The sequence below is a fragment of the Galendromus occidentalis genome, unplaced genomic scaffold, assembly GCF_000255335.2.
Source record: "Galendromus occidentalis unplaced genomic scaffold, Mocc_1.1 scf7180000077198, whole genome shotgun sequence".
Classification (NCBI taxonomy): domain Eukaryota; kingdom Metazoa; phylum Arthropoda; class Arachnida; order Mesostigmata; family Phytoseiidae; genus Galendromus; species Galendromus occidentalis.
In genome coordinates this window covers 80,063-151,305 of record NW_003805186.1, presented here as the reverse complement: position 1 = coordinate 151,305, position 71,243 = coordinate 80,063, and the positions used below count along the sequence as shown (strand labels likewise).

At 52.3% G+C, this 71,243-nt stretch overlaps 2 protein-coding genes across 2 annotated transcripts; both read right to left on the bottom strand.

Moving 5' to 3' along the window:
• Positions 1 to 45,440: 45,440 nt before the first annotated feature.
• On the bottom strand, positions 45,441 to 47,868 carry LOC114828133 (proclotting enzyme-like). The gene is made up of 8 exons (XM_029111034.1): positions 47,721 to 47,868; positions 47,206 to 47,348; positions 46,907 to 46,955; positions 46,623 to 46,774; positions 46,315 to 46,427; positions 45,941 to 46,215; positions 45,711 to 45,859; positions 45,441 to 45,596 (listed from the first exon to the last, which is right to left on the bottom strand). The coding sequence occupies exons 1-8, from the start codon at positions 47,866 to 47,868 to the stop codon at positions 45,441 to 45,443; spliced, it is 1,185 nt and encodes a 394-aa protein (XP_028966867.1).
• Positions 47,869 to 49,358: 1,490 nt separating this feature from the next.
• Positions 49,359 to 59,670, bottom strand: LOC100907024 (putative mediator of RNA polymerase II transcription subunit 12). The gene is made up of 9 exons (XM_029111033.1): positions 59,431 to 59,670; positions 58,583 to 58,805; positions 55,310 to 55,938; positions 50,636 to 50,893; positions 50,378 to 50,532; positions 50,271 to 50,283; positions 49,878 to 50,128; positions 49,627 to 49,730; positions 49,359 to 49,531 (listed from the first exon to the last, which is right to left on the bottom strand). The coding sequence occupies exons 1-9, from the start codon at positions 59,437 to 59,439 to the stop codon at positions 49,359 to 49,361; spliced, it is 1,815 nt and encodes a 604-aa protein (XP_028966866.1). The 5' UTR covers positions 59,440 to 59,670.
• Between the last annotated feature and the right edge of the window lie 11,573 nt (positions 59,671 to 71,243).

The window sequence follows — 71,243 nt, the reverse complement described above, 5'->3', positions numbered from 1 at the left end:
CAAGCAAGAGTACGCGACACTGTTAGTTGGTGCCGACCGTCCGACCGACCGAGCGCCTCTCTCATCCACGGTCTAGAAGTCTCCAAGAGCCCTGATTAAGCGTTATCTGACGCTGATTCGCCAGCAGCTTCGCAGAATAAACTTTTCGGGAGACTCCGCTCATAGACTTCGTTTCAATTAGCTCGTCGACAGGTTGACTCAAACTTAGGAAATTTCAGCGGCTGCAGATTGTGAATCTCTGTGGACTCAGCCTGTGAAACTCGTCCGTTTGTTCGAGTTCAGCAAACTCGAACAAGGCTTTGACGGCAAATCCAGAAGTCTCGAAACTCTGCTAGCCCGTGTAGTCTCTGGTAGTACAGCCAGCGGGAATTTGACTCGATGGTCCATGATGCGAATTCTTATTCCAAACTCTGCTTCTCCTCCGGGAGATAGATCTGACGGTCCCATCGTAAAGATCCAAACGGGGAAGCCCGACGGACGGAATCATCCGAGAAGGGGAGACGCGGACGGAGGAAGGAGGTAGGGAGGGAAGCGGCAGGAAAACGATCCTCAGAATCCAGAAAGGAGCGGAATAGGGGGAGAATCGACGCTCCTCCCAAAGCCGGCTATCTCACGTCGAATGACCTCGATCACCTCCTGCATGAGTGCACTCTTCTATTTTTGATGACCTTTCTTAAGACGGCGCTCGACTTTTCTCAAAGGGAACGCTCTATACTCTCGATCTCCCTCTCCCGATGTCCAACGAGTCATTCGAAGCCTTGAATTTCAAGGGTTTTGAGCACAAGGTTGTTCAATTCTGACAGACGGAGAAGGATCGCGGGAGATTTCATCGTGTGCCAAACCTCGGCTCCCGAGACGTTTGGAGCAGTCGAGCTGTCTTATCGCTATCATTATTCATCATCTGGCAATCGTCGTACCATCAGGTGGATGCATTCGCGACCCTCCCTTCCTTTAGTATTATGTTCCTGAGAGCTGACGTCCATACGTTTAGTGAGTTTGTTTTGTCGCGCCCGCGAGATGAATTCCGTTTTTCATATCGTTCCGCAGCGGCAACGAGACGATCTCTTTCGAGCGCGGTGTGTGCCTATTAACGTACGTGTAAAATAAACAGGCGGACCAGCCCACACAGAGACAGTCTCCCGGACAACGTTAAGACCGGATATGAATCAGGAAGTAAGGAATACAGCAGCACCGAGATGAGCCGCCAAGAGAGGGCTCACGGGGAAGCAGAAACCGTGAAAGACTACCTCCAGAGAGCAGAATCAGCGAGTCAGCGACGGAGCTCCGAGGAGTCTGCCTGCCGCAGTCGTCTCTCCTCAGTCAGTTGAAGAATGTTTCGTTGAGCTTTCGTTCTTGGAAAATTACTCTCCGCCACTGAGTCCGAGCACTCTACGTAGACGCAACTAGATGAGTCACAGTTTTCGATTCCTGGGTATTCGTGTCCGCACCTGTTGTGGGAACACACTCCGTCTATAGCGAGGGCCATCGGCCCTGTTGCAGGTGTTAGCTGGAGATAGCGTTTTGTTCAGCCGGCTTCCCCACCTCTGCCACTTATACCTCCGTCGTTGCCAATGGCTGTAATCAATACAATATCAGAGAACCGCTCGCCGGTAACAATCGCATCTATCAGTTCTACTGCCGCCGCTGCAATGGCTACTGGTATCCCGGCGGAGGAGAACAACATGTCGGAAGAAGAACAAAACGTTAATTTTTCTATCTGATAGAGTGTATTTGATTCCCTGTTGGATCTCGGCGCGGATGCTCAATACGCCGAGAGGGGGACCGCTCCGATCCCGGATCTCCCATCGCACGCACTGATTCAAGACTGAAAGCGGTTGAGGAGCCGCGTTTCGTCTTTTTCGACCGAGATGAATCGTCGGCGATCCGGATGGGAACAGATGAGGGCTCGGTATATGTGTCTGGAAGCATCTCCAGCGCCTCTTCTCCTCAGGAAGTTCTTTGAGATACGGGAGGAAGACGTACCGCAAAAGTGAAGTAGATTTGGAGCGAAAACACTCATATTCTCATGCTACTTCACGCTGCGGAAGTCCGCCGGGTATTGTCTATCGAGGGAGTCGTCTCTGACGGAGTCGGGTGGCAACACTTGAACGTTTTCAGCTCTTGGAAAAAAAAACTGAGCTCACGGCGACGACCGTGCTGAACGGAGCTTCAGCGAGGGGTTGCGGAGGCCGGCAGTGATAACGGAAAGTAGCCTGGACGCCTCTTTTTACCTCGGCCCTCCAAGAAAAGCTGCGGTCGTCCTCGTCGCCACCGCTGCGTCCGCAGCGAGATACTGCTTCAGGATCCTCTCAGCAAGAACTAACTCCGAGTTTGCGCGCAGTGAAACAAAAGAAGGAAGCTGCGAAGTGGGAAGGATCTCCGAGAGGAAGCCGATGAGAACCGCAGGGATGACGCAAACGAGTTCACGCAGCCTCTACGCTCTTTCGAAAATGCCCCAACGTGTGTCGGGAGCCTCATCTTCTACATATATCCTTCTTTATTCTGAGTTTTCTAGAAATTGAAATCTCAGGAGACTCAGATTCCATGCTGTCGAGAGTTTCCGGGGATTGTCGGCGACTGATCTCACGGGGCGGGGGGGAGGGGGCAGCAACATTCACTCCTTCCATGATTCCGCCGAAGCCATCCCTCAGAGCTGGTCGTTGATGCGATCATCAATTTCTGCTACGTATTGTGTCGCTTCGATACCACACGGTCAACGACGTCCGCAGTCTCGAACACGTAGACTTGGAAAAGTAGATGATCCGACTAAGTTCGGACTTCGGCTCGAGTGGAAACTCCAGACTTCAAAAAGCGTCCCGCGTACGCCCTCAGCAACGCGTGAAGTATCGGCTGCCGCGGCGACTTTTCCCTTCAAATCTGGAGGATGCCGTGTTCGCATTGTGTTCGCCTTGATCGGCGCGTCAGCGGTACGTCTCGTACTGAGTACGAGCTGAGAGCGAAGAGGGAGCGAACTTTGATTTTCCGAGAGTGGAGCGAATACAAGCAGCGCCGCAGCAGGCGATTGCAGCGTTGCTGACAAACGATTCGCAAGGCAGACGGACGCCTGAACGACCGATGTACATACATCGAATCACCGATCATGAGAGCCTCGTCTGCCGGGTCCGCGCCTCCCGAGAACTCGGCTCGAGCGCTCGGTTATCATAGAGATTGAAGGCTCGGAATCGTTTTCCACTACGTGGTCCGAGCGGAAAAATATCAGTGGAGTAGAGGGAAACTCTGGGCATCGAAAGGTCAAACAAGGAGGGAAAGCGGCGATTTCATTCTAAGTCTGCTCGGTTGACTTTGGCTTCAGATTCAGCTTCAATGGCCTTCCTTCTCCCGGCTGCTCGCCGCCTCTGCTCTTTATTATTTTCAAATGTTTGAACGTCCGGCGTCGTTTGGCCCATTTGGTTTATTTGCACATTTTCTATTTTTCTCCTCCGCTGTTTGATGCTGAAATGAAAGACCAAAGACGTGGCGCATCTTTGGCAGCAGACGTACGCCTGACACAAATATCCGAAGACCGCCCGGATTGTTGACGCCCAGCAGCTTTCGCTCAGCACTTTTTGACATTCCACCTCTGCTGAACTGAGTGAGACCGCTTGTTTCTCCGTCAACCACAGACAAGGAGCCTTTCACTGCGCTGATTATGCGAGAGTATTTCTCTCGGTTTCCCGACGTCGAGTCAAGTGCAGAGGGCATCGATTCGCGCTACGGTTCCTACGAACGGAGTGCAAGTCTCGATTTTCTCTTTTCTGGAGCGATTGTTCGAGAGTTGAAGCGGCCGACTACACCTCGGGAAAATTCTATCGTATCGAGTCAAGCCCCGACTCTTGACATCCAGGACCGGATTTGATCTCGGCCCCTCAAGGTTCTCTGTGCGGGGCTCGCGAAGATCTCTCGAGTCAATGATGATGCCTCAAAACACGCGACTCCCTCAAACGGAAATTGCGAGACGCCTACGGCTGCTGGTTGCTGATGCTCGGTGTCGGTGAGGAAAATTCGGCGCTTGAGACTCGCTTGTAACATCTCATTTCCGCGCAGACCTCAGACGATCACCGCAAGCTACGTGACCGGTTTACCGTGAAGGGGCTCAAATGCGGACGACGAAGCCTGAGTGGTGAAAGAAGAGAACAGATGTCTACCAAAAGATGCCAGCCGGAATCACGGACATGATGACTCCAAACTCTTGACGATCAAAACGCAACCCCTCCGCTATGAGAAACGCTCGCCTCCGGACGGGAGATTCAGCGAACAAGGGGGAAAAAAAATAGACACGTTGTTCCGGAGGATGGAAGGATTCGAGCCTCCGTCGTCTGGTTGTCGAGCCGCTGATTAACGTCCCGTGGATTACTCGACAACCTAAGGAATTGTAGCGAGACGTTCGCCCGCAGAAAGTACCTTGGGATTATGAGTCCGTCTACTCAGCAATTCGTGGCTGAAATGTTCCGTTCTTCGCGCGAAAGCCGACCTGCTGAAGGAGACAAAGGAGACTGCTAAGTCGACGGAGAGATGGAAGGAGGAGGTTTTGTTTCGAGAGAGAGGGGAATTCCTATCCCAAATGAGGGAGACACCTGCGAATCGGACGGTGAGCGTACAGTGTGTGAGGTACGCGGGGAAGATTCCTTAGGTTTCGCATGGAGCGGGACCTCCTGAGCCTCGATCCTCACTTCCTGTTGGCGCGGAGTCCTCACCATTATCCGGTGAACATCGTCGGATTGCAATAATGTGAGAATATTAAGAATATAATTCCTGATGCGAATTCGTGTGTCGAGATTCGGGTCATGGGAGCTTCCCTGTCGTGCTGATAACGCAAACGGGTCACCGAGGAGTTCGTTTTCGCTGTTGTCGCTCCAGTCATTTCCGAGAATTCACTCGAAAGAGAGACCGAAGAGCTCCCCGACGTCAACAGGCAAAACGAGCATTGTTTGAATTAACGGTGCAGGATCTTGAATAGCCCGGCTTTCGGCTAAGTGCCGACATCAATCTCTGTAATTGCATTAGAACGTTGAATAGCCGTACGTAGAAGACATTGTTGCGTCGTCGCTGTTGTTGTTGATGTCGGCAGCTTCCGCTCTGCAGCTACGCATGCCTTCAACGAGCTGCCAGCGTTCAACGTTTAACGCCGTCAACATCATAGTTCGCTAGGCTTCCTGCCTGGAGCAGCGAGATTCAATTCCCGGCTAAGACAGAGCGAGCCTCTCCGGGATCTTTGCATTTCGCCACTGCAAGGCAAATCTCTCTCAATCATTAAAACCTGCCACGGTCAATCGTAGTGGTGCATTCATCCGACTGATGAGAGTGAAAATTGCGGAATGTATCCCCCGAGGAAGCGAGCTCACCTCGTTCCTCTCTCCTGTTTCTCACGACGACATCTTTGAGTTTGCTGCTCACTATATGCACATGTGTTGCCGTTCTCGGAGACGAATGTGTTCAGGCGCAAATCCTCCGAAAGCCAGACGGCACCGAGAAAAAACGACGGAGGACAGAGGAACCTGACTGCAGGGGCGTATTCTCCACCATTTAGGTAAGCCAGCCAGGATCGCTGTCTTGTTGACTGCTGTGGTCGCTCGAAATTCCATGCATACTTGAGAACATATATTTTTTCCGTCGGTTTCATTCGCGAGCGGCGCAGCGCTGGCGGGAATCCCTCATAGTAAGGTGTGGGGGAACGAATTACCGAGGCCCACCACGTCCTGCCCACCGTACATTTCGGAAGTTACTTCCACATCCGCACACAAGCGTGGAACTACTACCCTATTTTCCGTCCCCTCCGAAACATGCTCTACGCACACTAACAACAATTTAGGGAGCGACCCTCAAGGCGGAAAAACACGGAAGCCGAAAAGACACGACAATCAAAACGGGTCCGTTCTGGAATTATCAAATACTTACACCGATGCTCTGTCGGGAGAGTATAGGAATACGATCTCGACGCTTTTCGCAGCAGAGCCGGTTGCTAGCTCAAATACAGGGACAGACACATACAGAGATGCCGCAAGACGGGAAGAATCAGGGAACAGCGTGAACTGGCGCGGAGGGACAACCGTCGCGAGATAGCGCTCGGCTTAGTTTCGTCCGCTCGAACTCGTAAATGGCTCTCGCCCTAGTCAGAGTTTCAGTCGGAAGGAACAGCCTAAAAGATAGAGTTCCTCCCTCAACCTCCTCCTCCGCTACGCTGGCTTCGGACGCTGGCAGCGGATTCCTGACTGTTTCTATCGTTCTCAATGCCGCCCCGTGCCCGCCCGTTCCGACTCTTTATCTGTCGACTGAAACGGAGCGAGACAGTCTGACGAACAAGAAGGAACGACTGAACGAGCGGGTTAACTTTTTGACTGGAGTCTAAGCCTTCGCGTCTTTGTCGTCAAGTTCTGTCTCGCTCGTCGTGACGTCGTCGTTAACGCCTCTGACGATTCGTTCGGATTCCGCTCGTCTTCGCACCATTTTCCCGCTCATTCGACGGAATGAGCCCTTTGCGGAATTCGAGATCTATCCCGGACTATCGACCATGGCCATTCGCTATAGAATGGGGTTGCCGTGAAAATCCCGCATTCAAACGCTCGATCGCTCCCGTCGTCGGACCTTGTATTGACGCGGAAATAGGAGAAAGCTTGTGATGCTTACTAAACAGCCCACGAGTCGGCGGACAACCAGGAATGGGGACATGGAGAGAGCGGGCCACTGCAGCCACCTCTGTAATTGTGTGGTCCGTTGGTCCGGAAGGCTGCGTAAGCCCTCCAAGCGATCACTACTTACTACGGCAGAGATTAACCTCTCGTCGGTGGCGGCCGCGACAGTGCTGTCCTGTAAGCCTGACCATCCGACCAGGCGCGCGTGTTGGCGAGCAACTATTCTCGCGGAGGGCGTCGGCGAATATGCTCCGAGGATGACCACTGTCTATGAACTCCTACGTCGAAATCGACCGCCGGAACGAGCAAAAGAATAAACAAGGCAAGGATCGCTTCACGCGCCTTCCCTGAATCCCTCGCCTCCGCCCGCAATAGCCTTGAGCGCGAGCTCTGCTCGGCTATATGACTTCCAGGTCCAGTCAAAGGGTGGCATCCGATTTTCCTCTATGACATCGATGTTTCCAACTCATTAACATGAGCCCGTTGCCTCGCCCCGCTCAGGGCCAGTCCGCGATCACGAGGAGTACAGAAACACGAGGACGGAAAAGGACCCTGCGAGCGCAGAAATTTGAGGAGGAAAGAGGACCTCGCCACGGTAAGCTTGATCGTCCTCCGAGCCCTAGGGAGTCCTTGGAATCGGTCGGGGGTCACCGGCGTCTCGCCCAAGATTGCGACCGCGTGGGTGCAAACTGAACGGAAATCTGCAATTTTTTCGCATTTCCCGCAATCAGGATCTCATCCAGACGTATTACGTGGCCGACACGGCCGACATCCAATCCCGGGCTCGGATATCCTCATTTTACGGCGGACTGGCTCATACTCGATACTTACATTCGTATCGACATCTCCTCGTAAGAATAATCAGATGAGTAGAATCTATGTACGATCCGAAGGAGTGGCGCTGGGATGCGTCTATTACCGGGAGCGATGTCGTTAGCAATCGAGCGCGAATCTTAGCAGCTGAGCGAGAACGCGACCAACGAAAAGTCGAAACAGCTAGTCAGCCGAGACACGAAGGTGGAGGATGACTTCGCTCGTTCGCCCGCTCGGGGTATCGTCCTCGTCGTCGTCTCGTACAAGGAAAGAAGAAAAACGTGCGGATTGCGTGACTTTGCTCAGGATGAGGAAGACTTTAACGCTGGCAAACGGCCATGAACGTGGCCTTAACACACACGCACACCGGTCGAGATCGTTCGGCGTAGGCATCCGCTCGCCGATGAGCAGCAATACTCGCGATTATCCTTCATTGCTCTATGTATTGCTGCGGAGTTCGTTTATGTGGTCCCCACGAGAGGACTGATAAGAGAACGTGAACAAATAGCTCACGATCCCACCCGATTTCACCCGTCCGGAAGAACCGCGATGAGAGCTTGGGTAATCCCGAAGCTGTCAACGCCAGCTCCTACATGCGCCGTCGCGATCGTACCTCCAAATACGGATATGATGCCCCCCTGAAGCAATTGATGGCTCTGAGATATTCGCTCTCAGATGCAATTAGAGCTTCATGGGACTCACGTGTCGAATCGTCAATATCTTGTCCCGAGTCATAAGGTCTGGATTTGAAACGCTATCACCGTATCTGCGTCGGGTTCGAGCATGAGGTAATTTCTGACAGCCCAATGCGTCTTGGGACGAGTCGTAGGTCGTATCGTCGCGGCGCTCCGATACCGTGCAGAGCCAGGCGAGAGCGTTTCATGTACCTAAGTAAATTATTTTTTTCCGTCTCGACCACGGCTGTCACGGGGCTCCACTACTTATATCCGGTATAATTCAAAATAAGCTACCGGCTGTGGGATCCCCCGACATATACATCCTTGCGTGTGCCGCGGAACGCGAGAAATATATTTCGATCGACGGTGGTTCCGAATCACTTCCGTTCGCCGGACTTGGTATCAGATGCGAAGGGAACGATTCGCCCTCGATACATCATGTCGGCACATCTGATCGAAACCGCGTCCATCTCAATTAGCGCGCGCCACCTGACCGATCGTCGAGCGCGATAGAAAGTTCCACAGCTCCGCGACTGTACGCCGCGCCGCTGTTGGTGCTGCTGCTTGCGCAAAAGCGTGGCAGTTTGTCCAGTCGGTCAGTTTGCCGCGAGGGAGTCACGGTGTAGCATGGGTAGCATTGTGTGTAGGTTCGCTTGGTCTTGCGTAAGTCGGCTGGTGGGTCGGGCAGCTACCCCTTGTCATGGAAGGCTCATCGTGGCGGAAAATGCTGGCTCTGCTACAGCGGCTCTCAAAACCTCGGCCAATCTGCGAGGCTCTGGAGCGCTCCGTTCCTACGACAAGCGAGCTGACAAATGGACAGGGAGAGAGTGGCGGAGAATCCGTGAGCTCTGCGTCGAGAGGAGGGATGACAATGCTAATAATTCAAATTCCCGCAGCCTCATACTCGACAGACGAAACTTCGAGCAATAATGCCCATCTCTTCATGAAGAGGACGATTTCTGTTTGACGCACGCGTAGCTGGTCACCTGGTAGAGAGGCACAGATTGACGGCGACCAGCGCCTATCGGGCTGCTGCCGGAGCCGGTCGTTCAGGCAGTGGACGCCAGATCGTCCGCCGGGAGAGCGCGGGGACAAGACCGGCAGGACAGAAGCAGTACAGAAACGGTGGATGATGAGATAAAAAGGATCGCAAGAGAAGACATGTGCGTCGCTCGAACAGAGGGAGGATGTCAACAGACAACAAAATAAACCCATCTACTTGTCCAGGAGTCGTGCGTCATCGTAGAAGATAGGCTTTATCAGAGCCGCCAGCAGGTGCCTGCCTGCTCTGCGGCTCACTCTCCCTTGCGCTAATAGTTCGTCGCTGCTGCTGCTTTAGTCGTCGTCATCTTCGTCGCCCTTTCGGCGGGCGCTGTTTTCTTGCCGTTGATGAAGAAGACGGATCTTTAATATTTTGGGATTTTCCCCTCCAGTAGCGAAGCTTTGTTCTCCTCGGTTATCTTTCGAGCGCCTGCTCGCCGGGTACCGCTGTATCGCTCCGCAGACTCGGCGGGTCTGCTCAAAGTTCAACACCTGCTCAACATGGGCTTCATTTGAGCTCTGCTCGGATTCCGGATCGCAATGTCTCTCGTCAATGGATGTTCCGGAAGCCGATTCCTTTCCTCTCGCATCGACTCGAGCGATATACCGAATCCAGTGAGAAGGAGTGAGAAAAGCCGGACGGGATATGCCCTTCTAGGAACAATGAAGTCGACTTCAATGAAATGGAAATGGGCTTTCAGAGGCCATGGGGATTTCAGGTCAGTTATCACTGGTGGCAGATGCTTATTAATTCGATAGCCTCGGGACGAGGTACACAAGACGAGGGGATCCTCTCCGGCCTGGTCTCTCGAGAGGGCTGCATTCGGAGCGTTCGATGCGGAGAAAAAAGCGGCCATGGGAACGTCATCTGTTCTCTCTGGTTTTTTGCGCAATATCCGGGAAGATCTATTTTTCGGCAGGAAGCGCCGGAGAGGGGACACCGGGTATCCTGCGTAACCAGGACGAGCGAGGCAGACGAACCACCAGAGAGCAGAAGAACCGTCCCACGTTTTAGAGCGAATTCCTCGCCATTTCGCCGCTCTTTTTTCAATTTTCGTAGTCACAGCTCTTGGCATCGTTGCACACCGTTTTATAGAGCTATCGTACACGTGCCCCTACTCTCCGCCAGCCGAAGTTCCGATTCGACACTGACCCAATAGGCCGAAGCTGCGCGTCCGGTCGAGTCTCCCTCCGGCTCAAGATGAATGGTCTTCCCGGTCCCTCGCGACGGCCTCTGAGATTAGATAACTCGCGACAAGGAGCCTTGCAGTTTTTCAAATGGCCTCGTTACCTCGTTCGCCCTCGGAACCCCTGCACGGGAGAGTTTCCCGAGAGCTTCTTCCACGAACGCGCATCGAGACGTTTCAGGCATCTGGGATCAGGTCCTTACCTGGAAAGATTTGGAGAAAAATTTTGAGCAAGAATCCTCGTCACATAATAATCATTGGCTCGTCCGACCGTGTCTCAGTGGATTGAAATCTCTATGATGAAATTATCTCGCTCACAGTGTAAAATATTCGTTTAATATCATTTCGATTTTCGTTCCCCGCCCCCCTCCCTCCCTGTTCTCTATCGCCTTCGACAGCGTCGGATATTTCCGCGCCATACTGATCCGTCTGATGTTGGGCGAAGGAATTCGGCGGAACATTCCGCCGGCGTCCTTTGCTGGCTGTTCCTCAGTTCTTCCTCTCGCCGGTGGATCCTTGACCAGAGCCAGGGGCACTTTGTAGTGAATTAGCACAAAGGGGCTTATTAACTTTGCACAAAGACCAAACGACCAAAGGTCACACTTTGTAGTTTTTAGCTCAAGCCTCCCAGAGCCGCCGTGATGGCGGCACGGCGGCAGCGTGGGGGGGGGTCCGGGGAGCTGCTGACAGGAGGGTCTCCGCAGACAACAGGACACAATGGGAATCGACCTTAAGGATCCTTGATCACGCTGTGTCTTGTTCAAGACAAACCTAACATTAGCGAACTGCCGATCTGTGTCTAGAAGTGATTGCGCCGCCGTGTCATTTTCAGAGGACTCACTCATACCTCCCTCCCTCTCTTTAGAGTCTGTCTTCAGAAAGGAGCGCGACGTCGCCTGTGAGGAGATTTCCTTTTTTGTCAACTTGAGAAAGGCTTCTTCACAAGGTGGAGATCTTCCACCATACGATAAGCTGTAATTTGCGTGGCCTCGAGTGACTCGTAGACCGGCGCCGGCAACGACCTGCTCGGATTCTTTTCGGGGGGAAATAGTTTCCCTCTTAAAAGTATTTACTTCCGCTCAGGCGCGCCCGGGGAGGAGGGAAGCAGAACGTGTTCGAGTGAACCTCAATCCGAACCCCAGGCACATCGATAGATTGACCAGAGATTTATTCACCTTTCCTGGTAATACATGCTTTGCATTGAATCCAAGATACCCCATGCGTGGGGGCGAGTCTTCTCAGCTGGTTATTGGTTGGTGGACCCGACGCGTGCGGGAGCGTGTCTTCCCGTCTCCAGCTCCCATCTCTCAAGACTTCTTTTTGTTCGCTCTACCGTTACTCTTGCTGAGTCCCCGAGTAGGCCTGGTCTTTTAAGGATCTCCGGCTCAGAGCTCATCTCCTCGTCGCATTCCATGATGACGTGTTCCAGTGTTTCGTTGTGGTAGTCACACAACTCACAATTCCGTTCTGTTTCTTCGAGCCTGGCTCTGAAGGAGTTTGTGTTGAGGAAACCGGCTCGGGTACCTGCCAGGAGGGTACTCCCTCTTGTGTTGTCAAATACATGATCGATCGTGCACATCTTTCTCTATGCGAGGTGAGCAAAACTTGCATGGGGCTCCATTCCACATTGCTGAGAATCATGGATACACTTGAAGCTTCTGACAGGGGAGAATACCTGATGCGCCTCCCCGCATGATTCCCGTGTAAAGAAGTTCACTGCTCTTCCTGACAATCTTTTGCCCGGTCGGGCCCCTCTCCAACAGCAACTGGTGCGGCTAGTGACACTTCCAGTAGTTTACAAACGGAACTATCCGCTGTGCTGACCGGTCACGGTGAACTGCGTGTAGCCAAGTCGGTATCGAGGTGTGATGAGGAAGACAAGTTCCCCTTCGTCGATACACTGTTTCGGGCGGGAAACGAAACGAGTCGCGAAAATAGTTCGATAACTGAATCTGACGTCGCAGATTCCCCACGGATGGAAGAAAATGGCAAGGGAAGGCCAATCTGGTCTGTATCCTTGATATCTCGTATTTGAGGGACGGATTGTGAAATCCGCTGAGCATCGACCGACGACGGGCTGGCACGCCGAGCGACCACCACGTTCGTTCATAAATGATGTCTTAATGAATAATGTATGAGTGTTGATGTTGCTGCTACCAACGCTCTCCCCAAGAGCTCAACCCCCCAGCTACCACCAGCGCTTTGAGCACCATTGAGTCTATTAATTCGACAGGAGGAAGGAAACACGTCAGACAGGCTCGAAGGAAGAAAAAATACGGAGAAACGGGAAGGCAAGCAGTAGGGCCGGGTCACGGCGACGAACTCGGGCGATCGATCGTTGCCAATCGTGCTCGGTCAAATTCATCGAGCCACCGGATAGAGTAGGATATATCTTCTCCCCGTACCGCCCGCTGTCACCTTCGAGAGACTAATGTACCTATGGAGATGTAACCGTATACCTATCCCGCATTTTGATACGACTGTGTCCGAGAGGAACGAACAGAGAAGAGAAAATAACAGAGACAAAGTGTACGCGACCGCCGACGGGAACGCGGACTCTCGATTGATTGACTGACATACCTCTCTGACTGTCAGTTATCGATGATTCAATCAATCTTCTGGATGGAGGTGGAGTCCGCGGCTATTCGAGGAGATTGGCCCGATCGGTACAATCGCATGATTTCGAAAGGCTGATACAGCCGCAATGCCGCAGAGTGTCATACCGACATTGAGCGCATATTGATCTTCGTTACACTGGACTGGATACGGGCCGGGATCGCAGCACGGGATTTATTCCGGGAGGAGATATACTAAAGATCTGGAGCGACAATGTTCCGAACTTCCGGAGCTTTCTCCCGCGGTCAGGATTGACTGGCATGTCGGCCTACCCAGTTGGTCTGAGGATGGAAGTCGTGGCCATCGTCGTATACCGGAACCGATCGCGGAGACCTCGACCCTCAATTCATTCCCTGGAGTTGGTTCCTTTTAGTCTTATTGGTCGACGGTCGCCGCAACGGGGACGAATAGAAATCCGAGAGGACGAAAAGAGAGCAGACGAAATAGACGACGGCTCCGATGGATGTGGACCGAGCGGGAGGTTATAGGATGGGCTTGGTCGAGTGGGAAGAAAACACCGACCCACCACTGATTCGGTTTCATGCCTAATCGACGGACCTGACTTCCTGTCTCGATGGAGGTTCCCGGGGCGAAATTTCGCTTAACAAATCCGTCCCATTCGCCCCCAGCCTCCCGCAATCTTTACGACGACACTCGGCTCACGCGTCTCGTGCGCGAGAGTTCCCGGGAGCTCATCGAGCAAACAGAGCTCCGACTCGACGCGGAGACGGCTCTGTCTTGGACCGGTGCTCGACCCACGGTGACAACTACCGTCGGACGAGCGGCATGAAGACGTATAGTTGTGAGCGTGCCTGGGACCCTGACGGAGCGGAGGACGAAACCAGGAGGACGTGGGTGTGCTTATGTTGCTGTTTCAGTCGCAGCTCGCAGCAGCCTGTGAGCCGTATTCGCTGGGTGTCAGTGAGTGAGTATGTGTGTCTGTCGATAATAACGAACACGGGAAATAGCACGATTGGAATACCTCCCGAGAGACTCGGGCTCGTTAGCCGACGGCTGGCTTCGCACTCGTCGTTCGATGCTGCCTTTACAACGCATCATCACATTTTCGGTGTAGTGAGCCGGGTTCCTCATTTTTCTTCTTTCATTCGCCAGATCCGTCTGCAGCGGTCCTGGTGGATGTCTTCAATCTCTCGCGTCGCGACAAGAACAGCAAGGCCGTGAGAGCTGTACAGCGGATTCAAGACCCTGCTCAGGCGTCCGGACCTCTCAACGGAGTCCCTATGTAGCTTGCAGTTGCGTAGTTCTTAATATAGGATCCGAGCTCCGCCTGCGATCCACCGTCGACATCCACGAGGAGGTCACCTCGCCGAAGAATTATCATTTGTTGTCAGTTTCGTTCCCTTTGGATAGAGCTGCCCTTCTAGGAGACGAGCTTGTGCCCTGCTATGACATGAGCGAAACGCAATATTTGGCCTTCCGCAGTGGCTCCACGGCGTAGAAGCCTCCGTCAGGGTCCGCTCACTGTTTCGCGGAAGGAGCCCGCATCACGGTCTTCTGGCTGCAACCCAGGACAGTCAACGCGCGTTCCCGTGCGTACGCCTTGCTCACGTGCATTCACGGACGATACGTGCATTGCCATTGGGTACCGCCAGGTGGATGAGTTTCGCCGATAGGCTTTTCGGTCTTTTCTTCGAACTCGCAGGTTCGATCTGCAAAGAGAACTGTCTGGCGGATCGGAAAGGTTTCAGCGGAAACATCGTTGCGGATGCTCTGGAAGGACGCCCACCAACTCTGCTCCAACGCCGACAAGAGCGCGCCGAGCAATCATCGGTGTTCCGTGAATCCTCAATTCAATTTCGTGGTCGCACGGCCTCTCGTTGGTCCCTTCTCCAGGAACAGTTCGGCTGGAGGAGGAGAGGGCTCGTAAGCGCGCTCGCCGTCCGCATTCTCGGTCGGATTCGTCGTTCAGATGACTGTCTGACAAAGGGTGGGGAAGAGATCGGAGAAATCACATCCACCTCGTTCTGAAGTCGCACGAACTTCTCAAAGGGTTCCACTATGGGACCGCTGCTGGTTTTCGGTATAGTACTCCATATAGTGAAATGAGGGTTGGAGGATACGCTGAGAGGGGTGGAGCGATCTGCAGTGGACGAGGGTGCTGACTGAGGGGTCGGAATGCACTTCCGTCGTAAGCAAAAAGAGTTCCCTTCGTTTTTCCTTGTCGGGTGCTGGCGGGTGGGTGGATGGCGGCAGACTGCTCAAGTGAGTGGATGGGTGGTTACTGGGTGGTCGGTGGGGTTCGGTCGGGAGCGCAAGGGTTAGCGCAGGGGGAAGGCACGGCACCATATACCACTGTCGCACGCTCATGTTCTGTCTGAGTATCATTAGCAAGAGGCTCCATCAGTTCGGCAGAGTTCAGTGGAATGAATCGCGCGAACTCCTTCGGCCCCTTCTCGCGAGCTAACGAGATGACATGGAACATCTTGTTTACTTTTTTTGCGTCCCGGCAGCCGATACGATCAAGAAAGTCCTAAACGATGTCTACTGCTGCGAAGCCCAGCAGCTTCGAACGCCGTTTTTGACGCAACGAATATCCCTCCGCTGTTTCCATTCATATTCTAATGAAGCGAAGCGCGGTTCGAATGTGTGCGAAACTCGCAGGGTACACAAACAACCAACCATAGATTGCAATCGATCCATGCATGTCATACCTAGCGGCGTTATTTTCCCAAAAAAAGGGACGGTCTCAGAAGGTTTCCGAGACCCGAGGCCTCCGCTGGGAACGTGGTCTCATACGGGAGTATGATACGACAGCAGGGGGACAGGAGGTTGTGGAGGAATCGAGGTCGAGGGTGTAACCAATGAGGAAAAGAGAAAGGCTGGGCGTACAAATTAGTATTCCTCTTGTGTGCACTGACTCGTTGGGTGGCTCCCGGGCGTCAGACTGACTGCTACCACTTCCTCCCCGCTTGTTTCTACTCCTTCTCGTTCTTCTTCCTACCCCTGGTGAGAGCGTAGCCTAACCGTTGTGTCAGCTCCGGCCAGTGGGTCCGTTCCCCGCAAGGAGTCGCAATACTACTTGTAACTGATCCGGTCTCATAATGATCGATAAGTCTCCGGATCTTTTCCGGGCCCCTTCTTGGGGAAAGACGTGGACTCAAAGACGCGTGTTCCGTGTGAAATCAGGACTCGAGGCTCCGAGGCGCAATCGTCGACATCATGAAGTAGCGCCGGTTTGTGGGAGTAATTCTGTGGAGAATATCTGTTTCCACGCTCCTTTCTTATCACGGGATGTCATTCTGCATTGTATGTCCAGTGTGGCATGTGAGAATTCGGGCTCCCGATCTGCGCCGGGTATGTGCCTGCCGGCTTAAATAAGTATCACGAACCCTCTCTTGAGTCCGTTGCGGACAAGCGCCGAACAATTTCTCGGGAGGGCTTCTATGCCCCCCCAAGTTTCCGATAGATTTTTTCTCGGGTGCGGGGACGGCTGCGTTTCTTCCAAGGGGTATCCCGACGGGCGCTCTTCCCCTGATCATTTCCTCGGCTCCTCTCCCTGTTCATCGTCAACATCAATCTAGATAACTTTCCTCGATCCCTCTGGTCCAACGCTCACCCGGTGCACAGTACACAGCGATGTCTAATTTGAGCATTCGTTAAAACTCTCGCGGCGTGGGACGCTCTCAGAGCCAACTTCACTATCTAGAAGCCCCAGCCACTGGTCAACAGAGCAGGAAGTGTTTCTCCCATTTCTTCGAGCGTATGCACTCGCCCATTCCTGTGAATTCATTGAGGGTCTCGAATATTCTCGAGGATACTGTCGACCTGCGCGAGCTTGTCGATTGGCTGGCGCAAGTCGTCATTATTCCAGCCGAAGTTCTAATGATGATGAGGTCTCCGGAGTCAATCCCAAATCATTATCATTAGGTCCTACGCACAGGCTGGAGAGCTCCGTCGAGGCTCATCCGAAACAACATTTGCGAGATGGTCACCAGGCCGAGCGAATTCCTCTCGAAGCGAAACTACAAGACGACTAACATGCGACTCGCGAAGATCTCTCTCCGGTCTTCGGGTCGAGCAACGATATTTCGATGAGGGGGAATAGCATCCACTCTCCACGGGGGCATCTTCATCTCATGCGACTTGTCTTGAGGGAAATGCGGAAAGGGTCCGCGTGTCGCCGCGCAGCCGCTACCGTCGGGCGGCAGAGCTGGTTTCAGAAGTGTAATCGTCGAACGCTAAGCGAGGGAAAAAACGCTTACTGAGAAGAACACTCGGCTGGAGAGTCCGAAGGGACGACAAGGACCGAAGAGAATAAGCAAGCAAGAGAACGGCGCGATAAGCAAGCCGCGTCTCATGGACTTGATAATTAGGAGGCCTGAGTAAAAAGTCTTGGTGCTGCAAAGACGGCAACAGCGGCAGCAACAGCGACCGGGAAGAGACTCGCTCCGTGAATCTTTCAGTCCGGCGAACAGGCGAGCAAGCAAACTGACTGAAAGGAGCTGACTGGCCAAGCGCGAATGTGTTCTCGGTTGATGTCGGCGGATCTTTCACGCTGCATGTGCAAGTGGCTTCTTTCTTCTCGCAAGCATGCTCGCGTCGTCTCTGTCAGAGTGGAATGAGAGAAGGGTCGGCATGTTCGTCATCCTTGTCGTTCTCGTCAGAAGGAACAACAACTCTGCAGGTGACGGTCTCCCAGCCCGAACAACTCGAGGGGACACAGGTCGTGGACAGGCGAATAACCGAGCACCACGCTTCCAACGAGCGGGAAGTGAAGCTCCAAGACGAGCTTTCCAAGGTGTCCGAGGAAATGAGTGGCAGGGAGCATCTCCGACACGGCTCTGGGAGGAGGGGATACCGGTTCTCACAACAGCGAGCCAGCTGACTGAGAGCGACGCTCATACGACAAGAAGACAACTTCACGACGCCGAGGTAGAATTTCATTTACAACTTGTCAGCCTGCTACTCCCTCCCAGTGGTGTCCGAGTCATATTGGAGTACAAGCATGGTATCGCCCTCGGTTTTTTCCTTCGCAGCGCGAAGTTAAAATCCAGGCTGAACTGCCCCGCGCTGTTCTAGGCCGAGACTCCTGAGACGACACGCAGCCATGCGAAATCACCACGCCAGAAGAACTTCAATACTTCGTGAATCCGTTGCTTGCGATGGGTTCCGCAGCAGGGCAGACTTGCTGCGAAAGGAAACTTCACGTTTCATTCGAACCGTTCCATTTCTTACCTCTTGGGATGCCTATCTCGGAATATTTGCCCTGAATTCCTTCCAGTATTTTGGGAGCAAGTCCCGCTCTCCCGCAAGAGAGCGTCGCAGGAATACAGTGTTTACCTAAGGAAGAAGGGAATCGCTTCGACCTCCCGAAAAAGACTGTATTATCAGGCCGTGAACTTCTATACCACTCTCTTTCCCCTAGAGCTCGCATTTCGTTTTTGAATCAGCTCACACCCGCGGTAGGATGTAGGCGGGCGGAGAGGGAACGCAACAACCCTCAATATGGGCTGAAACTTCACGCTTTGCGATACCCCGAGTCGGTGGATTCCTCTTCCCCGCCACAGCGCTTCCACGTGACCCCTGTGGAATTCTTGATGAGCTCCGAGGAATTTTAAAAGTTGTTTTTCCCGCGGAGGTTCGCCAGCCCACGAACTCACTCGATTCATCGATCGACCAGTCGAGGGCCGATGAAGTAAGTAACTTACAGGGCGTTGGACTCCATCGTTATTCACGTTCAATATCCAGTATTGATTGAGTTCGCCCAGCGTCAGAATGTTGGAGAGTTTAGGATACGTGTCTATGAGTGACTAGTTTGAGTTTCCCGCGGAGAGGACTAGAGGGAATACTTTGTGTTGAGTGTTCTCTGCTCATCGGTTGGGTGCTGGAATCGTCATCGCTCGATCCGCCTGCTCTCCGTCCTGCTCGCCCGTTCGTCCGTTCGAAGCCACGGTTGATCTCGCGAGAGGGAACGAGTCGGGGCAAATCGTTTGATTCGACTAAAACAAATGGAACCGCGAGAAGAGCGGACTCGGAGAGCGGGATTGGGGTGGGAGAGTTCTGGGAGGAAGAGAGTCGATCCCGAGGAGAAAACCCCTCGGAATACGCCTTGCTTTTGAAAGCCAAACAGCGTACTCGACCACCGCTCGTGGGTGGCGGCTTCCTGGCTGAAGAGCCTGTGACGGGAGGGGCAGCGGCAGTGGGGTGATAACGCGACAACAAATGGGGCATCTCGAGCACTGAAGAATGCTACCCTCGACAGAACTTTCGAATTCTAGACAGACAACGCGAGCGAGCAGGACTGCATGGTCTCATTATCACTCGGAATTTTTTCGCGCAGTTGCAACCAGTCGATCAAAGTCGAGAATTCCATCGAACGGACGCGCCGCGGAGTCGCCGCCGTTAAGCCTTTCCCCGCTCAATCGTCGGAGTTCTGCCCAACCATTGTCCCCATCGACCGCTAGGATTGGGTCTGTCTGTTGCTCTGTTGACACGCGGGCCGGCCGGGCATTGACGATTGTGTTTACCAATTCAGATATCGACCGCAGCCTCGGTCGTCGCCATAGCTAGTAGTGCTACTTCCCTTCTATCTGTAGGTCTGTCTCTCTTCTGCGGCTCTCCCTGACGGGATTCTATTGCTGCAGCAGCGGCAGCTCGTCATCAAAACAGCAGGCTGAAGTGGCAGATTCCGAGCAATGATTTCGGTGGGGTTCGGGCAGCCAGACCCGCAATCTCCGTGTCGACGCGTCTCGTAGCCTTCATAAGTATGTACCATTCTCTCTGTTCTTGAATTCCCAGTGGAACATCCTTTTGCGTCTCCACTCTCGCCGACACAGCCGCTTGCGAGCACTGCGGAACCAGACACCTAATCTCAACATTAGGCCTCGTCAAGACGCAGGTGTTGCTTAGAATTCGGAAGGGTTACGTGCTGATGCGGATTTTATCGCCGCGGAAGCATCGCCTTGAAACGTTCACTCGTGCTTCACGAGCCTCCCCGGCAGAATGAGAATGAACGTCGTGTTGCAAGGGTACCCAATTTCTTAAATTACACCTCTCATCCCCCTGCTCCTTTTGTTTTGTCTCTCGAGACGACTCTGAACTCTAAGCCGCCCCCGAGCTCGGCTACGGAAGAGGTACACTCCGAGCTGCTGCTGATGACGACAAGGGTTCGCTCAGATCGACCTAGAACTGGCCCCTCGATCAGCGGATCTGATCGAGATGGTCATTCCGTGCATCATCTCACGACTCCATCATCGAGTGAGAGCAGTCGGCTACTCGTGGAACATCCTCGAGTCAATTTGCCTCCTCATGGCCCCATACGGTGTTCCGAGAGAGATTAAAGAATCAGAAGTGCTGCCAGAAAGCTCTCAGCGGAAATTCACAGAGGTCAGACGTTCTGAGCGGGAGTTGCGTCCATACTTTTTCTACAAAGCGGAGAGAGGCTGATTCGACTTGACACCCGGTTCGCCTGAAGTGAGAGTCTACAATGAGACCGGAAACTGGCTCGGAAGTCGTTTCCGGATTTGAGAGGAACTTGCACGCCGGCGGTTCGGGAGCTAAGTATATGCGCTAGTCAGCAGACGAAGGTACTGATGAACGAGCGGACGAATATTCGCCGGCGAGTGATAAGGAGACTACCGAATACTCGAGCGAATAGATGGCCGAGGGTTTTCGACTAGATAACGATGTTTAGAGCAAGCGAGTGAGCGGACCGGAGACCGGTAGGATGGGCGGACGCGCCTCTGGAAGATAATTGAGGGCGAGCGACGATCGGGACGAGAGCTCTCGAGCCTCTTCCGAGAGCAGGATTCACAGCGGTCATCAGAGTCGAAGGTCCGAGGCGCACTCAAGATGTTGACCTTCGATGTTGGTTTAGTGAACCGCAGTCAGCAGCCGAGGTCACCCATTCGGAATCGAGGACGGATAGCGGACTAAAGACGGAGCCCGATAGTCGTCGCCGTCGTCGAAAACTGGGCGTAAGTGACCCACTCACCATAGGCACTGGTGCCTCATTAGCATATGAAGGTTCAAAACGTGGCGTAGCGGGTAAGACAAGGTCAAAATTTGATAACAGCGATTTCCATGCGTACACGGAGCGGGATGACACGGCGACAGGAAGGAAAGCGCTAGCGCTGGAAGCTCGATCGGACAGGATATGTGGGGGTTGTGCACGTCCTGGTCGGTCGGGAAAGAAAGCAGAGATGATTTGGAGCCATTTCCCTAATCGGTATTACTCGTCGGGCCCGACGGGTTCCCATACGGCTCGGGAGGATCCGGTGATGGAGCTAAATGGGATCAAGACGGCCGGCCGCTGCTGCGTGCCAAGGTTGCCCGGCGCGGCGTCAAAAAAGTCAGAAGGAACTTTCTCGATCCGAGCTCAGCCTTATATGTTCCGGGAGCTCGGGGAATGAAATAAAAAATGCGGGCCTTATTCCTTCTGAGCTCGATGCAGTGCTCCTTAATAGACTCCTCACAATCGACCTGATCCGTTCGCTCGAGGCGGGATCGCAGACTAAGGATATAGCCAGATACAGTCGGAGGAGAAGGTGCGAGGTTCCGAGGCATCACCGCCGCCGCGGCTCCGATCGGAAAACGCACGCTGCGACGCTCACATTTTTCCTGAGAAACTCCTTCAGCATACCTGCCTCGACCGTCAACATCGACATCCGATAGATCCCGACCCGTGATGGACGGATGGACGCTCAAAGAGTCTCGATTCACTCACTCACCAGGAGCAAGCTATCAACGTTCCGACTGCGAGTCAATCGATCGAGAGCGGCGAACAAAGATATTCAAGAACAACAATGGCACCAGCAGAACTGAAGCAGTGGCGCAGGAAGATTCGAATTCCTAGAGAGGCCATTAGCGATGCCACAGGGCGAAACGCAACGAGTGGAGAAACGAGGGAGGAATTCGTGCGACAGCGTACAATGCCTTCGATTCTGCAGTCTATCACAAGGATCTTTATTGCATACCGAGAGGCTGGGCGAGCGACCGTCGGCTCACAGATCATGAGAGCTGACTGAGATTCTATCGGGCTTTCGCAGATACGACCGAGATTCGGTGGAGATTCCGGCGTGATAAGCACGAGGTACGTATAATATAGCACGCTGAACGGCTTTGGTGTGCGCACAGGTGAGCGAACAAGTCGACGATCAGGGAAATACCGATAACGGAAACGAAAGATGGCTGACGTCGGGACCCCTATTTCTTTCGAGTATTTCTGAGCAGATTTCTCCGGAAACCTGTTCCGCAGGTTCAACGACTAGCTCAGGTTAAGGGGGATATCTCGGGTCTGACTCTGAATTTTCTCGCTCCTTGCGCTGAGAGACCCACCGGAAGTCGGGACGTGTTTGGAGTAGCAGCTTCCATCTCCGTCGGGAGCTGCAGGTCAACGGCCGCAAGAATCGCGAGCAACGAATGTACGCACATCATACAATGAGCACAAACGGAAGACACGGCCATCTGTCCTTTGAGCACGACAGCTTGAGAGGAGCGTGTAAGCCATAGGAGGAGAACGATAGAGCGAAACGAGATCCACGATAATGAGAATCCATTTTTGAGCATGTCGTCGTAGCTGTGTCGAGCCGCACGACACAGCGATGGGCAATGTTGTGTACTTTTTCGGAGTCCGCTTGGATCGATAATATCGTCAGTCATTCTATGTCCGGTTAGTTCTACTCGAACGAATCGATGATTTCTACCGGGCTGCGGCTCGGCGTCGAATTTCAGCCTCACTGTGCACGGACGGATCCGGCGTCGGTATTTCGACACTCGCGCTCGGTCTCATCTGCCATTGTTAGTCGTCGCTCGCGAGCTTTGTCCATGTCCTGTAGGGCTGCTCTTTCGTTATTCGGTCACTACTCGCACCGACCGCAGGTACCTACATCATCGCGATCGCACCGACGTTGCTGCCAGAGTTTGGACGGACGGCAGGAGAAAGACCGACCGACTGGCCGGCCGGCCGGTTGCTTTCTTGCGAGTGCGCTCGGTAGGAAAGAATACAACACAGAAAACAATGTATTGTGTATGCAAAGCGGATGCAGCTCAAACACGCGACGACTGCAGTGGCTGCAAGTTGTCCAATGTCTCAACAGCAGCCGTGGCAGCAGCAGGTAAACGGATTGCGCGTCGAGACAAAGGGCTCTGAAGGCTGCGAAAAAGAGGCACCGGGGAACAGTTGGATATTTACTTCTGTCTAAGCGCAGAGAACAGGCAACGAGGAGCAGGAGATTGAAAATAGGAAGACATACATACACACGCGTACACCTACCCGTACGATCCTACACTCCGCCTGTAGGACTCTCTCTATACGACGCGATTCCGGCTATCCAGCGATAGCAGAGGTACGAATGGAACGTCTCTCTTCTCCCTAGGCTTTTTTCCCGAGTTTTCGACCGATAGACCGACATTCGAGCCCCTCCCGCTCTCCACTCGTATTCCTTTCTTTCCGAGCCGACGCACAGGCAACGACTAGATACTTTGACGGTCGGATAAGCATGTTGCGTCGCTTGAAGACCTACCTAATTCGTGACAAAATCACGTTCGCCAGGCATGCGGCAAAGAGGTCATCCGCTCGTGATGTGAGGGTCAGGGAAGCCTACGAGCGGTCCTACAATAGGAGCGCGTCTCAGGTCCGAGCGCGAGGGATGCTCAGGCTCGCCACCGGTTACATTATTTTTCAAGTCGTGAGCCCTGTCGCTGGTATCGCGTACATCGCTCGCATCATGCTCTCGTGTTGAGATCGTCACTGCCGTCTATAGTAAACGAATGATCAAAGAGCGAAGGTGAGGATAATTATGCACACTTGTCACGTAAGCTGCTCCTCAGTCGCTGGGCGCCGGCGACCTGCAAGAGCGGCACTCGCATCATCTCGGGATCCTCCCACAGGATTCCACCCCAAACCGTGGGACCTTCTGAGCGACCCGGCGAGGAGGGTGTTCCGAGCAAGGTGTTCTATAAGTATGCAAATTCCATCGTATGCACGCCGTGCCCCCGTCTTCGCTCCGGCCCGAACCGGCAAACCGAGCTGGCGACCAGCCGGGCAGAGAGGCAGGCTCGCAGCCAGGGAGGCCGTCCGGCATGTCGGCAAGTTCCTCCTCAGTCGTAGCCCGCATACTATTCAAAACATCGCGACCGCGTGTCTGGCGAGGGACGTCGTACCAGACACCTTTCACGTCCACAAGGACGGGCTGCTGGCAGAGAAACGGCCGTAACAAGCGGCCGCATATTGTACCTCGAGGGCGGCGACGGTGGCGACGACTGAGTGGGGAAAGAGGAAAAACGACACCGCTCACAAGTGTGTAAGTACGGAAGTCTGATCGTATGTACAGCACTAGATGAAAAAGTGTGTCTCGAGCGATTTCCATGCGAGCCGCCCGCGCACGAGGAACTAAGAGAAAAAAGACGAAATGCTTGGCCGACAGGCTTACTCGCCCCTATTGTGCACGTCTGCGAAGTCGTTGGTGTTGTCGTCGTTGCTGCCGCTACTGCGTAGACTACCGCCGACGTTCCCTGAAAGTTTTTTTCGCTCAAGGCCAAATCCAGACAGAGAGTTTTCAGCTTCTCTCCGTGTCCTCGCTGCTTTCCTGCTCTCTCATTTCAAGAATAGATCCTCGTCATTCGAGACCAAGCGCCGTTCCTACAGGTGAGAGGGGGGATATCACGTACAAAACGCGTCCTGGCATTCCGGGAAATACATCTTCCTCGAAACGTTATCACACCGAGCAAATGGGTTCCCCGATCGGCCCAGCTCCAACGCTCGCTGCCGGACCAGTCCGATCGGCACGAGGAACCGAGAAAGCCTCCCCTCTTGCTGATAACGTTGTTGGGAATTTCTGCAGAGATTCGACGTGTTTCGGTCGAAGCATGACCGTCGATGTCGAGGCACAATGGGAAGTCGTTCCGTTTTCGAGTTGACCGACCTGAATGCACGTGAGAATGTTAATTCAGCCGAGCTCCGTCTCGACACTGCCCTTTCGAAAGCTTGAACGTAGGCGGGAGCTATCGATGTGCGAAGAGAACGATCGGCACCGCAATTGTCTCTTGTGGATCTCGAACAATTTAGCGCACCAAGAGGTCAGGAATCCCCGGTGTCTCCGCACGGAGCTCTGGGCTCGGCCGTCAGATCACGTCAACCATCGGAATCGTCTCCGAAAGGAAAAAAGAAACGTCGAAACCGTGGTCGTTGCTCTGTGCGACCAAGAGTTATATTAGAGAAGGCAGGAACGTCACCAACCACATTGGACTAATTTAGCTTTTGTGTACAGGCTTTTGTTCTCATCCTCGGCTGCTTGTCTGCCATATATACTGTTCACCAGCGGGGTTGCTGTGTGAGATGTAGCCTGCGGGGTGGTGATGGCCGGTTGGGTGGCGTTGGGAGGACACGTATCAGTGCTACGTTGTCGTTGTTGTCAGATTCGCTGCCGGTGGCATGGCCGCTGTTGCTGCTGCTGCCCAGACCACTACTATCCCCATGCCCTATTCCTATCTAATCTACACAATGTGCAAACGCCATCTGATGGATGAAGCCGCGACGACGTCGCTGGCCGACGTCGACGACGGCGGCGGCGGCGGAGAGAATGGCTCATGTTGACACGGCATTCCCCTCCTGTTCCTTCGTTCCAATCTATTCATGTGGTAATCGGCACGGAAGCCAGTCAGTCAGACATGAAGGTGGTCGCATCAGTCCTGGCAGCAGCGGATCCCCGGCCGCCGCCTCCGCTGTGCGCACATAAGTCGCCGCGTCACAGCAGATGCTGCCGCGAAAGAAGTTCTCGCAAAGAAACAACGCTCCGTTGAGCACCAATGCGCTCACACACACTTTAATGAATGTATCATCGCCTTCGCAAAACCTTTTAGCATAGCGAGGTGCCGTTACCAGGAACGCCGACGCTGACGTCCCCTCCTGCCTTAGCAGAGCGAACGGCATCTGATGAACTCTCATTGCATTCCTCATGGGTATTTTTCCCGGTCACGAATCAATCCTGACCATTCCTCCGAAATGTCCTCGCCGCGTCGATTCACCAGTCTGGCTCTTCGGTCGCCTTACGTCATTGGTTCCCCGGAACAGCTCTTCTCTCGAGTTGTGTTTTATCTGCATCGTCAAATCATGCGGGAGAAGTCTCCGGATGCGTGATGGGTACTTCAAACACGGTCTTGAGGGCCAGTGTGACGTGCCGTTGCGTTCCCGATATGTTCGGCAGGAAGGCACGAGACTCTGTCCTGTAACCACCTACGGTGGAAATCTCACCGAATTCAATACTGCTACTCTCGCTCGCTTGGATGTGCCGCCTGCCCGCTTATACCACGCCGCGCTAGCTGGCCAGCTTCGGAGCTCACGAAAGAATGCCCTGCCAGGCGGTATAGTGGCAAGAGAAAGGAGAAAAGAGCGCCGAAGCTGTCTGTTGGAGGAGATCGCGTGTCAAGTTGCCAGGCTGAAGTTTTCCGGCGAGCTAGCGGGTCGAATCTGCGTGAACACTGTCAGCGTTAAGATGCAACAGCTGCCATACTCGTATCCACACACACACATATGAAACAGCCAGATAGCGGAATACTTTTTCTCCACAATAGAGCGGACCACCATATCACAACGTGATTTGTCAACGTTCAGGACTGATCGTGGGGGTCAGTCCCGCTAACGAGGAGAGATGACCCCCATGGCTTCGATCACTGTCCCTCATCCTTACGCTGACCGAAAATTCTCGAATTACATCGGAGTAAAACTCGCTGAGGCTCTCGACAAGGACCTGTCGAGTTCGTTCCACGATCAGGAGAAAGGAAGGAAGATATTGCAACCATGTCGCGATACCTCTGTGCGAGGGTGATTCTCGGACAGTGGCTCTTCTCTGAAGATCACAATTTCATCTCCCTTATAGCACGGGTTATACTGAGCGATTTCGACTCGTCACTGAGTCGTCGCTTGACAGGTCGTGAGAGAGACTCTCGGGACAATCGAACTGTTGCATCGAGATTTAGCATCGATGCAAGACCGAGGTGGGTGGAGGGGATCCGCATCGATCGTCTCCATCACGGGTCGTCGTCGTCATCGAGTATCTGGAGGAGCTCACCTTTAATAACGTTGAAGAGGAGAATTAGCATCAAGAAGGGGGTCATCTTCGACCACGTCCTTCTGGCCTGAAAAGGCCGATTTATTGCCACGTGTGGTCCTTAAGTCGAAGCATGAGATTTGCGGCCTATCAACCGCCGAAATCATATCCGCCAGTCACGAGTTCATGGTATGCACTGCAATCACTTTTCACGTACACAAGCATCACTTGTTCGACTCACAAGACCGATGTCACCCAATTAAACTCTTCAACCTCAATCACACGATGTACTTCTGTTTCTCACTCTGGGAACTGTTTCAAATCGATAAGAAACAATAACAGCCTGCGGAAAACGATCGCCGAACTCTCGGCATCAAGGAGGTCACGTGCGTGATCAGCGACCTGGGGTCGCCTCCGCAACGAACTCTCTCGCAGACCTCAGCTTGAAGTCTGTCTTGGCCTTCGTGTTCCAATGGAGTTTTCGGCTCAGACCCGGGGAAGAGGGCCCGGACCCTTTCCACGGCCACCGATTCGGGAAGGGATCAGAGAACGGTGGCGCCCCCTTGCAGTTTGCAGTCAAACTGAGACCACTGATGAAGATTTCGATATCAGACAAAACACTTGTTTTTGCAGTTCGTGCTACGTTTCACGGCCATCACCGAATAAAATAACCAGACTTGGTTTCATGGTTTCCGGATCTGATTCTTTTGGATCAATAATTGAACGCGCGAAATGCAGGCATGTATGTTCTTCCATGTCAGGCTCACTCAGGAATCAAAGTTCCCGAACGTTCCCCGAAGCCGAAAGAAGTTCCAGGATAATCTGCTTATTCCTCTCATCTGCAACATACTATGAAATGCTGTGAACCCATATATGGAGGTCTGTCGTCGATTCCAACTCTAGTTATTGCTCTCTGAGGCTGTCGCATCGCTCGTGATTCGAACGGTGACTGAGGAGTGCCAACGAAACTGACCGGCAACCTTGGCTAGACCTGGGGTAACCGGCAGAAATAATGAATGATTTAGCGCGTCTTTCGCTCAGAGGTCGGGTTCGGAAGTCTACCGGCGGGTGGGGGGGAGCAGCTTTGGCATTGAAGTTACGGATTAGCGTAGATTCCGAAGATCATCATACGTGCAGGTTTCCGTGCTTCTCAGCAGAGGAACATAAAGTTTAGAGATCGATAAAGGCTCCTGGATTTTCTCTGACCTCAGGGAATCGCTGCAATGCGCGATCCTCGCGTTTCTCTCTCTAACTCTAATTGTAAGCTCTGGTGGAGGATAGTGAACTCCGGGTGCGAAGGTTGAACTCTGAATTCAGCATCCGAACCTCTACGGGGTACCTAATTGTGCCGATCGATACACAAGAAAGTCATATCCTCGGCAAGCACATGGCATAGTTCCTGACTGGATTTGCCGTTCGAATCCCGGCTCCGCGAGTCTCGGAGTTTCCAGAGCGCAAATTTCTGGCGGCGGAGAGTGGGAGTGGAGTTTGGCTCGCTCGGCGAATGAAATGAGTCTGGTTCGTCATGAGTACAAATTGACGAAGAATTTATTCAACCTATCTTAAAAATATGCTCCGAGAGTAAATTCAATCAACAAGCGGGAAAGTTCGCTTCCGACTTGCTTGTGGTGTTTACCTGAACAATTCACTTTGCACCACAGTTGCTCCCGCTTCTTTGAGGTTTCCCGTTCGTCGACGCTCCCATTCACACAGTCACCCGAAGCCGGTTTGTCCTTCGACCTCCCGCCCGAGCGCCTTATGAAAAAAATGGGGAAGAAGGAAACTCCCCTCACAGTCGGGGGCGAGTTTCGCTTTGTGAGTCTCGTGCCGTATTTTTCTGTGATTTTTTATGCCGTAGCGATGCAGGCGGTCGAATATGAAACGCAAAAGATGAAGAAAGAGGATTGAGTTCCGCCCACCAGGCTTAACCCCCCACGGAGAACTCCGGTCTCGGTTGTGCGTGGCCACGCATACCCGAGGTGAGCGAGCTGAATTCCGAGAATAAAAAAAGTCGCGTGCCTTACGCGAAAAAAACCGTCCGACTTCTCACCTCCCGTCCTTGCTGTTCCTTCTACCTCGATTGGAATCACTCCTGAGACCTTCGCCGAAGATGAACGTTAAATCCTGAAATATTGGAACTATATTCAGATATATTCGATGCGCGAGACTTTCCTCCGTCCGAGCGCTCCAACGTTTTCCGGCCGCAATGCGAGCCCGCCTACCAAGTCCCTGGAACCCGCCTGGGCGAGACTCACGGTACGACCGGTCAAGTTCACGTGCAACGATGAGGCAGCGCTGGAGAAGACTCAGCCCCTTCGTTTCAGGGGAGAAATTCCCAGCACGCTGACCGAGCGCTCTCCTCTACCAAGATCATTTCCAATAGCACCCTCACTTACAGATGGGGCATGGGAGAAAGAGTGAGAAATGAGCTCGAACGGCGACTCACGACTCTGACTATGTATTGACATCAGGAGAGCCTCGAGGACTGCAGCTCGAATGAGCGTCGCTCGGAACTGCCGATTCCTTCTGTTCGACCAGCGCGGCCTCATTCTCGCTCAGAAGGTAATCGTTTAAACAGAGTCTGACTAAGGAGGAGAGTCTCCCTGGGCTCGACATTTCAAATGGAGCGCCCTCCCACCCGTTCGAATGAGTCTGTTTTGCCCCCTGGCTCATTCGAGAAGATCTTCTCAGCTTTCGCGCAATACTAGCCGGTGCTGGCGCGGAGCAGACTCGTGGCGATCGCGATTGCATTCACCAGTGGAAAGATTTGGGAAGTGATCCAAATCATAGATTTCAAGGCCTCCGATTACCACGAGACCGTTTGTAATTTGTAATGAGTAATGAAGATGGTGATTTCGATCACGGATCAGATGAGTCGGATTTTCCCAAATTCATGGAATTCTCCCTCCCCGATTGGCGCTGCGGCGCGATCGATTTTTCCCATTGGTATAACTGCCCGATGATCCAGGCTCGGCGAACGAATGGCGGCTCTAGCTGAGAGTGTCAACCGAAGCACCCTCGTTTATTGAGCGCTCGGCGCCGAACTCGGAGAATCCGAGCAGGAAGGAGTAGCAAGGCAAGAAACGAAGATGTCTCGTCGACTGGCTCCGGCTACGCAAAAAGAGGTATATGTATGTACAGCGCCGCCGCCGTGTCCCGGACCAGAAGGAGGCGGTGTTCGTATTCTCCATCGATTCCTTGCCTACGTAATCCGACATATTGAATTTTTCAAGTTTCTTTCCCCCTTCGCTGATGCCGCCGGTGGTGGTCGTGCCGCGAGAGCTTGTTCGGAGGAACAACGGCGGTGGCGGCGGCGGCACAACTCGCACTCCGACTTGAATATAGAAGCGGCACATTTCAGGCTCGTTCGTCGGTTTCCTCGTTGGTGATGTGCGCGGGGAAGAGGAAAAAAACGTGAGAAGGAAAGAGGTCGCTTGCTTGCGCTCCTCAGCCTTGTTTGCGTCAACGGCGAGGACTGCGAGGACTTTCGCCGGACGTGACCTGCGTCTCGCTACAAAGACGGTTGAGAAGCCGGGTCGTGTTGGAAGACGAGGTGTCAGACGCCAGCGCTACCGCCGCCGCACGGGCGCCGTGCGCACACAGAACAGAAAGAACGGGGTCAATCAAAAATGTCTATAACACATTCTACACCACACGCGAGGAAGGAGGAAACTACTTTGAAGCAAGTGCGGCGATTGAAACCGCTCTCGGGTAGATGTCTGAGCTGATTAGTCTACGCAAGACGGAGAGCTCTCGCCGCAACCACGGGATTCACATAAACTCCCTAGATTCTCGGTTTTCCCCGGCCCTCGAGAGTTCGGACGAGAAAGGAACAAATTCCGTCAGCAGTCGACGGAGAATTATGGAGACGCGGCACCTCTTCTCAATCCCGGGGGTGATCATTGTGAATATCTTCGTCTGAAAATGTCAATAGCGAATTCAGTTGGCTGGAGACATTGGCCGACAGTCGACGCTCTGATCAGTCGGCGGTCCCCCCAATGAACATATTCCTCTACTGGCTCGCCCTTCAAATGCGAACGGTAAACACGACTCTGTAGACATAGAGAACTAGCGGCCGTGGCGGCGTTGCTCCATCCTGACGCAACGCAGTCTGGTGGACTGGCGGACCGATCGAGAGAAGAACTGGACCCAGTACCGCCACTTGCTCAGTCTGTCAGTCGCTCAGCGTAAGTCGAATTCTGAGCCTCGAACCAGATTCTCGCTCGGCGTAGAGCCTAGTTTCCAATCAGCATCCGCTCAGAGTCTTCTAAAACGAGTCTGCCTATTGCGGTCAATGCAAGGAATCCCCTCTGAGGCATGGAGCTGAAGACATTCCGGTAACGGACTCCAGCCGAGCTCGCTCCTGACTGAGGGAAAAGCTTCTGTCAGGACAGGAGACTAGGCTTCGGAAAACAGCAGAGTATGCAAACATCAGCAGGACAGCCGCGATTTTCCAAGACTGAGCCTAAAAAATCGGTGGTTTATCGGGCTTAATAAAAAGAGCAAACACGGACCGCATGGGACAAGCACAAAAGTTACCACGGTTGGAGAATAACGAGAAAATTATCCTTTCCCGACAGTGTTGGGAGAGCGCCCGGCCGATGATTCCGGACACGACGTCGTCTACTCCGGGAATCCGAGGACAAGTCGGCGAGCAGACCCGAAGAAAGAGCGAATTACCGAATGAGCGAGAAGGTCGTCGAAGAGTTCAAGCTGGAAAGTTAACACGAAGCGTATCAGGGAGCTCCTGTGCCGCTCGACTACTACCGCCCCTAATTGGCCGAAGTCACATCAGTCAACTTAACAATGTTAGCATAGGAACAAGGCTTGTCGGAAGTTAATTCGGTCGCTCGGAGCACTACGGGACTTCCCGTTTTGTTTTCTGCTTCAGCTAGTTACATCGCTTGGCGAACGGCATAACTCGAAAGAGTCAATTGCTTTTCCCTGCTACAGTTTATCCGAGTGTATCGATTATTTCCTTTCTGCTTGTGGCCTGGATTGTTTTGTTAGCGGGCAACGGAGGCGAGAGAGACAAGAGAAAGGGGGAACGCTCAGACACGGCCGTTCTCAGTCCTTGAAGGACCGACTACCACTCTAAATAAGCATTGGATCCTGAGAAGAATCAAGAAACACAATTTCCCCCTCCGAACGATCTACTCCGGAGTGGGAGCCCCCACACGAATTTATTGTGAACGCTACCAGCCCTCGGCGAACCGCTACGACCGCCGCACCGACAGATGGACACACGGAAGCAGATGGATCGACAGACCGGCTGCCCACGGGGACAATCTCGAATTAGTCGATATTACATTATTAGGATGGGACATGTTTCTTGCTTTTTGCTTTTGCCCCGTTCTCTCCGCTCCGCAGTAGGGGCCGTTTTTATAAACGAGCCAATAGACTCTCTTGGGGGAACGAGTGAGTGAGCGGGGAGCGGTCGACCGGCTCGCCTCGACTCAGCACAAGGACCCTCAGGCAAGAGACAATTGGCGGGCCAGACCCCGAACCAGTCGTGCCTCTTCGCCCCTACTTTTTTATCCCGGTTCCCGTAGCAGATGGGGCTCAGTGCGTTGACGGACCGCTCGGGCCAAGCCAACAACAATCGCGAAGCCTCATTGACAGAAAGACAAAGTCGTGGGACCGAGCGCAGCCCTATCTGAATACGATGTGCCACAGTATGCGGACATGCATATACACCAGTAGCGTAGAGGAGTGGGAGTTGAATGAAGACAAATCTTCGATTCTCGACAATCTTTCTCCGATCAGACTTCGCTTTGTCTGGCTTGGAGCACACAGGCACACGAACGAGGCGTTCGAGAGTTTCTCGGGGGAACTCTGCTCCTTTGCTCAGAACTGCCCGTCCTTCTTCTCCGTAGCCTCATTCACTCACCGAGCTTCAGACGGATGAGTATTAGTGCGTTTTCGTCATCTGTTGTAACCCATGGGAGGAAAAATTAATTATACGAAGTACTCCGGAGTTTCTTTTGTCTTTCTCCCCGCATTTACGCCATCGACGTCGTTCGTGGTCCTCGAAGTCTGAGTCCGAGCGAGAAACCGGAACGAGATTTACCGTTCGCGAGTCACTTAAGGCGAACACCCGTACGAGTGCTCTCCCTCTTTCCGACTGCAGTCGACATAAATGAACGGGAAAATAACTCCTCGAATTCGATGCCTTTGGAGGGCTGCTTCATCCATGGTCGTCAGGACCGTTCCTTTTTTTTTCTCGAGAGAGATAGACAGACAAATGGACAAACTTGTCCAGCCAGTGGTAGCAAGTAAAGGCTGGCAGCGGCAGCGGAGTCCATTCGTTATCTCAAACAGCAGAGATTGGTGTGTTGTAGGGGGAAGAATGGGAAGATTCGCGTTAGCAGCCGCCGTTCGCTCGAAAGGAACTGCGCCGCCACCACCACCGCCACCATCGGCGGCGGCGGCGATTGCCGAAGCTGCCGACGAAGTACGAGAGTGGAAACCAATAATTATCTCATTAATATCTCCACCATCGGATGAACGGAGGACGAGGAGCTGGGAACGGTGAGGAGTGAGCGCTGAGGATGCCTCCGTAGCGAACGGCGGGCATGGCCTGGGCTATTACTAGTTTTTTCCCCTGTTTCCGCAGGACCGATCCTCTCCTTCCGTTGGCTGGTTTCTCGCCTGCTTGTCCGCCCGCTCGCTCGCTCGGCTTGCCTCTATATTAGAAAATCGATGATGATCCCCCAGCGCCAGCGGTGGTGGATGTTGGTCCTACGGCTGGTGGTGGTCGTCGTCGACGTTCTCCCACCTCTAGCGGAGGTGGCAGTTGTCAGCAGAGAAGATCACCGGGCGGGACGACGGCGCGACTCTTCGCTCGCGCCCGCAAGGGTCACTCGTTCCCGGTCCTGTTCGTTTGCAGGTGTGGCGGAGAGAAACGATCGTCCGCTTCCCCCTCACAGGTATAGGGGCGTCCCCGTAGCGGCGAGAGGCTGTGGAGAAAGACGTTCGATCAGCTGACCGCACTTGCGACATCGGCGACAATTCACGTCGACACGCTGCCTTGAATCCAATCCTCGGCTTGCGGTCCTTTTCACGAGGGCTCTCTCTCGGACCCTCGTACTGAGACGTCTTCTCATAGCGGACGTGGGAAGGTCGGAGCTCCAGAGCCCGCGGTCCTGATTTTGCAACAACATATCTGTAAACCCCCCGTTCGCGCCTAGCGCCCAGGGAGTCTCATCGTTCCGAAATCGAAGGAAGGATTTCACTCGATCGCCCTCGGTCCTGCTGTCCAAAAAGCGAAGCTCCGAAAATATGAGAAGGCGTTGAGAAAGCCGACGACGCGGCGTCGTGGGGAGGAGGAGGCGATCGGAACTTCCTCGAATGGATCACTACTGTTGAGGCTCCTTATTGGCCGCAAGGAGCGAGCCGCTCCTAAAAGAATCCAGGTAAGACGGAAGCGCGAGTTGAATGTCACAAATTTTAATTAGAGATCCGGACGTCCAGCCGAATCGTAAGGCGTAGGGGTCCGGGGCCCGAAGCTCACCCGGATTTTAATAATGCGCGACGCCGTCTGACCCGCCTCCTCACCGTCATGTTCGGCATCCGGAAAGGAAGCGACGAGTTGTCGCAGCCCGCCAGCTAGCGAACGAGGCACCAGCTCACCTGTTCCGCGGCTGCCCGGCAGCTGCATCGCATTCCCAGACTCGTATAGGGTCGAAACGAAGACTTCCAACGGGTCCTCGTTCTAATTAAGAAAGTGAAATGGAGGGAGCACTTAAGGAGTCAGCCCCGGACGTGGAGTCGGAAGATGATGCGAATTCGAGCCCCGCGGGCCTATACGCTACTTACGCCTTCGTCGTGACCTGGCTTCGTTTCGAGCATATGGGACCTAGAAAAATGTCGAGCCCGATCGACTGTCAACACCTTACAGAAGCTCGCAGTATCATCTCCCAGGATGAGTTCCGTTGCTCATCAACGAGCGGTCAGCCGCGTCCAGCTATCAAGTCCAAAATGAGGAATTAGGAATTCCCCGGGCTCGGTGATTGCCTCCTGGATCCTACTGGAGCCGGGACCCTACGCTAGAGTCCCATCGGAGAGGTTACGGGGGCTTGAAGAAGCGCATCGATGGAGAGTAAAGCGGCAGCTCACTCAGCATGCCTCGGTCGATATGCCTCTTGTGCTTCACCGCGATACTCGCCCAATCGGGAACTCATCTATCACAGAAGGAAAGATGTCTTCCGACGGCCTGTAGTGACTCATTCGAACTGAATGGAACAGTCAGTCAGTCAATGCGTCTGGGAGGCGAGAAAGACATGAGATTCAGGAAAACGGCATTTGCGGGGGGAAACGCGCTCCCATGGTATCGTTTATTTCGTTATATCCTTGCGTCCGCCTTGGCATTGCCGTCGTTTTCGGCCTCGGCGCTGCGCTTCCGCGACTGCAGCGGCCGGTGAGCCTCGCCAGCTTGCTCGCACTCGACGACCCCTTCCACCCATCGACGTTCTCATTGCTGTCGTCTCCTTTCTTTTTAGAAGAGCTTAATGATTCGTCCTGTTTTTGAAGCCTCGCCCCCCCCCCCTCCTTCCCCAATCACGGGGGAGAGGGTGGGGGTGGGCCGGCCTGGCTTCCCCAAGCCCCTGAACTCCCGTCTTTAGTCCCTCGTTCCTCGACGCCTCCGCTACTACCCGCCGGCCGCGACAACGGAGAGCGGAAGCCGTCGGTCGGTCGCTCGATCTGACACTCTCAGTCGGTTCTCATCTCCTCTAAGAATGAGGAGGATAGCGAACGGCATCGCACGCCGAAGAAAGCAAAAAGTAAAATTTATGATTGGCGTCCGTCCGCGCTTTTGTACTGCTGGTACGAGCGTGCGTCTCGGCGTCGCCTTGTTCATTGCCGGTCACAACGAAACAAACGTCGTCGCGGACCCAATTCGCTTTCCTCGAGGCGACGACGACCACTTCCACCGCCAACACCCGCCACAATCACTAGAGCGCGCGCGCAAGGACCCGAAGGGATTCAACAGGAAAGAGAGAAAAATGGTAGGAAGTGATGCTGATTCGGATAATGAATGTCTTGAGAGAGATGAATCAAAATCCTGTCTCGCGACGTTTTTTCTGCTATTTCTGCTTCATTGTCGTGCGCGTTGAGCTGTCGTCCGCGACAGTGACAAACGAATCAACGGCTGGACGAACCCGAGAGCCTCCAGATCAAGTCGACCACTTGATTCTTCTTTCGCGGTGTCCTTCATGAGAACAGTGGCCCTCGTCTGAGGCCTCAGACAGACAATAATCCAGAAACCTCGAGGAATCACAGACTCCACTGTCTTGTGAATGATCGAGAGTCGGATATATGCCAGGTCGTAATATGCTCTGCCGTTCTAAGGTCTTCTGACCTAACGGACTTTCGAACCCGCGTTCATTTTGGGAACGAGTTGTCGGAAGGGTCGCATGAGTTTCGCATTGATAGACTGAAATCGAAGGACAAAAATAGAAACCGACACTGAATGAATGAAGTGAATCGTGCCCGCGTTTTTTCGGTGAAACATTCGCTCGATTTCGCGGGAGGCCTCGTCCGGGAATGAGATTGACTGGAAGCTGGCGAGAGCGAGTCGAATCGAGCCGTGCAGGGGAATCCCATCAACAATTCCGCTCGAATTTCATTGACGAGCGTACCCAGTCCCCGTACAGTGCCTTTACAACGCGTCCGTCAGCAAGTGGAGCACTAATTGACTGCTCAGCCCTCCGTTCCGCGAATAAATTCCGAGGCATCGCAGTCAGCAATTGAATGTCGCTGGCGCTCGCCTGACGTCCTGAATGTCTGCCCGACAGCAGTTTGGGGGAATAGTGTAGATTCACTCGTAAAAATAGAAAACGACACCCAGAGCGATGCGCGAACAGATGGACAGACGAACGAACGAACGAACATGCGGGCGGGCGTTCGGGCAGACAGAATTACAGACAGCGACTCCGACGAGATGGGAGCAGGGAACACCGAAGCCGAAATGACGTACAAGACGAGGCTGTGTTTTCCGCGTATTCCTTCTTTTGTCCCGCTTCTACTCGACTTCTAAGCCAAATGACAATTACGTCTGGGCAGCTCCCGAGAGACGGGGAGACGCCGGATTTTTAGACACGAGGAAGAATCATTCGAATGGGAAGAGCGTGCATCGGAGCAAGAACGTCTCGTCCGCACGATGATGGTCCCCGTTTTCTCTCCGTCATGACTGTTGTCCCCGTCGTTGTCGGAGTCGTCATCACCCGGACGGATCAGAGCGAACACGCTGTCCGTCTGGAAGAGTAAGACGCCGCCCCGCATATGAAAATCTCTCCCCCGATCTCACAACAATGGCGAATGCGCATCGGGGGAGAACTGCAACAACAACTGCCACGACGTCGACGACAATAACGAAACGAGAGCGTAGAGCCAAGCGAAAAAGGTCGCAGCACCCACAGCGAGTAAAAGCGTCAGCTCGCCGTTTCTTGTTGCAACTGCGGTGCGGCAGCAGCGGCGGCAGCAACAACAGATGATGCGATCGCCGCTCGTTGGTCGTTAATTCTCAGTTTTTGCAATGATGCGGCTGAATACACATGTGGCGCGCAGACGGTGCCAGTGATGCTTTGAGAGAGCGTCGAGCGGGACGGAATCAGTTCCGGCAGCGGCAACGACGACGACAGGACAACGCCAGTGAAAAGGACACTGGGTCGCGGCTCCCACAGAGACATTCGCTTTCCCCCCGCCACATCCCCCTCCATCAGGAGTCAAGGAAACCAGGTTCAACGGAGGAGGGACTCGTTTGGACTCATTGGGCAACGGTCTTTCAAAGTCGGACGCGCCCTTTATTCCACGGCTTCCGACGAATCACCAGTCGATTCTGAGCCCCGGTCCAGGAACGATAGGCTCTGCATATACTCCCGCCGGGTCTCTCAGAGCTTCTGAGTCAGGTACATCAGATCGATCTAGAGCGATACGGAGTCGATCAATCGATTCATGAGGGAGTGATTCTTCGGAGAGCGCCGCTACGCTTCGAGCTCCTGTTTACGAACTACCTTTTCACTCCTTATGGGTTCTGCGACCTCGACGTCGAATCCTGGCTTGTAGCGGTAATCTCGTTATCCCGTTGTCGTCGGCTTCGTCGAGAGTAGGAGCCAGAGCCTCGGCTTAACTCAGCTTGCCCGGGTCCGTGTACCGCTGACCCCGTTCTGAAGGTATCAGCCGAGCCCGTAAACAACCCCCGTAAAACTGATAGAAAACCCTATGGGATGAAGATGGCTTCCACCGATTCTAAAGCACGGCTTCATACGAAGCCATCGGATTCTTCGGGATACCCCGAACTCACAGGACTCCTTTGCAACGTCGGCGTCGGTCTTTCGGATCGAGCTGAGGATCGAATATCATTAACCTGAGAGTACGACCCGCCGAAATCCACAATGCATCGACACCGCTGGCTCCTACCGGAACTGGCGGAACCATTATCTCCTCCGAGGCGAGAATTACACGGAGGCTAGACGTCCAGTCCGAAAGTTTTCCGTTTCTTGAGGCGTAACCGATCTCCCCAGAGTCCGATCCCTTCCGCATAACTGATCCTGCCGGTGCTGGCGACACTCGACTCAGATCGGTCGGTGGGTGCCACCAATCTTTATTTATTATTGCGACATTAGTGCCTTTTGCTTTAATAAATTTTCCTAATGTCCAATGTCGGACGTCCTTCGCACCCGTCCGCTCTCTGGCTCGCCCGACGACCGCCCGGCCAGTCAGTCAGTGAGCCGTGCCAGGGACCCTGGCAAGATGGAACAGCCCTCGCGATGCGTCCATCTTTTTAGCCAACGCTGATTTCCGTCTGTTTTTATCAAGGATCCAGCGGACGGACGGATGGATGGATGGAGCGGAGATTTTTTTTCTCAGTGACTCGTCAGGGAAGCTCGAGAGAGCAAGGGAGAAATTGACATTTGTTCCTTAGAGAACGACGGCAGCCGCCCGTCTCCTCTTTCATCCATCGCTTGTCCCGTTCCTTTCTCGCCATTTCTCAGCCTCATACCGAGGCTTCGCGAGAGCCTATTCGCGGATTCTCGGCCTTTGCGTGTTTTTTGGCGAGATTTTTGTCTGTGTCGATTAAGAGAGGGCGTTCTCGTTCAAGAGCAAAAACGATTATTGCTGTTATTTATTCGATTCCTCCATATTATGGGGTGAAAAAGCGAGCGGCGGCCATGGCGTGTGGGCCGGCGGACTCCGACGATGGGCCTCGATGAGAAGATCGATGAGGGCCGAGAAGACGCCAACTGTCGATACTAATATCCGCAATTACTCAGTGCAGCACAAGTCGCAAGGAAATTGTCGCTGATGTGAGCAGCGACGGAATCCATCGGTTTTTGCGTTTTCCTCGGGCCCATGGACTCCGGCCAGGAATCGGGATTTGTCGGCGCACTGAGTGAGACAAGCCGCGAGTCGAGAGCCGCCGAAATCTTCACAGCCCCATGGTTTCTTATTTTTCATTCAACTGTGTTCCGTTCTGAGCACGAACATAGGGTTATCCACCCCGGAGCGACTCCAGTCTCCGGAGTCGACGTCAGACATCGCGAGCCTAAGTCTCAGCAGCTTGAGGAACGTATTCAAGGACGGTTTGTAATTCTAATGGTATTCCCTCTTTGTCCCGTTGCTTATGCTTGTCCGTCATTAGCTGAAAGTCGGTGTCGGTATGTCGCGATGTCGCCAAGGGAAAAGTGGAGAAGGAGTCAAGATAAATGTGCTAATCACGTTAAGTGCGCGACACTCTTCCGCCGCGTTCCCGGGACTGCGAGGAGCCTCGAGAAGAAACCTCGGAGGGAAGCCATCGAGGGAGCTTCGTTCGTCCTTCGTTTTTCTTTATTGAAAATATGTCGTTCAGACCCTCTTGGATTTATGTTCTCCTGAAAGCAGGCTCACTAGCGATCACAGCATGCGCGACGAACGACGGCGGAGAGAGAGAGAGAGAGAGACGATGATGCGTCTAATACAGTCTGCTCGGGTGTCCTGCACGCGTGAGCCCTTACTTCCATCTTTGCGTCCCTCCTCTTTACGAGGACTTAACTTTCGTTTTAGCTTCGAATCCGGCCTGAGAGTCCGCGAGCTCTCCGGGCGCTCAGCATAGAACGTGGCAGGCATCGGGAAGCGTTTCTTCACTGTTCTGCTTTCTGGGAAATCTCTCGGAGGAATCCGGAAACAACAGGTGTTCGATTCGCGGTACGTATTCTCTAGATGTTCCCTGTTGCTTGTGGCGTCTACCCCGCTGTATCTAGTATTGACTTTGCGATAAGTTACCGGGTCCGAGAAAGTTCGGGAAGCCGGTTTCCAACTGTTGTCAGCTCCGCGTTGTAAGCCAAAGCTTGAAGCTATACAGTCCATGTTAGTAGCGCTCGGAGGGACCCGCTCCGCTGCGTAAATTTCGCGCAGTTGGCAGGCCCATAGCGTCGCAGTCTTGTTGCAGTGGCACGACGCACGTTTTGCACGTGCTCGAGCTAGACGTGATAGCATAGGCTGCTTGTCCGTTTGATTTTGTTTTGCTGCTCGAGAGGGGCGTGAATGTTGTTGCTCACCGTCTCGTATTCGGCCGTTTGTTGTCGATTAAGTAAGTAATGGAGCCTAACTCGATTACGCTCCGGGCTCCATTAGGGAACAAGCGTCCAAGACACGACGGTCCGAGAACCGGTAAGTATTTGGGTAGCCGGCCATGGATAGGTGGCATGCAGCAGATGGAGAGGTGGCTGTCGGCTGGGTGACTCAGTAACAGCGTACCTACAATGGAACTCCACTCCATCTCGAGCTCCAGGGAATCTCTTCGTCGAAACGCAGAAATCACGTGACGTCCCCACGTACATATTACTCGTCGGAGCCTGGTCTGGCCCTTCATTGGTTTCAGCTCGCCGCTGCCCAGTGGACATTCCACGCAGCGCCTTTAGTTCACTTTTTCGCTTTACCGGATCGTCGACGTCCTTCTCTATCACTATCACAGCCTTCGGGGCAACGCTCTCAGATCGCAGCCATCCTCTACCCATTGTTAGGGATACGGAATGCGTCTGCGATTCTATGCGTCTAGTGGGAGATAATTGAAAATCTGGTCCGGGTTGTTCCCGGGCTTTTACGCTTCCTCTCATTTTGGCCGTGTTTTGAATTTCGCATAATAAGCGAGCCTCCGGCGCCAGGAGAAGCATGCGGGCTTGCAGGATCAGTGAAAGGATTAATATAAGGATGCTTCGAGGGATTCACAGATTCGGTCCTTTTCTCCGCGAGAGCGATGCGGAACGCATAGCGTGCTATTGCGTCATGGACAGCCCTCGTTCCGTATCCCGAGCAGCGATACGTGGAACATGACCCGCAATTGTTTATTTCAAAACCTGCGATGGTGCGTTATTTCCTTCCTCCATGACCCTCCGGGGACTCTACGGCATTCGCGGTGAAAAGAGAAAAGATCCCCTTTTTCCTCTGACAGAGAGTCGGATGTGCATGTGTCCCGCTGCCTCTCTCACCAGGAAAGTTGGGGTCTTGTCGGCTGCATTCCTCGTTTACGACAACGTCGGCGGAAGGACGTGTTGTCAAGCGTCATTTAGATCCGCTCGAGCAGAAACCATGGTGGCCGCTCAACAAGAGGCTACCGAGCCACGCTTACCGCCGTACTGTCGACAAACTCGCAGCAACAGCGAGCGTGATATCGAAACCGGAAATGGCATGCCAAAAAAATTCCAAGTTTGCCTCAATCACGGTCGCGACTGTCGACAATGGATAAAAGAAGCGATAAAGGCTTCGTCGACGCAAGCTCGACGTCGTAACGTAGATCTGCGCAATGGTCGGAACGACTGTGTAGCTAGAGCTTCCATTCGGTTTTTCGCCGAAGCTGAGAGCAAGCGTGTATCGAGTCAATGTATACACGTACATACTCTGGGAAGGGGGAAGGCGGGGTTGGCCTTCGAACGAGCGCTCCTCAAACTGAGAAATCATCGATATTCGCGGAGGGTCTAATCGTCCACTGGTCAGGAGGATACTTCTCGCCAGAGGTTATCAAATCATCCTCCATTCCTCGAATGCGTGGAAGGCTAGAGAAATGAAGATTACCGCAGAACCCGAAGTGCCCCCAAGGTACCTATCTTATACCACACTATCTCGACTCCTCAAGTTCCGGTGAACTTGCATGAGAACCTTGAGACATTTCCCACCGCCGCTTCAGGTTCAGGAGCGGTCACTAGGCGCAACTCCCCCTGGAGTATTCAGCTGACCGATTGATAGGGGCAAGGTGCAATTATTGAAGTGGCTCCCAGAGAACCTTGCGATAATGATGAGGAGCATCTGCGATAGGAAATGTCAACGGGCTAAGACACGTATGACTTCGAATGTCCGTGAGATGAGCCTGGCTGGCACCGAAAGCGATGGGAATGCTAGTGTCTTCGCCAATACAGTGAAGTCTCGTCACATCGGATCACAACGAGCGAAATCCAATTTTTGTCAGGCTCCCCATAGTAAGGGCGCGCAAGAAACGGCTTCGAAGCGAACTCCGACACACCGAAATTCTCAAAGTAACGAACGAACAAGAGCGATTCCACATGAGAAATCACTCGGTACAACGAATCTCTATGCCATCAGTGTGGCGATGGCATCACCTGCGCAGGTGCACGACGCAGTCGGAGAGCGGCGCGGCGCAGGGAAGATCGAATCAGTCATTTTGAGAGTGCAATCCATTCCCGTCGAGCGTCCTTTGCTGTGTTTCGGAATTCGGTGCGCAATAGCATGAAGATGCGGTGCCGATAACACGATTTCTCTTTCTCCATCTGGGGAATGGAAATACAGAGCAGCGAATACACATGCCGATCGAGCGAGCTCTCACTACAACGAAGAGATTCCACTGGTCTCCACAGACCTTTTGGCGAGGAGATTCCGGTGTTTGGGCAGAACTCTTGTACCTTCGTGTCGATGCAGGAGGGCTGTGGGAACATCGCCGGGATTCAAATACCATCTAGGTAATTCAATTTACAGTATATCTATCTCATGTCGCTCGAAAAAGCACAGAACGCGTATTACGACCAAGGAATTGAGTTGAGGCTATCGAACGAGCCTCAAAACTACACGGTGCTCGGGAAGCCCTCGGTTACTGCTCCAGTCTAGCCCCGAGTTCGAAAATACAGCTGAATTAGGATCCACCACGAGGGAGGAGCTCCCAAAGCAGGCTTGTTCGGAGTAGCCACCCCTTCCGCGAAATTCGAGCAAATGTCGAGCTTTCCCACGAATTTCTAGCAAATTTCGCGTTTGTCCGCGAATTTCTAGCAAATCATGCGGTCATCCGCGCTTTCCCGTAGTTTCACCGTCATTCCGCCCCGATCTGGTTGATTCTCTCGCGCGACGAGCTCCTCAGCGCTAAGTTTAGGTCTCCTTCCCCGGATTGCTGCTCTCGAGTCGACGGGGGTACGGCTTTAGCGGGAAGGAGGACTTCATGGGATTCGCGAAAAGAAATACACTCTCAAGACGGGACTCCTGGGTTAAGGAATTCGGAGATGAATGGACAGCAGTGATGAACGAGATACGGATCGCTCGCGGAAAATTTTCCCCACCATCCTTCCCAGATCAATCGTCAGATCCACGGAATTCCGGGAAGTTGGGATCCGCATGATGGACGGTGATTTCCTGGGGGTGCGCCATATGTGGAAAAGGTGAAGCTCTCTCGCGCCATGCAGTTTCTGCTTCGGATGATGTTCGGGGCAGAACGCTGCCGTGCACCTGAGACATAAGTCATAAATGAGGCGCACGCTAGGTCGAAATCTTCGCTAGACGTTCCTGAGCGCCTAACTGAGCGTATACGACGTTGTGAATCAGTTTGCTCGGTAGGGGTACGGCGGCCACAGGGTAGTGGGTATGGCAGCTATCGCGCTAACTACTACGCCTCGGAGCCGGCAGGGCGGCAACCGGCGCATCCAACAACGCCCAGCAGCCAGGAAGCTCATTGTTGTGCGGCCAGTTACCGAACAGGCGGATGAGCGAAGGAGAAGCGTCCCGCGAGCCAAGTGAAATATGACGCGTGTCAGACATGAAACTTTGAGCATGCTACGGATCCCTCATCAAGATGCCGCCTCGGAAGCTGCCGAGACCGGCTGAATGACTGACCGCCTGAATAAGAAAAATAGGATAACGGCAGAGAGAAGCGCGGACAGCCTTGTCGGGGCAGCTCGCACGGGCAGATGAACAGACTCGGCTCGCTTCTCCATTGAACCGGCAGTGTTGCAATGGGTTAAATGAGTCGTACGCTAAGTTGCGGGTACGGCGCTGCTTCGACGTAAAAAGTTGTGGTCACCACTACCACCACTCACCAACTCTGGCACGCAAGAACGCTTCAATAGAAAACGGACCGAGTCACCCGCTCGTTCGTCAGTAGCGGCCTCGCTTGCTCACCCGGGATTTTTATGCGGTCAAAACTGAACGACTGACTCGCCGCCCCGGGCTCATAGTCATATGGCGGATTGAAGACCGAAATGCCAAGCATCATTCATGCCTCCCAGCTCCTCGCACGCCTCCAACTCCGCGATAAATTCATGCAATCATTCCTTGCGGCCGCAGCTTACACACTCCCACTAATCACGAACCGAACAGTCTAAGTGTAGAGGGCAATTGCGAGGTCCGGCAGAGACTTCAAGAAACATGAACTCCGTCGTGCATGTTGGATCACACATTTTCAAGGAGGTATTCTTCCAATGACTCTCCTGACGAGTTTCTCCCGGAACTGAAGCGCTAGCGACTCGGAAATCTTAGATCAAATATCTCTGGAAGTCACCGTCGACATAGACGAACGCCGAGCGTGTATTGCTTTTGGTGCGCTGTACGTAGGTACGTGCATGCATGCATTTCCGACCCAAAATAATTCGATCGGGAGGTCACTATGCTAGGAGGGGGTTTACCCGTTCTGTCTTTGAATCTGTCCCCCTTTGAGGGACATCATCAGCTTTTCCGACGAGATTTCCGTCGGGGAGTTCGGTGTTGGCTGCCGAGAAAGTGATTGCATCCACCACCGGAGTCCACCGTCCACCTGAGCACAACCCAAGACAGAACAACTCCGGTGATACCCCCGGCGACACATTTAGACCGACGACACATTTAGGCTTTCGCAGAGTAGAAGATCCGGAGGCTACGAGAAAGTGTGGAGCTGACAATCGATAGATACGCACATCCATTATCCAAGACCCCCGCTCGGCGGAACACGCTACTGAGCTCCAGAGGCTTAGTTTATGTCTCTACCCCGGTAGCGCTCCGGCACTCCTCTGATTCTCAATTGGAGCTTGTCTTCACCAGCGGAATTCGGGCTTCGACGTCGTATGAGGAAAGGCGCTGAACAAAGCAATCAAGCCGTTGTGACAAGACTCCACAGAGCGATTCCACCGCTCAAGTTTTCACGGGAGGCGTACAGGAGGACATACGATCCGAGGAATCGAGTTTTTCACGTTCCGAGGGAAATGTATGGTATCGGATGACGTTCGGAATAAATACTTTATTCTAGAAATTATCGTTCAGCCATCTCAGCTGTTTCGTTACTCTAGTGTAGGCCCCGGGGTATCCTGGTGTGGCGCACCGCTTGCCGAAGGAGACGACGCCCATCAGGTAGAAACGATTATCCTCGCCCCAGAGTATCAGCGGACCACCAGAATCTCCCTGTGAAGAGAAGACTGAGTATGTCGTTGCGGTGACGGGGACCGGGTCGTCAGGTTCGAACCGTTAGCTGATCTATCGCCAAATTTTCAGTCTAGAAGTCCCAAGGCCACTGACCTGACAGGAGTCCGTCTTCCCAGCCGGATCACCGGCGCAGAGATATCTGTCCGTGACGTTGAGCTCTGCTTTGAAAGCTTTTGCGCACTCCTCTAGCGACCACACGGGAATATCTGTGTCTTTCAAAACCGGGTTGCTCGAGCCGCCCTCTGTTTGGAGATTCGGATTCAGAAAAATTATCGGGAAAATGCCCCGCAAGAGCGAGCAGAGCCCACTAGAGAGATACTCACGGTAAGCTGTGTAACCCCAGCCAGCTACTATCGCTCTGGCGGACGTGAGATCCTGTTGGAATCCAGTGTACGGTAGGCAAACCGGCTGTATCGTTTTCGTGAATTGGACATCCTGAGCAAGGTAACTGAGCGAGATGTCGTTCAAATATGTTTTTCGCACGTATTCAGGATGAGTCTTATAGCTCAGGATGGGGAGCTCGAGCGTGCCCTGTATTTCATCGTCCCTTGTGATGTCGTGATCTCCAATTCTCATCCGGTAGATCTGGTACGGGATTCTGAAATGTGACGCCATTCACTGTTGCCGTCTCTACCGTATCTAAACCGAGATAAAAATTAACCCGCTTTGATCACAACATTCTCTTTTTCACACTTACGGGCGAGAGCCATCGAAGAAGCAGTGAGCGGCCGACACAATGTGCCGAGGAGACACTAGGGCTGCTCCGCATATGTGGAGTTTTTGGTTATTGAGAAGGACGAATACGGCCACCTGAAATGTGTCCCCCGCTCATGTTATCCCCAAGCATACGATGAAGGACACCATGTCGCTCCACAATCACGATCCACCCAATCCACCATCAAAAATGAACGATCTCAATGCTCCGAGTCGTAGTCTCGGAATTCGTATAACCTAGAGGGAAAAATATTATCTTCATCGAAGTAGATACGACTGTAATGCACTCACGATCCACGGATAGGCACCCTTAGCTGCTTCCTGCCCACCGACTATACGATTCGCTTGTAGAGCACCGATCCCACACTCTGCCGGCAAGAAATCGGGTCTCGGTGGACGGTCATCAACCGGTTGAGGCTGGGGAGATGGCTGAGGCTCCGGGACCGGTCGGGGTGCGGGCTGCGGATCGGGGTAAGGCGCCGGTCGCGAAGTGGGTCTCGGTCCCGGCTGAGGCTGCGGCCGAGGATCGGGATGCGGCTGTGGCCGAGGATCCGGATAAGGTTGCGGCCCTTGACTCGGTTGAGGCCGCTCAAGTCCCTCACAACATAAGAGCGGCGTAGAACCCTTGGAGGAGCGGAAAACTTGAGAAGACAGGCCTGGTGATATCCATGACACCAGGGGCTTAGGCGGGCGGCGGGGCGAAGGAGCTATAGCTCCCTCCTAGATGGTCCCTTCGTAATGCTGTAGTATCGGAGCGAATCGCCATGCGGAGACCCGATCTCGCCCCCCCCCCTCCCTAAACGAAAAATCCCGCCCACGCCACTGCATGACACTGAACAGCCAAGATACATCCGGACAGAGCACGCAAACGAACCTGATAACTGCATATGAACTTGTTAAGGTGACGGAGGTTGACTCTCCTGAGTGCGGGGCAGAATTTGAGTTCGACACAAACCCCGCTCGCATCGCTCGGAGCTGTACAAACATCCGGATCGTGTTCAGGGAATAGGATTGGACCTGTAGGAAGTTCGATTCCGTGAGAGATTCTCCCCTTCTTCTCAGAACTCTCCTGAACGGCAACTCAATAGGTAAGTCGTAAATCGCCTGAATTGGAAACAGAAGTTTCTCGAAACGTGGGGTCCGGGCGCTAGTTTCCGCCGCTCGACACCCTTCCTTCAGTGGGAGCTGGAACTCAAGGTGCCAGACAAAGCCGCCGGTGAGCAGAACGGACAAAGCAGGAATCGTAGCAACGTCGAAGGTTATCATTGGCGCCAGCCAACGACATGATTGACTTCCTCACTTCACAACAATGACGTCAAATTCTGTAAGATTCTTCTCGGTCACCCGCCACAGAAGAGCACATTCGATCCGCGAGGCGATCCATCTCACCTTCTAATGAGAATCTTTCGTCGAGATCCTGAGAAGAAATGTTGGCAGGAGGATTGCCAGAAGACTCGTCGCCACTCGATGTTGCGCATTCTGACAGATGAAGGACGGATACGAATATTGCGATTGTGCGCAATCCTAAAAGGGGCATCCTGCTCTTTTTCATCAAACGTTGTCAACACACGGTGAAAGCAGTCGAAGCTGCTGTATGTTGAGCGCATCCTCCTCGCGACGGAGAGGGTTTCCGTGATAAAATGCTGAAAATATGACTTCTCCTATGAAGTGTCGGAATTGATAGATGCCGCTGCTGGTCGCCTCAGCTTGAGAGAGCTGAACGGGAACCACCGGAGTTGTGATTTACCGATCAGAAGGCGCTTGGCGTTGTCTGCGGTGCGCCTCTTCCTTCAGAGTTTCTGTAGTGAGAATGCTCTGACGGTTCTCGGACTTTGAGACGGCTCTCTTCACCCAGACAGCAGATACGGTTGAGGAGGCTAAGGAGGAACACATTGGGAGCTGGCTATTCTGATCCGAATAAGCAGAGTATCCGATCATCCGGATTCCGAATCAATGGAGCCCCAATGACCGGGACTCTTCGGAAGCGGGCCGATCAGGCGGAGGATCCCATCAATCGGTGTTCCTAATAAAAAGAAGTTCACTCTTTTTCGAAACCGGACGAGACTGAACAGATCGGTTTGAATAAGCCTAGCCGCCTCTCCCTTACGAGGCCTCTTCAAAAAGCTCACTCCATATCTGATGTCTCGCTGTGGGTTCTAAAAACGTTCTTATATGTGAAATGCGCTCTCCGTGGAGTGAAGACTGCCGCTTGGCTATCTTCACCGATAGGGGGGCATAGCAGGTTGGGAGCCCCGCCTTAATGTTCGACGCTACACACAGGTACCTATGGTTTCATATCAGATACCCTATATTATATCATTTTCCAGGAATTTTCCGATACTGAGGAGTTTCCGGAGGAGGAAGAGGTTCACAGAAACCAGCGTGGGAGTTCGTTCGGATAACACAGAACAATACTTTATTATCAAGTTCTTACAATAACAAGAATCGAACGATACGTTTGTGATGTTCACCGGTCAGGTAGAATAATGACACAGAAAATTACACGGACAGCTGACGCTCAATATTTACAAAAGCTCCTGCTTTCTTCCACAGGGCGCCTCACAGAAGGCCCTCAAACGCAGACATCTCTGGTCGCAGTCGATGTTTTCAACTAGAATCATTTCAATCATACGTCGCGTTTCTCCTCGCCCAGGACTTTTCGTACACGCAATCACTTACTCGACTTTCCGATTTCCGACGGCTCAAATGAGTACTCTGTCCCCTCTCATCGCATCCGGGTGGATCTATGAACGTGATATGCCCCCGCGGAGTGTAAGAGCTTCCGAGCTCCCTTGTCACTACGAGCGCTCGGAGTCTCCACACGAAGAGCGCTCATCAGATCTCCCGGCGTCGAAGACGAGAACGAGACGCCGAGCAGGCACGGAACATGAATTGTATGGGGCGAGTATAAATTATCCGTTCTCAAACTATGGCGACTCACAGCGAGGCGATCCAGAGTGGCGGAAATTTCCAGCGGCCAATTTCCGACTCCTCGCTCCGACCTAATTCCGGAATCTTTTCACTCAATTAATACCATTTACCGGCGTTTTCCCGAGTCACGACCCCTTGTACCCTCTGGTTTTCGTGTTGATGATGATGCTGCTGATGGTGTTGACCATTGGGCGGGTGCTCATGTCGGTGTTCTTCAATGTGGTTTCCGCGATGATGGTAGCGTTCGCTGGTGGCGTAGGCTGGACCTCCTGAAACGAATAGACCCGGTCGAAAAGTGATTCCGTGAAGGGCTCGCGGAAAATATCTGACAAGAGCATAATGCATAAATTTGCCCCGGAATTACCGTTGCTCGATTCTGGCTGCTGCTTCCATGGACCGTTCGATGCTTGGATGAAGCTTGGTGTGATTGCCTTCCACTGACCGTGTTCCATGCTCGGAGGCTGCCACCTAAGACGAGATTCGGTATTGACAATCGTAGGGTTGTTTCGCTAGAAAACTCCGAGTCATCCCGACCCACATTCTGAGCTACACTGTGATATGTAGTGATGAGTGTGACTATCCGGGAAAATGAAAGGAGCAACTCACTCTTGGGACGCTTGCTGTCTACGAGCCTCCTGTCGCTCCTCCCGGTAGAGCGGTTGTTGGTGTTGGGCGGTCTTCACGGAGTTGAATGGGAGATAAACAACTTTGACGTTCGCTCTGGGGGGGAGTCTCACCGGTGGAGCTTGCGCGGGGGGTCCCTGATAGCTCTCGGCCTGGCCTGGGAATCCGCGAGGACCATCGGGGTGGCTCTGATGGAAGTGCGGCCGATTCTGCTCCTGGTGTTGAACTTGTTGCGGAATGTGCTGGACAATGTGTGGCGGGGCTGAAATCTCTGAAAGTGTCGACAAGGTTTCCGGGACTTTTTCTCATGAATCTTATTGTAGCTGATAATTCATTCCCTTGCAAAGCGCGTGAGCCGCTCCATGGCTCTTTCATCACGTTTACCCTGTGCCTGTTCCTGTGACTGATGGGATTCTTGATGAAGACGATGATGTTGCTCCTGTTGTTGTTGCTGCTGTTGGTGGTGATGATGCTGCTGCTGCTGTTGCTGCGGTTGTTGTTGCTGCTGATGTTGGAGCCACGGTGCGGGACCACCTCTTTGATAAGCGGCGAGTTGTTCAGCAGTGACTCGGATCACTTTCCATCCGGGAGGGATGTTCGAGATCGGACTCTCTGCGGGTTGAACTCGAACCACAGGTTGGGGCGCCTGGAAGATATACGAGGGAAAACTCGCAGATAATGTTCATAAGCGTTCCGGTTGGGAGGGTCCTGATAGGTGTCCCGAGGTTTCCCGACAGCGCTTCGCTCACCTGTTGTTGAACATGCTGACTGTGGATTTGCTGTTGAGGGAAATGAACTCGTTCCTGAGGATGGTGCTGCTCCTGTTGAACGTGTTGAGCTTGCTGCAAATGCTGAGGGGGACCTTGCACGTGCTGCTGTGCTTCCTGTTGATGTTGGTGCGACTGATGTTGGTGCGACTGATGTTGGTGCTGAGGTACCGATTGAACTTGTTGCTCGGCTTGTTTCTGCTCTTCATCATCTTGGAGTTGGAATTGAGGTGTGTTATCCTGAAGGGGATGGAACATGATATAGACGGTATCTCGACATCGAAACCCTGCCACGTGTCGAGCGACGATCTTGCGAGCCTTGATACGTTCATCTGACTTCACGCTGGAGTTCTAGAGTAGCTCGTATCATGAGCTCATGGGGTCCGTAGAACCCTCGAAGAGGTATTGGGTCACGTAAACTGTGCCGGAATCATTCTTGCGAGGCTAGCTCCCCCGCGAGAAGTTGGGTATGTTACCCGGAACGACAACCCGTTGCTCGGTATGAGCGCATTGTGTAGAATTATTCAAGACTTCCGACCGGGGTTCTCAGGCCGAAGCTCCACTATCATCGAAGCGCGGCGCTAACGGTTCCGGATCCACCGAAAATATCACGTATGTAGTGATCGACATCGCGAATCCGTGTATATTTTAAGGAACCATCGCTCTTCCCGACGTCTAGTACGACGTGACTGAGCTAGAATATCAGCACAACAAACAAACAAACACATGAAAAGACACGTTGCCATAATCAACATCGCTCGCTACGACGTTGACCTGGGTGACCCTCTGCATTCTTGGATTTCACTGATTGCAACGTTTTTTCGTGTTAGTTCATGATTCGTCGCTTAGACAATGATGAGCGCAACCATTATTGCGTCCGTCGGTCGAATGCTCGCTCACCAGCTCACTCGGGAAATCCATAGATAGACGGATTGAGATATGGGGAGCTGGCCGCCCGCATATTACATCATGGCCGGAGTCATATATGTCCCCTGCCTGAATTTCGCGCCGATGACATTTCGGTACGGTTTCGTACATGGTTTCGGTAGAATCGAGTTACGGCAAGCTCATTCGAACTATCATTCTTTGTCCCCGAAAGAATGGGAGGCAGTTCCCCCAACGCGGTGAAAACTTTCAGAATCATCGATGATTGACGACCTTTCTGACCATCCATCAGAATGAGGAGCCGACCACGATCAGAATCACGTCTGCTTGACCGGTATGACACGATTTCCCATTCAGCCACCGAGAATAAAAAGTTCCCGAACCTTCGATCAAGGGAGTCCTACATCGAGCCGAATATTCCACTGTGACGTAAATGCTAAGTCCCGTGAAGCGGCACTCACAGGCTTCTCAGATCGTTGAAAGCCGTTCACTCCGCCATCTGCTTGTATTCGTGCGCATGTGTAATTTGGAAGCGCTACTGATATAATACGGAATTGTGCCATCTTCAGGATGAGCCAACGAGACGAATTTTCGATGCCTTATTGACTTCGATGGTTTCGACGGCGAGCAGCATCGAAAAGCCAATCCAATCCGCATTGTGTGTATCGTTGATTTCACGCTCGCTGCTCTTTTTTTCTGCATTCAATAACAAAGACTCGCAGGACTCTCTGAGCAGAGCTACAGAGACTTTGTCACACGATTTGGGAGCGTTTCATCTGGAGCGGCGGCTTGGCGATTCCATCCAAAAGTTTTTCGTGACTCAAGATGTTCATCGCCAAAAGTATGGCATTATTGCCACACGGAAAGTGCAAACCACCAGGCCCTCGTCTGGGATTATAGTGGTAGTGGTCGCCTGCCGCCGGTGCCGCTTTCAGGGGACAGAACGAAGAATGCCTCTAGTTCAGTCCCCCACTTGTTCCCATTCTACTGCTCTATGAGGCAATAAATCCCGCGTCAAAATCCCCGTATTCCACTATCGGCTCTGGTCCGAAGTTCTCATCCGCCGTTGACACAAAGCGGCAAGGAAATACCAGAGGGGCCGCAGCAGCAATGACTCGAGAAAGTCTTCCGAGTAGTCGACCTGGATGCCAATCTCAAATCTGTGCAAAAGGTCAAGAACGGTCGTCGGGAGCAGAACAACCCGCTCTTAATTGCAGGCAGAGCCTATCCCTATCTGCCTCGTCGTCAGATGAATGCCCGCTCGTTTCACTTTCTCTATGATGGGACCGGCGGAAATCTGGTGACTCATCATGCTCGCCCAATGTTCTCGGCTTTGCCATCACGAGAGCGTTCTCATGATCCAGAACAGATACTCCGTCCAAAATACGACAATGTCCTGAATGTATCCGATCCGTGTCGGGAATAATGGACACCTCGGAGCGTCATGGCTCCAGGTGTCTCAGGGGTTTCCGGAAAAATCCCGAAATTCCTTTTCAGGATACCTCCAGGAAACAGCGGACTTCCGGAGTCGGACTGGTGTGAAGAAGGTCAGAGCGAATTTGCATGGGATAGACGGACCGCTGTGAGCCTTCGGCGATCCGTCGATCAGAAGAAGTCTCCCCTTTATGGGTTCAAACCCAATCTCAAAATGTGCGTGAGACTCCATTGTTGGGGAAAATTTATGCATTGAAGCAGAGGAGACCGAAAGAAATTCTCAGACTCACGGACATTAATACGGATCTAAAGGCTGCTCTTCCGTTGTGAGGAGAAGAATGCGGACAGGAACTCGATATATGAGCCGTAAATAACTCGAGCCGACGCCTGATTACATCCCGGTGTTTCGGCCATAGACGGGAATATCTCGCCCATTCTCAATGGACGACCATTGCCGCGCTTGACAATCACAAGGCAACGATATTCTTGCGCTGAGAATGAGGTTGTAGTACGATACCGCTCGTCGAATCCTCTGGCAGTTTCCAGCTCTTCGAGCGCGAATGAATGGAGCCAGTTTTTCCATCCCCCTTTTGCTTCCTGCCCCGGCTATCCCTACGATCCGTCGTGTGCACTGCCCTGACAATGGCTTGCTTGTTAGATTGATCAATTGTTTAAACAGGATGAGACTTTTTCATGAGGACAACAGAGTCGAAAGAACGCGATATGTGCGTGATTCGATCCCGCAGTCAAGAGAAATCGTCGCGCCTTTGGAGCGATTCGCGAATCACGTTTACCGACTTAATAGATTCGACTCGTCCGGATGCGGAATCCGATGATAGATGCGGCTTCAGCCAATGATTTGAACACGGAGTCAAGAGACTCTTTGAGAAGTAGATACCTAGCAGCGAAGTCGTACGGAGCGGTAATTAAGGTAGGGATATGTGATTGCACGGATCCGACGATTATCAGTACAGAGGGGCTGGTGGGCATCGCCGGATGCAACACCGGACGGTCAGAGGTCAGCGGGACTCACGTTGATGACTAGCTGACGGTTGAGCGGTTTGATTGACTGACCAAGCGAACCTGTGCGCGCGCGCGCGTGTTGCTCCCAGGGACCTACCGATCGGGTCGTTCTCGGAGCCATCCATCGATGTCCGATGTGCGCTCAATGCGGAACAAATGGCACCCGCTGTTATCGTGTCCGAGACGAAGATACCCGGCTTCGTAGGGAAAACAGCGCCGACGGTGGCGGCGTCGACAACGGCGGCGGCAGCGGTACAATCATGGATGGATTCCATAGAAATCCTCCGTCAATAGAGCTATTTTGTGGTCACTTAGAGCAGGCGGCAGCCAGCGACGTCCAGCACATTCACAAAATTAACAACAGCGACGGGAAGAAAAAAACTCATCGTCGATAACGGCTTGTTGTTGTCTCCGATCCGAATGACTGCTCCTCGGCGTTGTTCGTTCTCGACTTTTTGGGAGATATGAAAGACAGTAGGGAGTGACTCGTGAAGCCAGAGGTCAGATAGGGAACGTTTGGCAGTTGCTGGCTCGCTTGGTCAGTCAATCCATCCGTCTTCTTATACATCACCTAAGTTGTTACAAAAATCACATTTCATTCTCTTTTCTTCCGCTGAATTTTGCGCTCCCGGGGCATTGAGTCCGTCGCCGCAATCGACAACGTTTCCGGAGTTGATAAGTTCACCGGTTGTGATGGCTCATCCCTGATGAGCTTTCTAAATCAATGGATTATTTGGGTAGATAGGATCCGGGATTTTCGATCGCTCTCTCACGGACAGCACCCCGATCGGGTGACTCATGCGATGGATGAGTTTTCAGGGGCGAATTTCGGGATATCGAGCTAGCGAGAGTGAGGTCGAGGCCTTGTGAGAATCATTCTCTCCTTCAGAACAAGATTCGGAAGGGAACTGATGCCAGAATCACTTCAGCGATCAGCCCGCCGGGTCGGTATAAATGATCGAAACCGTCATCGACGTTACAGTGTATCGACTCGATTCGATACACATGCGTCATCTCGGTGGTCGATCCGTCACTCGCGAACTAGCGTCGATTGAATCAACGAAATAGCTAGCGCGGGCAATCCAACACGTCTGCGAAAGAGCCAGGCGTCGGCCGCCGCGATGTCGGGCTGCGTGACAGTACGACGACGGCGGCGTTGTTGGTAACAATTTACGGTGGCGACTATTGCGGCGACAATGAGCTGCGCAACATTGGTTTATCAAACAAAACGTTCACTTGGTAGGGGATGTCGAGCCGCTCGAGTGGCATTTTCACTCCGTACCGTGAGCGAGAGGATTGCTGAGGGCAACTCACCTTGAGGAATTGCTGGATTGCAGCTGGAAGTCCACCGGGAATGTTGATGCCTCCTTCAGCCGCGGGAACGGAACTGCTCTGGGGCTCAGATTGTTGTTGCACGACTTGTTTAATTTGGTCGTGACCGGTACCCACGGGAACCTCGATAGTCTTCTGACCGTTTTGACCGATGAGTTGAACTTCTTCAGAAACGTGGGCGAAACGGAAGGGTCCATGCTGGAAGGTTTGCGCGTGCTGAGGAATCTCGAGTTTGTTGTTCGGAAGCTCGGATACGGCAGCATCTTGTGGACCAGGAGCGTGACCAGACGGGGAAGCGATGTTCTGGGCGAATTGAGAGGAAATATGAACAGGACCGTTGCCGAGTCCGGGAATGTCGATCGGTTTTCCCGAAGCTATCGACTTGAACTGATTGGCATCGATCTGGATCGCTTGCCATCCGGGAGGAAGTCGCAGATTGCTTAGACCGGGAGCTCCGAGGATTTGTGGTCCCCGACTGATGGGAGCTTCGATAGGAAGTCCAGGTGGTCCCCGATGAACCTGAGCCCTCGCGAATAGATTTTCCAAGGGAATGTTGGCTCCGTGGAAAGATCGCGGTCCGCGCTGTCCGGGTCCTGCGCCTGAAACGTATCCTGATATTTATCGCATTCGATACTTATCGTATACGCGTGTCTGAGCTCCCGGACTGCGGTCTTTGGATGGAAAAAAAACAGTCACACGGTACTGTTTCGTTCATTTGCGGAATGCTTTACCTAAAGAGTTACGTGAACACATTTCTTTGTATGCGGGGTACAAGCCTGACGGCTGTTAGCAAACCGCCTGCTCACAATGGCACTTGTTGATTCACAAAACGCCCTGGTCACTGTGACGGACGCTACCGTTCGCTACACAAAAGCTCTTTTATGGACAGCATGTCTGTGAGAGAATCTTCACCACTAGGTTTTCGAACAAAGCTGACATTTCGAAAATAACACGACCGGGTCCTAGTCGTCCGGAGCATCTTTCGTGGGCGGTCCGGAGGGGTCATTCCACAGCCAGAAGCGGAAAACGTCTGATGACTGCGTTTCAGGTTTAAGCATCATCACCATTCCGGTCCTTCGGGGAACTTCAATTTCTAGCGTTTCCGTTCGTCAGATAGACCCGACGAACTGCTGTGGACTTTCCTTAAAGGCTCTGCTTAGCTACGAATTTCCTCTAAGTGCTGGAAGGCTCAACCCTTCTAAATGGGATCGAGGAGTTGAAGGCACACTTTTTCCCACTGACGAGTTTCCCATACCCTAAAATCCCGCTTACAAGGAACCCTGTTAATCGCAAAATCGAGCCGCGTATAGGGAACCTTCCGCATAAGGAACCTCACGTATAGGGAACTTTCCGTATAAGGCACCTTCCACAGATTCGATTCTCCATCTCGAATACTCCATTTGCCTTGATCAATGAAGATACCTCGGTTTATCCGGAATGATATTGAAGAATATGATATTCCGCCCACTCAAGGTTGGCTGTGCGCGAAAATCCCTCCATGACAAGTTCTTTTTACGTGAGCTTCCTTATGTGGAAGGTTCCTTATACGCGAGGATTCTTATGTGGAAGGTTCCTCACACGCGAGGATCCTCATGTGGAAGGTTCCTTATGGGCGAGGTTGCTAATACGGAAGGTTCCCTTTACGAGTGGTTCCTTGTAAGTGGGATTCTAGGGTAATTCCAAATCGCCCTTCCTCTGCTTGTACCTAATCAGCGCTATCGGAACATTGGCATCCGCTGCCGGTCCGCAGGTCCTTCCTCGAAATAGTGACTCTAAATCTTATAGAGTGTCACTCTTCAATTCCTCCCCGATCGTCGCCTGAGAACTGTCCCCGCCGCTTTCAGCGCGGAAGGTGGGCGTCGCGACTCCAACTTTCGTCGTGAAAGCGTTTAATGGTGTAGGAACTAACACATATTATAGCAGCATAGATTCGGCTCAGCGGTCGTTGCGTAAGGGCGAAAAGAGCTCTAATCGTCCATTATAGGGTGACGGGTGAGGGGCCAACAGATGCCGAGCCTGATAGATAGAAAGACAGACAGACAGACATGAGCAAATCTTGACGAATGCCGGCCGCCCGACCGCCGTGAATCCACTGAGTGATCGACCGTCCGACCGTATAGAGTTATGAAAACAGTCATCTGCGATGACTTACGATTATCTTCCACGGAGCGTCTCAAAGCTGCGAGCCCCATTCTCGACGTGCATAACGATTTCGCAACAAGGCACCCAAGAAAGCTTTCTTCGCAGAGAATTTTATGGTCGACCTTCAGAATTGAAAACATTCCGAACGATCTGGTTTCACTTCGAGAAATAATGATTCCAAGACCCCTCGGCGACCGACTGATGTAGGTGACGGACTCGGACAGCAAAAGCAGAAGCTGCTTGCTGTGAATCGAGAAATTAGCGCATTGACGGTAGTCATTGGGCGGTCGGACATGAAATACCCATTTTTACAGCACGGGGCTGGTACTCGTATATGGATTCCCAACTCTCTCTCTTGGAAATCTTATCCCCGACGTAGCGAGGAATCAGTTCCCGGAATCTTCGAATCTCTCCTCTCTTCCTCGGACGGACCCTTCATTGTTGAAGCCAGTACAGTTCCTCGTCTTTTCAGGACTTCTTTCGGTACCAATCGTCAATCAATAATACCGATTGCAAAGAGAACCGTTCCTATCACGGTAGGCGGGATCTCGCGACCGGTGTTGACCGCTGATGGTGTTGAAATGCCCTGTCATCCGAACGCGTAAATTTGCATATAAATACTACATTGTTAAAATGCTTCCGACTTATTTGTTTGAAGAAACTTCGGCCGGCTGGCCCGCCCGCTCGTCTTCAGCGGGGACGGAGAATCGGTGAACAGAGCCGAAAATCAACGTTCGAAAGCGACTCTCTCGCACGGTGAAGTTCGTGAAGTTCTCGGCTCTGTAGTTTTTGGACGTGAGACCCCCGCCGATTTATTCACGACATTTAGCTCCGGCGGCGACGAAATGGACCCAGAGAGAAATTTCGGAGTAGATTCGAGAAGCGGGATTCTTTTTAAGAGGTGAAAGTATTTCTACTTGAGAGCTGAGTCACGTTCGTGGTCCGGGGAAGATCAAGGAAGAATTTGGATCGCGTCGTGATGTCATTCAATTCGGAGAAGTTGACTTCTAGGAGTTAGTAATCGTGTCTTTCTCAACAAGTCCGTGAAGTCTGGGTTATTTGAATGAACGTCCACGAGTCTCCGTATCTAGAACTGCCAACTCAGGAACTCACCTAGTATCTGGACTTGTTGGAAATTCGGTCCTCCTCGCGGAGGCCCTCCGTGAATACTCTGGAAGATCGGTCGTCTATCCGAGGGTCCCGTAGCTAGACCGAGTTTCGACAATTCGCTCAAAGACACCGATCTCAATTCCCAGCCCTGTGTTCCACCTTGACGGATCTCTGACATGGCGAGCTTTGGAGCAAACAGCGCCACTAAGAGCGCTGAAGCACAGAACTGGAAGTCAAAAGAGTTACATAAGCTGGGGGTCGATGTGGTTCATTCCACAACTTTTCTAAGACGTATCGACATCACCCGGACTGTTCTGTTTCGACATCTGGATCTGCGGAATATTCTATCTCGTTCGTAGACTAAGAGGAATGGTGCTCTGCAATACTAAGCGCCGGCATCCTGGTCGACCTCCCCCTCCTCTCGTACCTAACCATAGCGAAGCGAATTCTCGAAAATGCACCATCAGATTCACCATCGGATTAAGGAGCTTTTATGCTGAACGTATCGTAATGAAACATTCCGACCTCCGACTCTCGTGACGATAGGCGCTCGCGAGCAAATAGTTTGTGGCGTCAAACTGGTGACAGCGGTGATCAAGAGCTGCTGGAGAGATGAGCAACCCAGAGGGGCGAGGTAATTGCGCGGAAAAACGCGGGCGATGAGAGTGGAATTATTCAGCTGGGAGTCATTTTCCATGCTTCAGTGTCTCGGGATTCCCCACAAGCCTGTCTCTACTCTGAGCTCAAGTGCTTACGAAAGAGAGGACGGAGATTATTTTTGTCGCTCCCACACGGATTTTGGAACTCTGGGCTCTTGGTCAGCTTGTTCACACTCAACCTTGGAAACTCACCGAACGCATCGTTATCCGCGCGCGTATATCGCTGGCTCAATGTGCAGACTGACGGAGAGACAATATTAGAAGTTTCCTCGTTGGCGTATATGCGAGTGGGTGAGCGGCGGCTTTATCCTTTGGACACAGGACGAAAAGGACGGCGAACACACAAACTGGAACGACACGACTAAACACGAGCACGCAAGCACACGAGCACCAGGTACACGGACGGCACCTCGCAGCGAATGGACGAGAATCGAATGTTTCCTTTTTGAAACCACTTTAAGACTTCATCACACCGGGTTCACTTTCTGCCGAAAACCCTTTCCCCGGGAGGGTGAAAGTTTGAGATAAAGAATACGAGAGGAGCTCGCCGGTCCGCCGGCTGACCATCCCACCGTCTAGCCGGCAGAAGACCGTGGAAAAGTGAGCGATCTTAGCCGACGAGAAAGTGCGGTGGGCGGCTCCACCGAGCCACAGAACGAGGCGGCGACGGGACATCACCGCCGACTACGCGCGATAGGCTGACCTTTCGAATACTTCTGGATTGGGACGATAATTCTCATTCCCAATCTCTTCGTTCACGACCGGTGTTCTGGTACGGACGATAGAAACTTCCGTAGTCAAACTGCCCGATTCCTCAGCCCCAGCCCCCGCCCCCATTCGTGCAAAACGATGGGTGCGGAACCTCCTACACTGACAAGAGGACCGACAGGATATGGAGGAATTGAAAATCCAGGTGATTCGCCGTACCGCAAAAAGCGGTCCCGATGGAACCCTTTGAAAAAGCATGCAGGGATCAGGGACCTATTAGCGAGCGCGATTCAGAAGGAATGTCCATCCCCTCATTCAAAGGGTTTAGATACCCTCTGCAATGTTCCGAGTCGTTCGAAACTTCTGGTCAAGCGAACCATTCAGATGTCATTCGGAAGATAGGGGCTAAAACTATTAACGTGAAAACTTTTCGAATATTTGAAAGGGAAGAAGAGGACTCAGACTAGGTTGTCGATTCTTCTAGAGTAGTTACGTTCTTAGGTGAATGAATATTTGTTTCCCCTTCTGTATTCCGACGGGTAAGCCCAAGGCGAAAGATTAGGCTAGCACCATTGATAAGAAGGTTTTGTCCGGCATCGCCACAGAAGAGACTGATGCCAGGAGCACTCTTCTATTCCCGACGGCAATAAAATGAAGGTTTTAACTAAGTGGGCTCACCTAGCCAGAAGATCATAATATCAATAGGGACTACTTAGCTAGTCTTTTTTCCCGAATGGTGGGCATGCTGATGATTTTCCTGCTTCTTGCCCGGGGTTAGATCTGCGTTTGGGACTCCGCTCTAAAGGCGTACGACAGACCCTTCAACATCTCTAAACTAGCATTTTTATTGAGCTCATTCATTTAAGCCCGCTCATGTCGAGGTAACATTTGCCCCACCTAAGAAATTTCCACCCAGCCGAACAGTAAATAAATGCATAAGGAGGAAGTTGTGGGACCCGGATACGATGCTGCTGGTCAAAGTTGGACGACGACGTCGACGAGGGATAGATTGAATCCAAGAAGCGAAAAAGGCATCGTTTTGCAGACTGATGTCAGAAGGGTCATGATGCCATCTCATTTTGATTTCGCGGAGGCACTGACAAGGTTCATCAAGGAGCGTTGAAATCGCTCGAATGGAACCCAGAGGAGCAAAACTCGCTGTCCCGGTTCTGACGACGGAGGCCTATAAATTCCGTCGGGGCTCGGCGACCTTTCTGGAGTCAACCGCTGCTGTGTGACTGTGATTTGTCGATCACTGTCTTTTGTGATACTGCAAGGGAGGAAACAAGATTGGGATCGGAATTGATGATACTGCATATCAAGAGGCCATTAAAGCTACGCGGGTCATCGCTCGAACACAAAACGATGATCCCGAGATTAGAAGGGTCATGTGACGCGAGCAATTCTCCGAGTGATAACGATTTCCGTAGTGAGAGAAGCAATTGAATAAATCACCGAGATCAATAATGCTAGCGTGGCTTCAATCTGTCTACCGTGAGAAAGACAGTGACCAGAATCTAGTTCGCTTGAATGCGTTTCCATCGCTGCTAGCCACAGTACTATCGCAACTACCGACGAACTATGAAACCATTGTGACAGACCGCGAATTTCCACATCTATATATATCATACACAGAGTGGCCCGCGGCTTATCCTCTGCCGGCCAAATATCAAAAGCGAGTCTTCCGAAGTTCGACGATCGAGCTGCTGGTGGACGAGTGGACTTCTTTCCGATTGGAGGGGTGTCTAACGAGGCTTCAGGGGTTTGCGGGTTGGCTTTTTGAGGAATTATTTAGAGATGAATTGATGAAGTATACGCGGTACCAGATGCTTCGTCTCCCTCGCAGCTCCCTTGTCTCAGAAGGTTTGGTCCTGGTTCCCAGATTCTGTAGGCTGAGATGCGGCCTCGCGAACTTGGACAAATATGATGACCTAATTGGCCGCTCCTGACCCCAACTCCGCTCAAGAATGTTCTCATATATGGCGTGACACGTTCCTTCAGTTTTTTTCTCATGTGTCAATGCCGATTCGGACGATCATCACCTGAAACGGCGACTCGTTTCATCTGAAACGAACGCTTCCTCGTGGGAAGCACTGAGAGTTCGACCCAGAGACGTCGCTGGATGAAATGAATCAATTCTGAATCCCCGAAAGCGTCGAGAATTCCACGCATCATTACGAAATAACCGGCGCTGACCGGGCCTGACATCCTTCTAACGTTAACCAGCCCGAGTGGCACGATAACGCCTGTCGGTGAACGACCAGAGTCTCCCCTCACGGCCGGTACTCGGAGCGCGGCCTAACGGACGGGCAGCTCATTCGCGGAAACTGAGAGCATTCGCATCCGTGGAGAAATCGCAGGTTTGTCTCCGCCCATCGCGGTCGCCCGCTCAGGGGGGGGGGAATAATTCAGGAAGAATTAGAGAGCCTGAGAGCGGAAGTCTCTTAGCCTAAAGAGCCCGACCCGTGCAGAAGTCTCTTAGCCTAAAGAGCCCGACCCGTGCAGAAGTTCTGCAGCTCATGCATCGAGCCGGGTTCCTGATTCGAGGAATTGGCGTAGCTGGATATCGGAAACCAGAGCTCAGTGGGCTTACAAGTCCGGAGCCGAAGGCTTACGATCAATACTATTTTCCCAGGGACACATCCTTGGTACGGGGAGAATCGCGGGAGCGTCGTATATGCCAAGGCCGAGGTATTTGACCAAGCTTGATCCGACCAGTAGGTTTTTCGGAGCTTAGACTCAGCTGAGACCGAAGACCTCGCGGAAGATGGGAAAACGATTTCGCTACTTGCAGAAAGATGTGTCAAGCCAAGGTTCTTGCTCCGATGTCTGATACAAGACGCCAGCGTCGGAGCGGCTCCGTCGGGAACTTTCGCGAAATAACGCACCAACCCGTCATCATCGGAACCTATAAATTGAAATTTCAGCTCTGAACTCTCCCTCCGCAGGTCACCGCGCAGAAACTCCCTCAGAACTTGCTCTTAGGGGGGGCATGTTGAGGGATCTTGATCTCCTCGGATTCCGACTTTAATCTGATTCTTCCTATATTTCGCATTGATGCCTCCGTGTCAGTCCCTCAAGATTCTAAATAATTCCAATCAACCCCAGCATTCATGAGAATCAGCAAGAGATGACTGAGCGACCAGGAAGCGCGCCGCCCCCTCCAATCCGTTTTCCTAGGAAGTTTCCGTACATTTCTATTCAGCAGGAAACGTTGAGAGAATGAAGCTTGGAGCCTGGGCAGGTCACGAGCTTGTTGCGGTCGTTTCAGCGGTCAATCATTGCCTGCACCATGTTGTGAAAGCGACATGTACACGAAGACGAAACAAGGGAAAACACTTTCCCTATACGATGTCATCGGGACCAGTCGTCGCGAAGTTCGAAACACTGTGATCGGGAATGCGGAAAATAAACGCACCGGATTAAGGCTTGCGGTCTGGGAACTTGGGGAATCTGATGCGATTCTGAAAGTGATGCCGGGAGCTGTATGAAACCAGACTACATTTCTCGATTCATACCTTCTCTGGGAAAACGCTCGCTCATCATGAATACACACGGCTCTATTGGGGGTCCAGGGCCGGACCTCTGTGTAACGATTTCTGTGACAGATGTAAAGTCGCTTGAATTTCGAAACTGTCTTGCCTCCGATGGCGACTGGTCGAGATATTTTGAAAATATCGATGGAAAGAAAGAAAGTTTCCAGAATGAAACTCTTTGGATTTGGGGTCAGCGTTCGTTGAAACGCGCCATTCCGACGGAAACTCCGTCTGACCGTATCATCTTGAAAATAGTTTAGCGTCGACAGCAGTGGAAGCGTCGCAACACCCTTTCACCCGATTTAGACTCTGTCTGGAAACGATAGAGGCCCTGCTTTCACGTGGTGTTTTGACAGTGGCATTTTTCTCCGGCGCGCTTTCGTCGATATCGTTTGAGAGCTCTTTATGCTTCCGACTTCCATTTTGTTCCGAATCGGCGGATAAGAGAAGATCCTTCAGCCGAAGGGTCACTCAGCTAAGACAAAAAGACTCCACCAAACCAAAGAGGGCTGGGTCTTCCTCGGCCCACCAAGATCGAAAGTATTTCTCCATTGTCCCACTGTGATCCGTCAATCTATGCGGCGATCGATGACATGAAACGTATGGACAAGCGGACCGAATGAACACGGTGCCAGACAACGAGGAGTATTATTCCCGATCGGATCAATTCTTGGCTATCCCCTCGGAACGCTTATCGGAAGGTCTGCGGGATGGGCGAATTTGCGAATTTGCGCGGCAGGGATAGAAGGGCTCCGATTTTCGACGAAAGCTCGCCAGCTCAGGCTCTCTGAGATCGAGATCCTCGCAGGTTACGCTTACAATTTCACAGCCCCCTCTTAGGCTGAAGCATTCTTACGACGTCCTCATAATTCGCCATCGCTCATGTGTGAGGAGCCACTACCATCCGAAAGGCGCTGCTCCCGACGACGGATGCTGAAGAGCAATGGAATTTCTCCGTGAAGCTCCGAGTCAGTCGTTCCCGAGCCGAGGCTGTTTAGGAGCACCGTCATTGGATCGACCTGGGGGATGATGTTTCTAGATTATCCTAGGATCCGAGGTCATTCACCAATCGACCACTGGCCATCGACATTTGAGTCGATCGACCCTTTGCATCCTTGTCGTTTCGGGGCATCGAAGCAAATGGCGAACTCCGTGGGAGCTGCGTGCCTGGTTCGGCCCATAGTCGTCCGTGCAAATATGACTTGATTGTCCGAACTGAGTCACCGTGTGGAAGTTCTGCTTCAACTTCGCGCTCAAAAGGCCCGACTTTCGCCGGAAGAAGTCGATGGTCGAAAGTGACTTCATTCTCCAATTTCAGCTAAATCCATCATACGCGTTCCAATGCGTTTCACATTGCAGGGCCTGAATCACCACAAAGCTCGAGACGGGGAAGTGAAGGAGAACGCGGCAGGCTCCGACAAGGCGACTGACGCCTTTCCGATTCGTCGATCGCCGGGTATATAGTATTCATTAATCAAACACAAAAGCGGACCCGTCAGATCGCAAATAATTCAAAAATTAACGACGAAACTTCCCCCTCTTACTGCTTTCCAATAGCCTCCTTGTTCCTGTGCGACATCCATTTCCATTTCGGAACATATACTTGTAGATAATCCCCTCGTGACTGTGAACAATTAGATGAAGATTCTACATACGCTCACCACCGATCGATAAGGACAACATTTGGGAATTCCGGCGCTCGATACGACTTGCTGGATGACGGGTACACCACCGATTTTATTTTCGTATGCAGTGTGAGGATCTCCTTCGACGCAATTTCTATGGTCCGCAGAAAGCCCTCGCACTGTAGATTACGACACAGTGTTTTTTCATGCTGAAGTTGGCTCGAATCGATGACGATAAAAAAACTGTGAGTTTCCAACATTTTCGATGTATTGACGAAGCTTATTCCTAGGGAGGCTCATCGCGCTTGAGGCCAATGTTTGCAAAAATTCGAAATGTTGCAACAGCGATGACATGCATTCGGTCGCCTACCGTAGGGAAATTTCCCAGGCTCGGTTCAAAAGTTCTGCGTCGTGAATCTATCCGCAGCGCGGAGTTTTCATCGATATGTTATATTGAACCAAAATTACATATCAACACGACTCCATCATTCGATGGAGCTGCTGCTACGAGAAAACAAGATTGGAAGAATACAAGACGGGCCTTCCGAGCACATAGTACGGACGCTTGTAGTTGGATTTCTTCCGTCCGTCGATTGTGTCACACTTCGCTCCTTCGGGGCCTGGTCCAACTCGACAGGATCACGAAATACTCATCGGCAACCTTCCTCTGAGGTCGACATGGCCCTTTGCTGGGATCTCTAAGCATCAAACCATTCTCTGCGAGCTCGCTCGCGGGCAAGAAGGCAGCCGCGCGACTGCCTTTTTCGGCAGGCTTCGCTACGCCTTCGTGCTCGGACAACAACCCCTGACCTGAGCAGATCAATAGAGAAATTGCAATGGGCGGACCGTTTGGTGAAATTTCAAATGAACGGGAGAAGAATCGAAGGCTTTGGATTCTCAGTAAAGCGATGCCTCGGCTGGCGAACACCCACGCGAATTCCGACACAATAATCTTCGATCTACAAATTGTTTCGGAGGGTTTGTCTTCGTTCGGAGAAAAAACTTTCGGCCCTTGTACGCTAGTGTTGCATGTGCGTTGCCCACATGCTTGCCCGATCTACATGGTTGGTCAATCGATAGTTTAGCGCCTCACCTGCTGCTGCTGACCCTACAGTTCGGCCTCAATCAGAAGCGTCAAGATGAGATTTCCCACCTTTCGGCCCATTCTGCAACCGAAGGCAAAGTACGGATGTCATTGTTAGCGGGCACGCCTGGAATTTTCGTGCCTCCTGTTCGCCAATGGATCTTGATCGGCTAAGAATAAGCGGGAAAAGAAGCGGATTGGGCGAGCGATACGGTGAGCGAGCCGACAAAGACTAAGCCGCGAGCACTCCTGAAGACTCTTGGATTGGTTGGATTGGATTTATTTGATCTTTTCTCTTTTCTTGTTGAAGAAGGGCTAAGCAGCCACGGTTTCTTCCATCGAATTCGCTCTTTCTAGCCGGATCAGCACAGCGAACAGAGAAGATTCATTCTGCTAGGACCACACAATTCCTCGCGTTCGTCTCTCCAGGAATCAAATCAGGGAGAAGTCGATCGAAGTCATGAGAAAGACTTTATGCAAGGAAGTCGCCATCAGATCTGACTGTGAGACCTGAGTGAGGCATTGTTGTGCCTCGACTTCTATGAATCGCCTAGTAGCGCAACCATGACCACTGGTATTGCCACCATTTCCAGTGGTCAGGCCCCAGCTCCGATGAAGTTGTAAATTCACATTAACGTTCCGTCATTCCGACTGCTGAGTATTGGACTCGAGCCGTAGCTGAAGCACTTCTTTCTCCCTAGACTCCCCGTCATCCTGTCTCAAGCATCCCTTTCTCCCATTGTCATTTGAGTTACGCTCGCGTTCCTCCGAGATATGATCAATATGCTTCTCTGTTGAGGCTATTTACGCTCATCGAACCGAACCGTCTATTTTTACGTCATGGCAATAGTTACCGCTCCCTCTTCATTATTCCGTCTAATTATGTCTCCGTCCCCAAGAATGACCGCAAAAAATTCGTTAGTTGTACAGGGACGCAGGCTAACGTCTACGGGCTCGAATACAAAACCTCTCATCCGAATAGATTGTCTGAAAGCTCGAAATGAGAAAGCAAGAACTGATTTTATTGCTAGTTCATATATTTTTTTCTGGTAACCGGCATTTATTGACCATTAGCTGCGCCAGAATGTTATTGAATGTGTCGAAGCCGTCGCGACCCCCACCTACGGAGATCTGACCCCGTTCATCGAATAATTAGCTATCATTCACCCACCGATAAACTGATCTGATCCTCCCACTTTCTAGTGGACCTCCCAGATGAGACTAATGATAGCGCTGATGATTCTATGGAGTTCGATAGAATAGGTGGGAGCTCTAACATAGTGCTCCGCGGCCACAGAAAATCTCTTCTTGGATAGCCGCTCCGGCAGCAGCGAAGCATTGCAAAGATTTCCCAGCTTTTCCGTCTGCCGATACGGAATCAAGAGAAGGGCAAAAAACGAGAGAAAACCTCATGAAAGCCTACCTGTGCTCTAGTGGAGATAAGGGGAAAATTCTTTGAAGTCAATGATGAGGTTTAAACGGGCAGTTGCGAACAGCTTCCTCCCAATGGGTTCGACTGCGGATGCCGGCCAGAACATGTGTCACATAACTCCTGGTTTCAGCTCTCTCTATGATGTATGCCTGTGATGTAGAAGGGGCTCACTTATCCTCGTGATATATGTTCTAGTTCTCTCCCTGCGCAGGTTGTCATATCGGGCTAGTTGGAAATCTCGCCAATGAATTCCGCCGACTAACGCAAATATGGGGAAGTTCCGCCGGCTCAGCGTCATTCCCGCATACACGTACATATGCTTCGGAAGTCTTGAAGAAGCCTGGTACGGCGCTGTTCGATATCCCAGCATTCGTAACCGATCTTTTCTCCGTGATGAGCATGCAGGAGCAGTCGTGAAGAGATACCTAGCTGTTGACCGCGCGATTCTTCGCCGATCCGAGCGTTTTTTTCGAAAGCCGATTAGGGAGTGTCTCCGAGGGCAGCGAAATGTCATTGATTCCTTATCGTTCGATTGGCGTATGAACGCTACCATGGAGTGATTCGGGGCGTATTCACGATCGCGCAGACCTTATTCCATGAAGATTCAGCTTTGCTGGGATTCTGTGATCAAAAATCCCGATCAAAACATTCTACGGACCGGAAATGTCTAAAAGAACTTGAGAGACATCGCCTTGACTCTCGAGTCTGTCTGAAATTCTCGAAATTCTCCGGAACTGATCAGCTTCGCTCGCCATTCGGGAAAAAAAAGAAATCTTCCTCTTGCGAAAATCTTTCTCCGACTCGATGCTTGTCGTTCGTGGGGATTGAGTTCGACTCAAGACACCACGGGGGAGCATTCAATTGCCAAGCAGCGGCTCCTCGCCCTCGTTGGAGTGACGAGTAGTGAATAGCCATGATCTCCTCGATTTCTAGCAATGATTTGACTTGCGATCCTGACGAAATATCGAATGACATGGAGTCACGGTTGACTCAAGGTGATCAGGGGGAAAATATGCCCTATCCCGAGGGCCTTTGCAGAGGCAAGATTTTTTGCTCTCATGACGCGATGGACGGAGCGATACCATCGAACGAGGCTTCATAGAAGACGCATCTTCCTGACTCCTTCTTCCAATGTTCGACTTTAAGTGCGATCGAATCCCGAGCCGGTCATGACTTCATCCGATAAATACGGATTTGTGACGGAGCCTTCTTCGGTTCCTCTATCGTAAAGTCGAAAAACAGCCGAGTTCCGCTGAATTAGGCCAAAATCCATTCTTTGCTTCTTCCTCGAAGCTTAGCGACATTTACTTCGATGCCGGATTGATTGATGATTGCGCCAAGTTCAGTGCTCATCGCAGCACCAATGACCGCCATTAGAAAGTTTCTATCCGGCTCGTATCGGGCCCGTACAGGGAGCGCGAGAGTCTATGTCTGACATTTGACGGCTGATAATTTGACGGTTGGGTTCCGGTTCAGTCAGGGAAATTTCAGAACTCTCGATTGGATCGTCTCCCGATTTACCACGGACCTCCTTAGCGCCCGACATGAATCGCGGAGCATCTAAGGGAGAGTCTCGTAGCAAGGTGGAATTTTGACTCGCGACGGAGAAAGTGATCCCCGGATGAGAAAGCACGTCCGCCGTTCTCCGTGAACTTCTGTCCGTTTCTTTCTCAGAAGAGATTGCTTCATCCAACACCTAAGTTATCGGCGGGATCTGCCGATTGTGTGCCCCCCCCCCGGTCGGGGCGAAAACTTTTATAAAAATTAGACGGACCGCTTCTGGACGACACGAACCCTTGAGCACCCTAATCAAAACAATTACTCATGAAGGGACCGAGTGTTCAAGTTCAACGAGCGAGTGTCGAGGGTGTTTGATTCTAGGTGTTGCTATTGTTCTCGTGCCCATTTTGGCGAGCATTGTTTTCTGTTCGGGTCTACATTTCGAATCACGGCGCCATCTCTCATCAAAGTGGATGTTGAGAGATGCTTTATTCAACGCAGTGCAAAGCATGACGTCAAGAGATGACCACTCAGTCCAATCGTTACAGTTATGTCACCGTGTCATAACAGGCCTTGCTCGCGTAAGCTTCTTTCTGCGCACGCGAAGCAGATTCACATCTCGTCGTAAATTTCATTGTCGTCGTTTTATTCTCAGCGTACGATCCCGGTTAGACTACGACCCCGATAAAAGACTGAAGCGCCGTGTGGTGCATTTATAACAAATATAATACCTCCAAATTCGTTACCATGAGCTTTCCGAAGACGATTCCAGCAATGCTTCCGATGATGGAGACCCCGCATAACGCGCGAACTACTTCTATTTCTTTGCCGATTACGAAATGGCGAGGCGCCTCCATTAATCCTAGAATGTTGTTCCGATTGACGAGAGAGCGAGAGAAGAATACAATAAATAGGGAAACATTACAAGATGCACGGACTGATAATACGCTCGTCACGAACTTACACCTCGTCCGTGTGCAATATTTCGACGCACTTACCCACAAAACAGTAACCGCGTGGTCATCCTCGATGGGCATTATACCCAATAAGAACGCGCTATTCATTCTCGAGGCATTAAAAATTACCCCAATTTTTGTAGAAGCATAACAGATATTTTACAGAGATATAGGGAAATCTGGCGCATCTGCCACATGCAGTGATTCGAGTTTTCCTTTCCCGGATGCCCCCGAACAGCGATTGGCGAGCGCAAGGTTCTTCGATAGGGTCCGCGTAGCATAACTGACGCCCGAAGCCCGTCTGCGCATGAAGTGAACTGTGACCAGTGATCAAATTCATCCTCATTCGACTCGTGTAGTGAGCGACTATCCCACCGTCTGTATACTCCGCACTGAAGCGAAACAAAGTTGCATTTCCCCACGTTACGGGTGTACATCCGTTCTTGCAAAACATACCGGACGTGGAGCTAACCCGAGTGCCCATCCATCAGAAGAAACGTCGACCATCATTATTGATAGAGACAGATTCATGGAAGAATTATCACACGGCATGAATGCTTCATTAGCATGTACGGCAGTACACACCGATCGAGTCAGCTCGCAGCACAGATCTGCGACTTATCACGCCAGTCTTGGGGAAGAAGATCACGACCTCTGTGACGGATTATCTCCATTTTCTCAACAAACATCGAATATGTATCATATCGCGGGACACACCTACATATATCTTGAGCAAATATCACGTCGAAAAAGCGAGAAGTCATCACGACTTCGTCCAGACCCAATCACATTGAGTTGTCAGACTGCGGTACTTTCATTTGCTTGCTTTCACGATGTCTCAAATTCGTACCGATTGTCCACATGGCTCCAGCAGCTCATGTTCATATCTCTCATCAATCGCGAAACCACCGTGAAATTATTCGTTCTTATCAATTGGGTATGTTGGAATTTGCTGACCTGTGGACATGAGCACGGGATCGGATGTTGTTCTAAAAACACTTCATCGACAGGGTCAGTAGCGGCGCGGAGTACTTTTTTTGTGCTTCAACCACAGAGAGCTCATGCTGCATCATCAGTCCGAAGAGTACCTTCTACGTTGTGTTCTTCTCTTGGATACCCCCAGAGGGCGGGTCAAAAGCCGAGTTCCTGGAATTGACTTCTTCC

Bases quoted from the DNA above. Each gene is read 5' to 3' on its own strand.
- LOC114828133 (XM_029111034.1), bottom strand. From the start codon at position 47,868: ATGCCCCTTTTAGGATTGCGCACAATCGCAATATTCGTATCCGTCCTT. The intron at 47,349-47,720 runs GTGAGATGGATC...AACTTCCTACAG, and splicing joins CGAAAGATTCTCATTAGAAG to GTCCAATCCTATTCCCTGAA. The intron at 46,428-46,622 runs GTGAGTGCATTA...GACACATTTCAG, and splicing joins AGGGTGCCTATCCGTGGATC to GTGGCCGTATTCGTCCTTCT.
- LOC100907024 (XM_029111033.1), bottom strand. The intron at 55,939-58,582 runs GTGAGTTCCTGA...GATAAATATCAG, and splicing joins CCAACAAGTCCAGATACTAG to GATACGTTTCAGGCGCAGGA. The intron at 49,532-49,626 runs GTAATTCCGGGG...TATTCGTTTCAG, and splicing joins GCAGCCAGAATCGAGCAACG to GAGGTCCAGCCTACGCCACC.